This window comes from Pseudophryne corroboree, chromosome 3, assembly GCF_028390025.1.
Source record: "Pseudophryne corroboree isolate aPseCor3 chromosome 3, aPseCor3.hap2, whole genome shotgun sequence".
Classification (NCBI taxonomy): domain Eukaryota; kingdom Metazoa; phylum Chordata; class Amphibia; order Anura; family Myobatrachidae; genus Pseudophryne; species Pseudophryne corroboree.
In genome coordinates, this window is record NC_086446.1 from 370,380,709 (window position 1) to 370,452,797 (window position 72,089).

The 72,089-nt window shown below is 43.5% G+C and overlaps 1 protein-coding gene across 1 annotated transcript; it reads left to right on the plus strand.

Annotated features, from left to right (window-relative positions):
• Positions 1 to 17,485: 17,485 nt before the first annotated feature.
• Positions 17,486 to 53,873, plus strand: DLX4 (distal-less homeobox 4). The gene is made up of 3 exons (XM_063959889.1): positions 17,486 to 18,094; positions 33,162 to 33,355; positions 48,928 to 53,873. Exons 1-3 carry the CDS (start codon positions 17,779 to 17,781, stop codon positions 49,168 to 49,170), a joined length of 753 nt encoding a protein of 250 aa, XP_063815959.1. The 5' UTR covers positions 17,486 to 17,778; the 3' UTR covers positions 49,171 to 53,873.
• The last annotated feature ends 18,216 nt before the right edge of the window (positions 53,874 to 72,089 follow it).

Sequence of the window (72,089 nt, forward strand, 5' to 3'; positions counted from 1 at the left end):
TTGCTGCACTGCGAACAACGGCAGCTAGCGATCAACTCGGAATGACCCCCAAAGTTATTTGCAGGAAATCTCCTGAAAACGTGTTGGTGAATACCTGAAAAAAATTATTATTCCCAGGATGTTTATTCTCACTATGCAAATGTAGTCATAATTATTGCATCACAATGGGGTAATTGCAAATTGTGATTAATAAGATATGGCTATCATGCTTTCCTTCACCCCATTGCAGCATACTCCACTACTAAGGCAGAGCCGGCCCTAGGCATAGGCAAACTAGGCAATTGCTTAGTGCATCTGGTTTCGTATGCAGATACAGCCACAGTCACACACAGTATATAGGCATGCCGCATATCATTTTAATCAGGAGAAGCTGCTTGTGCATCCTAGCCACATAGCAATTCAAATAAGATGCATTTTCATCAAAAATAGGCACCCAGCGTTATCAGAGCTACCAGTTGACTCTCGCCAGGCATCTCCTGCTGCATGGTGTATGGAGGTAAGATTTATGAGGACACATCTGTATCCAAGCAGAGGCAGAAGTCACAGTGTTAGCAGCTGTGTGTGTGTGTGTGTGTGTGTGTGTGTGTGTGTGTGTGTGTGTGTGGGTTGGTTGTGCAATAGTGTTCGGCATATGTGTAAGGGTCATTATGCGTTTCATGTGTATATAAAATGTGTATATAAATGCATTAATAATGTGCAGCAAATGTGTAAAGGGCACTATGTGTGTCATTATGTGTATAAGGGCATTAATAATGTGTGACATATGTGTAAGGGGCACTATGTGTGTCATTATGTGTATAAGGGCACTAATAATGTGCGGCATATGTATAAGGGACATTATGTGTGTCAGTATCTGTATAAGGGCATTAATAATGTGCAGCATATGTGTAAGTGGCATTATGTGTATAAGGGCATTAATAAGGGTTGGCATAATGTGTAAGGTGCATTATGTTTATAAGGACATTAATAATGTGTGTCATACGTGTAAGGGGCATTACTGTGTGGTATTATGTGTATAAATGCATTACTAATGTGTGGCATTATGTGTATAAGGTGCTCTACTGTGTGGTGTAATGTATAGAAAGGGCACTACTGTGTGGTCTAATGTGAATAAAGAGCAATATGGTGTGGCGTAATGTGAATAAGGAGCAATATGGCATGGTGTAATGAGAATAAAGAGCAATATGGTGTGGTGTAATGTGAATAAGGAGCTATTCAGTGTGATGTTATGTGAATGAGGGGCACTACCGAGAGGAGTAACGTATATAAGGTAAAGTGGTACTACTGTGTGATGTAATGTGAATAAGGGACACTATCGCATGATAAATTATGAACAAAGTTGCAGTACAGTGTGGCATAATTTGAATTGAGGGTACTATTGTGTGGCCATGCCCCTTCCTAGCAAGAACACATACCTTTTGGACTGTGCGCCGAAAGTGCACACTGTTCTTATTTAAATTACAGGGGGTATGAAAATCAAAATAAGGACTGCTATGGGTGAGGGGTGATGGTGCTGGGAAAGGGGTGCAGGGTCAGAGGCGGAATTAGCGTTGGTGCTAAGGGGCACCAGCCAAAATCTTGCCTAGGGCATCATATTGGGTAGGGCCGGCTCTGTACTAAGGGGTTGGTACTTCTCTATCTGCGTCAGAAGGATGTGAGTGGCAAGCTTCAGGAGCAAATTTACAGCCAGTTTAGGAGGTGGGGCACTGCTCTTCTGCTCTTCTGCTCTCTTCTGCTGCATCCTGACAAACCATATAGGTGGTGCAGTAAAATAGTTAAATGTTAACCTGGTATCTTCACGAATGGCACTTCTGTGCCAGATGAGGGATGTGGTTTCATCTGTGTGTAATAGAGCTGCAAACATGGCTGGTAGAGTAGTTACCCCCCATTTAGGTTTACTCTGTACAGTCCAGAAATCTTTACATCTGTCCGGAATCCAGAGCGTCGTCAGTCCCGGAATGACATTGTCTGGAATGTTTTTTTCTTTACATGACATCACAGCACTACCACTCACACAATGTCATGAGCTCAGATGCTCCCACCTGCCTTCTCTGCTCTGGTGTGCTGTATTCTCTCTGCTGCTGTCTCCAAATGATGCAAGTGAGCATGTCATGGAAATACACCTGTAACAAGATGCCGGCCGACGCAGATTGTTATGTTCTTTTAATAAGCAAGAATATGGTGGATTGACCCTGTTCCTTAATACTCTTGGCAGCCAATGATCTGATTTCTAAATTCTCCAGGCTTTCATAGAACAGTGGCATTGGTGGTGGTAATTCTCCTTTAAGTGGTTATATACAGTAGGTGGAAATCATGCAGTTTTGTGGTTCAAGGAGTGCACAGTGTTCCAGCGTCAGAATTCCAACTGCCGAAATCCCGAACACCGGTATGCTGACTGGATCCCGTTTAGGTTTCTTTTGGTGCACTGCTGGACAAAGCCGTTTTGGGAGCTTACCAATATTTGTTAATCAGCAAGCATTTAATTCAATAGGAACACTTTGTGCTCCTGAGATGTCACACATTCCGAGTGATATGATAAGTGGCAATCTCATTAACATAATCTCCGAGAATGGTCTGATTGTGCTGTCATAAATGGGCAATGTTGCTGAATTATAGGTCTTGTTGGTTGGCGTTGCCAGCTATGAGTTGTAGTTCATTAACATCTGCAGAGCTGTCATCTGCTTTAAACGTATGCCACTTGGCTCCTATATGTGATTGACTCTCTTATTTATTATGTCTGAATTCTACTGTGGGCAAGGAATTTATTTTAGATTTCTATTTATACCCCCCCATTTGGGCTGTCACTGAGATATATAAAGTGTGAAAAAAGCCACTCAGATATTTTAAAAGCTATTTTTAAACTTCATTTAATGAGTATTTAGTCAACCAAATTTTCCATCTGAGGGAGGACTGGAATGGTGTTTAACATTGATGTGTATCATGGTATCTTTCCGAAGCTAACAGCTGCAGAAGGGCAGAATTTATTACCATGTTTGTCCAAGACGGACACATAAAGATTTCATTGCTTTGAGCAGCCAAGTGACCTCATGACAGTTTAAAAGGTCATGGTATGCTTAGCCAACTTATGCTTCTTCTTTTCTCAGTGGAACTACAACTCCCAGCATTCTTTGTGGTAATAGTAGAAGTGAACAAACTGGCAAATGCCTTTAAGGTGCCCATTACATGATGCAGATCTGAAAGGGAGGCCATATTGTGATATGCAGGTTAATAACAATGATATTACTTATGCCCACATTTTGCTTTTGATACAGGTACGCCCTGACATAAAAAATGCTTTCATCTTAATTTAAATTAATAATGTGTTCTCAGGGTCTAATAAAGGGTCAAAGTTAAGCTAAGTTAAACCCCTTTTCCACTGCACAAACAACCCGGGTTATTACCAGGTCTACATGGGTTGCTGCTTGGTATAAAGGCTCCTTAAAAAATAACCCGGGCCGAGTTACCCAGGAATCCGAATCCAGATAGCTACTAGGGGCAAACCCAGAAAAGACTCGGGTAGCCTATGGTGTAAACAGGAGACCCGGATACTCGGGTGATCAGACCTAGGTCACGCTAAAAGCCTATGGAGAGCAGGATCAACAGCACTTGTCATCTCCAATCGCCAGCAGGGGGAAGACCCACCACTAACTCCACGTCCAGTCTACGGTGTGAATGGGGTTTCAAGTCAATTAGACAAGGCTTGAAACTGTATTCAAATACCTAGGTTGGACTTGGACTTTTTGTGGGAATGGAGTATTAGAACAAAAGGGAAACAGAGTTATCTTAGCTTTGCATTGGATCTATAGTAAATTTGCCAAGAGTTTATTAAGTGTTTAAAAAATGAGGGAGGTAATAATGATGATTTTGCCTTGTGGTACTAGGGACCCTACAGTGATCCCCATATGATATAAATTCTGAGGGTTGTTTGTTATTTTGTCCCTTCCTTTGACCACAGTAGCTCCATGATGATGACCTGTTTAGCATTTAATTGCAGCATTGCACTGTGCTCCCATGACAATTCAGAAAAATAAAGGGTGTAATATATAACACCATGTCTAAACCGTAGTAAAACTCACCAATAAAAGCTGCTACTAAAAAGCTATTCAATATATATATATCTTAAAACTATAGTGACAGATTTTATAAGCATTCCTTGACTTGAACCTAAAGGCCCGTACACACTGGTCGATATATCGGCCGTTCTCTTGAACGGCTGATATATCGCGGGACCGTCGGCCAGTGTGTACGGCCGCTATACGTCTGTGAACTCCGTCGTTCACAGACGTATCGCGTCGGCCGCGCAGCACAGCCGACGGCCAATATATCTACCGACCGCCCGTACACATGCTGCAGTGGCCGGCGCCCGTACACATGCTGCGGTGGCCGGCGGTGACTGACACCTGAACTGGGCGGGCGTGTGTACACACCCGCCCAGTTCATGACGTCAGTCCCCGATGGATCGGGCAGTGTGTATGCTGAACACACTGCCCGATCCGTCCATAGATATATCTGCAGATCAATTGATCTGCAGATATATCTACTAGTGTGTACCCACCTTTAGATTTACTGAGGGTCGTACTGGCCGAGGAAGTGGGCATTACAGCTGCTTTCGCAGCAGTACCAATGTCCATCAGTCCATCATAGCACTCCTGGCCTATCTTTACGTGCTGAGAAGGGGCCTGTGCCTGCCGTATATGTATAGCACCAGATTTACTATATTATTTCTCAGTTATATATATATATATATATATATATACTTGCTTTACTCTAGGGTGGGTCACTAGATTTACAAGGAAAAGATAGACAGTCAATAGGTCATCCTCATATGGTCGACATACAAAAGGCAGGCAGGGTCAAAAGGGCAACAGGGTCAAAAGGTCGACATGGAAAAAGGTAGACAATAGAAAAGGTCAACAGAGTCAAACATTCGACATGGGAATGGTCGACACAAAAAAAGGTTAACACAAGTTTTGAAAAAAATTCTGCTGTCATGTTCAATGATTAACCACACGTGACCCGAATTAGTGTACCGCTTCCCCTCACATGGCTCACTTTGCTTGCCACGCTCCACTACCACTGCACTCGGCACAGGTTCCCAATCGTAATCCATGTGAATGGTAAAGGATGAAAAAGTTGCAAATAAAACCCTTGTGTTGACTATATGTGTGTGGAACACTGTCATATCGACCTTTTGAACCTGTTGACCTTAAGCACTGTCACCCTTTTGCATGTCGACCATATGTCGACTGTTGATCTATGGTCATAACCTGTTTTGGGTGTGGTGTAGAAGATCTACAACATCTAGGTCAACAGTCATTAGGTCGACCTCATATGGCCGACATGCATGAGGTCGACAGACAAAATGTTGACACAGTGAAATGTTGACCGATATAAAAGGTCGACACATGAAAAGGTCGACACAGAAAATGGTCAACACAAAAAAGTTGACACAATTTTTGTGTGACGTTTTCATTGTCAGAGCACAGAGAACCCCAATTAGTGTACGCAGTCCCTTGCATGACTTGCCATGCAGTGGGCCGGGTGCTCCTCTACCACTGCGCTCGGCACAGGTTACTATTCCCAATCGTAATCCACGTGGATGGTAAAGTATGAAAAGGGTGTAATAAATGCACAAAACCCTTAAAAGATGTGTCAACATGTGTCGACCATGTATGTCAGCCATTGCCATGTCGACTATTTGACCTTTTGTTCCTATCAACCTTTACCAGTTTTGAAATTTTGTCAGTATCGACCTAATGCATGTCAACCATATGGGGTCAACCTAGAAATTGTCTGTCTTCTAAACATTGGAACCCATTACTAATGATACCTAATATTTATTAGAGATGAGCGCCTGAAATTTTTCGGGTTTTGTGTTTTGGTTTTGGGTTCGGTTCCGCGGCCGTGTTTTGGGTTCGAACGCGTTTTGGCAAAACCTCACCGAATTTTTTTTGTCGGATTCGGGTGTGTTTTGGATTCGGGTGTTTTTTTCAAAAAACACTAAAAAACAGCTTAAATCATAGAATTTGGGGGTCATTTTGATCCCAAAGTATTATTAACCTCAAAAACCATAATTTACACTCATTTTCAGTCTATTCTGAATACCTCACACCTCACAATATTATTTTTAGTCCTAAAATTTGCACCGAGGTCGCTGTGTGAGTAAGATAAGCGACCCTAGTGGCCGACACAAACACCGGGCCCATCTAGGAGTGGCACTGCATTGTCACGCAGGATGTCCCTTCCAAAAAACCCTCCCCAAACAGCACATGACGCAAAGAAAAAAAGAGGCGCAATGAGGTAGCTGTGTGAGTAAGATTAGCGACCCTAGTGGCCGACACAAACACCGGGCCCATCTAGGAGTGGCACTGCAGTGTCACGCAGGATGGCCCTTCCAAAAAACCCTCCCCAAACAGCACATGACGCAAAGAAAAAAAGAGGCGCAATGAGGTAGCTGTGTGAGTAAGATTAGCGACCCTAGTGGCCGACACAAACACCGGGCCCATCTAGGAGTGGCACTGCAGTGTCACGCAGGATGTCCCTTCCAAAAAACCCTCCCCAAACAGCACATGACGCAAAGAAAAAAAGAGGCGCAATGAGGTAGCTGTGTGAGTAAGATTAGCGACCCTAGTGGCCGACACAAACACCGGGCCCATCTAGGAGTGGCACTGCAGTGTCACGCAGGATGTCCCTTCCAAAAAACCCTCCCCAAACAGCACATGACGCAAAGAAAAAAAGAGGCGCAATGAGGTAGCTGACTGTGTGAGTAAGATTAGCGACCCTAGTGGCCGACACAAACACCGGGCCCATCTAGGAGTGGCACTGCAGTGTCACGCAGGATGTCCCTTCCAAAAAACCCTCCCCAATCAGCACATGATGCAAAGAAAAAGAAAAGAAAAAAGAGGTGCAAGATGGAATTGTCCTTGGGCCCTCCCACCCACCCTTATGTTGTATAAACAAAACAGGACATGCACACTTTAACCAACCCATCATTTCAGTGACAGGGTCTGCCACACGACTGTGACTGATATGACGGGTTGGTTTGGACCCCCCCCAAAAAAGAAGCAATTAATCTCTCCTTGCACAAACTGGCTCTACAGAGGCAAGATGTCCACCTCATCTTCACCCTCCGATATATCACCGTGTACATCCCCCTCCTCACAGATTATCAATTCGTCCCCACTGGAATCCACCATCTCAGCTCCCTGTGTACTTTGTGGAGGCAATTGCTGCTGGTCAATGTCTCCGCGGAGGAATTGATTATAATTCATTTTAATGAACATCATCTTCTCCACATTTTCTGGATGTAACCTCGTACGCCGATTGCTGACAAGGTGAGCGGCGGCACTAAACACTCTTTCGGAGTACACACTTGTGGGAGGGCAACTTAGGTAGAATAAAGCCAGTTTGTGCAAGGGCCTCCAAATTGCCTCTTTTTCCTGCCAGTATAAGTACGGACTGTGTGACGTGCCTACTTGGATGCGGTCACTCATATAATCCTCCACCATTCTATCAATGTTGAGAGAATCATATGCAGTGACAGTAGACGACATGTCCGTAATCGTTGTCAGGTCCTTCAGTCCGGACCAGATGTCAGCATCAGCAGTCGCTCCAGACTGCCCTGCATCACCGCCAGCGGGTGGGCTCGGAATTCTGAGCCTTTTCCTCGCACCCCCAGTTGCGGGAGAATGTGAAGGAGGAGATGTTGACAGGTCGCGTTCCGCTTGACTTGACAATTTTGTCACCAGCAGGTCTTTCAACCCCAGCAGACCTGTGTCTGCCGGAAAGAGAGATCCAAGGTAGGCTTTAAATCTAGGATCGAGCACGGTGGCCAAAATGTAGTGCTCTGATTTCAACAGATTGACCACCCGTGAATCCTTGTTAAGCGAATTAAGGGCTGCATCCACAAGTCCCACATGCCTAGCGGAATCGCTCCCTTTTAGCTCCTTCTTCAATGCCTCCAGCTTCTTCTGCAAAAGCCTGATGAGGGGAATGACCTGACTCAGGCTGGCAGTGTCTGAACTGACTTCACGTGTGGCAAGTTCAAAGGGCATCAGAACCTTGCACAACGTTGAAATCATTCTCCACTGCACTTGAGACAGGTGCATTCCACCTACTATATCGTGCTCAATTGTATAGGCTTGAATGGCCTTTTGCTGCTCCTCCAACCTCTGAAGCATATAGAGGGTTGAATTCCACCTCGTTACCACTTCTTGCTTCAGATGATGGCAGGGCAGGTTCAGTAGTTTTTGGTGGTGCTCCAGTCTTCTGTACGTGGTGCCTGTACGCCGAAAGTGTCCCGCAATTTTTCTGGCCACCGACAGCATCTCTTGCACGCCCCTGTCGTTTTTTTAAAAATTCTGCACCACCAAATTCAAGGTATGTGCAAAACATGGGACGTGCTGGAATTTGCCCATATTTAATGCACACACAATATTGCTGGCGTTGTCCGATGCCACAAATCCACAGGAGAGTCCAATTGGGGTAAGCCATTCCGCGATGATCTTCCTCAGTTGCCGTAAGAGGTTTTCAGCTGTGTGCGTATTCTGGAAAGCGGTGATACAAAGCGTAGCCTGCCTAGGAAAGAGTTGGCGTTTGCGAGATGCTGCTACTGGTGCCGCCGCTGCTGTTCTTGCGGCGGGAGTCCATACATCTACCCAGTGGGCTGTCACAGTCATATAGTCCTGACCCTGCCCTGCTCCACTTGTCCACATGTCCGTGGTTAAGTGGACATTGGGTACAACTGCATTTTTTAGGACACTGGTGAGTCTTTTTCTGACGTCCGTGTACATTCTCGGTATCGCCTGCCTAGAGAAGTGGAACCTAGATGGTATTTGGTAATGGGGGCACACTGCCTCAATAAATTGTCTAGTTCCCTGTGAACTAACGGCGGATACCGGACGCACGTCTAACACCAACATAGTTGTCAAGGACTCAGTTATCCGCTTTGCAGTAGGATGACTGCTGTGATATTTCATCTTCCTCGCAAAGGACTGTTGAACAGTCAATTGCTTACTGGAAGTAGTACAAGTGGGCTTACGACTTCCCCTCTGGGATGACCATCGACTCCCAGCGGCAACAACAGCAGCGCCAGCAGCAGTAGGCGTTACACGCAAGGATGCATCGGAGGAATCCCAGGCAGGAGAGGACTCGTCAGAATTGCCAGTGACATGGCCTGCAGGACTATTGGCATTCCTGGGGAAGGAGGAAATTGACACTGAGGGAGTTGGTGGGGTGGTTTGCGTGAGCTTGGTTACAAGAGGAAGGGATTTACTGGTCAGTGGACTGCTTCCGCTGTCACCCAAAGTTTTTGAACTTGTCACTGACTTATTATGAATGCGCTGCAGGTGACGTATAAGGGAGGATGTTCCGAGGTGGTTAACGTCCTTACCCCTACTTATTACAGCTTGACAAAGGGAACACACGGCTTGACACCTGTTGTCCGCATTTCTGGTGAAATACCTCCACACCGAAGAGCTGATTTTTTTGGTATTTTCACCTGGCATGTCAACGGTCATATTCCTCCCACGGACAACAGGTGTCTCCCCGGGTGCCTGACTTAAACAAACCACCTCACCATCAGAATCCTCCTGGTCAATTTCCTCCCCAGCGCCAGCAACACCCATATCCTCCTCATCCTGGTGTACTTCAACACTGACATCTTCAATCTGACTATCAGGAACTGGACTGCGGGTGCTCCTTCCAGCACTTGCAGGGGGCGTGCAAATGGTGGAAGGCGCATGCTCTTCACGTCCAGTGTTGGGAAGGTCAGGCATCGCAACCGACACAATTGGACTCTCCTTGTGGATTTGGGATTTCGAAGAATGCACAGTTCTTTGCTGTGCTGCTTTTGCCAGCTTGAGTCTTTTCATTTTTCTAGCGAGAGGCTGAGTGCTTCCATCCTCATGTGAAGCTGAACCACTAGCCATGAACATAGGCCAGGGCCTCAGCCGTTCCTTGCCACTCCGTGTGGTAAATGGCATATTGGCAAGTTTACGCTTCTCCTCCGACAATTTTATTTTAGGTTTTGGAGTCCTTTTTTTACTGATATTTGGTGTTTTGGATTTGACATGCTCTGTACTATGACATTGGGCATCGGCCTTGGCAGACGACGTTGCTGGCATTTCATCGTCTCGGCCATGACTAGTGGCAGCAGCTTCAGCACGAGGTGGAAGTGGATCTTGATCTTTCCCTAATTTTGGAACCTCAACATTTTTGTTCTCCATATTTTAATAGGCACAACTAAAAGGCACCTCAGGTAAACAATGGAGATGGATGGATTGGATACTAGTATACAATTATGGACGGGCTGCCGAGTGCCGACACAGAGGTAGCCACAGCCGTGAACTACCGCACTGTACTGTGTCTGCTGCTAATATAGACTGGTTGATAAAGAGATAGTATACTCGTAACTAGTATGTATGTATAAAGAAAGAAAAAAAAACCACGGTTAGGTGGTATATACAATTATGGACGGGCTGCCGAGTGCCGACACAGAGGTAGCCACAGCCGTGAACTACCGCACTGTACTGTGTCTGCTGCTAATATATAGACTGGTTGATAAAGAGATAGTATACTCGTAACTAGTATGTATGTATAAAGAAAGAAAAAAAAACCACGGTTAGGTGGTATATACAATTATGGACGGGCTGCCGAGTGCCGACACAGAGGTAGCCACAGCCGTGAACTACCGCACTGTACTGTGTCTGCTGCTAATATATAGACTGGTTGATAAAGAGATAGTATACTCGTAACTAGTATGTATGTATAAAGAAAGAAAAAAAAACCACGGTTAGGTGGTATATACAATTATGGACGGGCTGCCGAGTGCCGACACAGAGGTAGCCACAGCCGTGAACTACCGCACTGTACTGTGTCTGCTGCTAATATATAGACTGGTTGATAAAGAGATAGTATACTCGTAACTAGTATGTATGTATAAAGAAAGAAAAAAAAACCACGGTTAGGTGGTATATACAATTATGGACGGGCTGCCGAGTGCCGACACAGAGGTAGCCACAGCCGTGAACTACCGCACTGTACTGTGTCTGCTGCTAATATATAGACTGGTTGATAAAGAGATAGTATACTCGTAATCTAGTATGTATGTATAAAGAAAGAAAAAAAAAACACGGTTAGGTGGTATATACAATTATGGACGGGCTGCCGAGTGCCGACACAGAGGTAGCCACAGCCGTGAACTACCGCACTGTACTGTGTCTGCTGCTAATATAGACTGGTTGATAAAGAGATAGTATACTCGTAACTAGTATGTATGTATAAAGAAAGAAAAAAAAACCACGGTTAGGTGGTATATACAATTATGGACGGGCTGCCGAGTGCCGACACAGAGGTAGCCACAGCCGTGAACTACCGCACTGTACTGTGTCTGCTGCTAATATATAGACTGGTTGATAAAGAGATAGTATACTCGTAACTAGTATGTATGTATAAAGAAAGAAAAAAAAACCACGGTTAGGTGGTATATACAATTATGGACGGGCTGCCGAGTGCCGACACAGAGGTAGCCACAGCCGTGAACTACCGCACTGTACTGTGTCTGCTGCTAATATATAGACTGGTTGATAAAGAGATAGTATACTCGTAACTAGTATGTATGTATAAAGAAAGAAAAAAAAACCACGGTTAGGTGGTATATACAATTATGGACGGGCTGCCGAGTGCCGACACAGAGGTAGCCACAGCCGTGAACTACCGCACTGTACTGTGTCTGCTGCTAATATATAGACTGGTTGATAAAGAGATAGTATACTCGTAATCTAGTATGTATGTATAAAGAAAGAAAAAAAAACCACGGTTAGGTGGTATATACAATTATGGACGGGCTGCCGAGTGCCGACACAGAGGTAGCCACAGCCGTGAACTACCGCACTGTACTGTGTCTGCTGCTAATATATAGACTGGTTGATAAAGAGATAGTATACTCGTAACTAGTATGTATGTATAAAGAAAGAAAAAAAAACCACGGTTAGGTGGTATATACAATTATGGACGGGCTGCCGAGTGCCGACACAGAGGTAGCCACAGCCGTGAACTACCGCACTGTACTGTGTCTGCTGCTAATATATAGACTGGTTGATAAAGAGATAGTATACTCGTAACTAGTATGTATGTATAAAGAAAGAAAAAAAAACCACGGTTAGGTGGTATATACAATTATGGACGGGCTGCCGAGTGCCGACACAGAGGTAGCCACAGCCGTGAACTACCGCACTGTACTGTGTCTGCTGCTAATATATAGACTGGTTGATAAAGAGATAGTATACTCGTAACTAGTATGTATGTATAAAGAAAGAAAAAAAAACCACGGTTAGGTGGTATATACAATTATGGACGGGCTGCCGAGTGCCGACACAGAGGTAGCCACAGCCGTGAACTACCGCACTGTACTGTGTCTGCTGCTAATATATAGACTGGTTGATAAAGAGATAGTATACTCGTAACTAGTATGTATGTATAAAGAAAGAAAAAAAAACCACGGTTAGGTGGTATATACAATTATGGACGGGCTGCCGAGTGCCGACACAGAGGTAGCCACAGCCGTGAACTACCGCACTGTACTGTGTCTGCTGCTAATATATAGACTGGTTGATAAAGAGATAGTATACTCGTAACTAGTATGTATGTATAAAGAAAGAAAAAAAAACCACGGTTAGGTGGTATATACAATTATGGACGGGCTGCCGAGTGCCGACACAGAGGTAGCCACAGCCGTGAACTACCGCACTGTACTGTGTCTGCTGCTAATATATAGACTGGTTGATAAAGAGATAGTATACTCGTAACTAGTATGTATGTATAAAGAAAGAAAAAAAAACCACGGTTAGGTGGTATATACAATTATGGACGGGCTGCCGAGTGCCGACACAGAGGTAGCCACAGCCGTGAACTACCGCACTGTACTGTGTCTGCTGCTAATATAGACTGGTTGATAAAGAGATAGTATACTACTAATATTATATATACTGGTGGTCAGGTCACTGGTCACTAGTCACACTGGCAGTGGCACTCCTGCAGCAAAAGTGTGCACTGTTTAATTTTAATATAATATTATGTACTCCTGGCTCCTGCTATAACCTATAACTGGCACTGCAGTAGTGCTCCCCAGTCTCCCCCACAATTATAAGCTGTGTGAGCTGAGCAGTCAGACAGATATATAATATATATAGATGATGCAGCACACTGGCCTGAGCCTGAGCAGTGCACACAGATATGGTATGTGACTGACTGAGTCACTGTGTGTATCGCTTTTTTCAGGCAGAGAACGGATATATTAAATAAACTGCACTGTGTGTCTGGTGGTCACTCACTATATAATATATTATGTACTCCTGGCTCCTGCTATAACCTATAACTGGCACTGCAGTAGTGCTCCCCAGTCTCCCCCACAATTATAAGCTGTGTGAGCTGAGCAGTCAGACAGATATATATAATATTATTTATATATAGATAATAGATGATGCAGCACACTGGCCTGAGCCTGAGCAGTGCACACAGATATGGTATGTGACTGAGTCACTGTGTGCTGTGTATCGCTTTTTTCAGGCAGAGAACGGATTATAAATAAAACTGGTGGTCACTGGTCACTATCAGCAAAACTCTGCACTGTACTGAGTACTCCTAATGCTCCCCAAAATTAGTAAATCAAGTGTCTCTCTAATCTATTCTAAACGGAGAGGACGCCAGCCACGTCCTCTCCCTATCAATCTCAATGCACGTGTGAAAATGGCGGCGACGCGCGGCTCCTTATATAGAATCCGAGTCTCGCGATAGAATCCGAGCCTCGCGAGAATCCGACAGCGTCATGATGACGTTCGGGCGCGCTCGGGTTAACCGAGCAAGGCGGGAAGATCCGAGTCGCTCGGACCCGTGAAAAAAAACATGAAGTTCTGGCGGGTTCGGATTCAGAGAAACCGAACCCGCTCATCTCTAATATTTATACAACAAAAATCTTATGCAGGACTGTACTAAAAGAAATAGAAAACAAAGTTAAATAAACATTATAGATCCAAACATAACCACATAAAAAATTGCTATAATAATAATTTCATATGTTTAGAAATTCGTACTGTATATTAGCGTGTTTTTTTTGTATTCCAATTACAAGTTCATGTAATTAACCATATACATTGTTGTATTTGCATACAGTATTTCTTGATCAGTTTTTTGTAAAATACTATTTTATTTTTCTGCATACTTTGGGGGTTTTGTTTTATATTTTCTTCTCGTGTTTATATTAGAGATGTGCGCGGACCCCAGTGTTTTGATTTTAGCAAAACCACACTCAAGTGTTTTGGTTCAGATTCAGTTTTTGGTTCGGTTAAAATTCTATTAAATCGATAATCATTGATAAAAATTTATAAAAAATTAATAAAACCCCCCAAAAACATCATTTTTGCAATCTGATTTAAAATCCAAATGATAAAACCGCGGGAAGTTTCGAACTGGGACTTGGTTCGAATCGAATATTCTCGGGAGATCCGGACTGGGTTTTGGCTCAGTTCACATCCACAAAATTTGGATGGATTTGGAGTTCTGGAGAACCGAACTGCACATCTCTAGTTTATATATCTTCAAGCAAGTGATGCTGGCAGATTTTCGGGTGTGATACACGTTACCGACAGTCAGGATGCCGGCGGTCACATAACCGACTGCAGCATCCTGACTTTTAGAATGCTGAAAGGGAACAGGGTAATTAATTTACCCCATCCCAGCCCCCTACCCTAACCTCACTAATCCTAGGGGGTGGCAGCTAGGGCTAAGGACACAGGAGGTGGTGGCTATGGCTAACCCCCCCACTGGTGCGTAACCCTAAACCTCACCCCAATACTTACCTTTGGGATGCTGTCGGTCGAGGTTCCAGCGCCGGGATACTGAGTGGTGTCAGGATTCCAGCCTCGGTCACATGACCACCGGCATCCACAGCGCCGGGATGCTGACCGGATCCTGATTTTTCCATGCTGACCGTATCCTGATTTTTTCATGCTGGTCCTGATTGAGAGATGGGACACTGCTGATTTCACTCTTGCGTCTGTTGCCAGAGTTGCAGCAGTGAGTGTATGCTCATGCTGGTATCAGCCCTTCCCCTGATGTCTGATTGTGCACAGACACCCACATTCTGAGTATCTGCATGCTGTAATACTGCCGGTGATTCTTTAGACACCATCATCGGTGCACCATCGCTTGCTCCATCGACACTTGCACCAGCCCTATGACAGGTGCAGTTTATCTGCATAACTCTGGCTTCCTATAGCTGCGGTTGTGCACCTGTACTGCAGCTGCTTATATTGAAACTCCCATAACACACCCACTGAATGGGCCATGTTTGCATGCACTAGTCTCCTCCCAGTCGCCGCATGGGAACAAACATCACTTTCCTGCTACATTTCTGATATCACTTGTACCAATCGTGTAACGTATGTGCCATAGGAGATTTGAAAAATTTTTGCGCATACTCAGTTGCAAAAAACACTTAACTACGCAAACATCAGCATTGCGTGTGGTCTACATGTGACTCTAGCCCAACTTTATGCAAATTTGCTCTAAGGGCCAGATTCAAAGATTTACATAAAGCTGATATTTAGGTTAATCTCCGATGATTAATTACTTGCTTATGTGTAGGAGCTGCATGTGCAGATCTGATGTTGACACAGATGATACAATGCTGCATCTTCAGACGTAGCAGCAGATCTCAGAAGCATGCAGTGGGTGGTCTTTTTATTTAAGACGCCTCCTGCAGCTTTTGCATAATTTCACACAGCCGTACAAAGACGCAGAAGCAAAATTATCTTCCACCTCTGAATCAGCCCCTACATCAGTAGCAACCAATAACACATTTTCTTTCATTGTATAACTTGCACTCGATGGATAAATGTTCATTTCTGATTGGTTCCAATGTTTCTAATACAGATTAGCACGTTGGAGCAATGTTGCCACCTTTCCCTCTGCTTGGAGGCAGAAATAGGGGTTTACAACTTTTTTTCTTTTCTGATGATATGTCAGTATTTAAGACCCCTGAAAAAAAATATATACAGTATGTATCTTCCAGTTTTTTTAAGAAGTTTTAAGTTGAAAAGTAAACATCTGGATAGCTATAGACAGAAACATCCATGGCATATACATATTTTATAATAGGGGCTGCCTTTTCTAGCATTAACAGTAGTAAGTCAGTGAATTCATTAAAAAACTAATAGCACAAATTGCCTCTAACCTTAGTGTCTTGATCATGAATACAGCTCAACTCACCAAACGGCAGCTTATATGTATGGAGTAAATTCAACTTGTCTAAACCTGTGTAAGTAAGCATATAGTATGTGACATTTACCTAGCCTTGGACTTGCAAATTTCATATACTGTAGTCCATACAAAAATCTGAAAATTCGGGGCGAGATGGAGTGCCATTTCAGTGGCACTTTACCCACTCACACCTAATTGAATTGCTATGCACAGCCAGCAAATAGTAAATGCTTTATTGGTTTAAAAAAAAAATATGTACTAAATCTATACAAATTTTGTCCATTGTTTGAGCTCATGTGCAAAGGTAGACATTTACAGATACCTATTATCTATTACTGCTTTGTGAGAATTAGAAATTATCATGATGCTCAGTACATCACTGATTATTATTATTATTATTATTATTATTATTATTATTATTATTATTATTATTATGTCAAAACTACTATTTCTAAAACAGTATGTTAAATATTCACTATTTTATTGAACAATAAATTTATGTAGTAATGATTTATATATAAAGTAAAATCATTTTGGTGATGACTGAGGGGAAAACAGTACTGAATATGATGAGATCCCACTGATCCTGAAAGTATTTTCTTGAACATGTAATTATAGCTGTATGTGCCACGGCAGACAGCGTCCCTGGTATCAGATTACATGAAGCCTTGGGACCAGGCAGACAATCTGGTAGATATAAAAATGTGAAATAACCAGGGATGCATCTGCCAGTGTTGGGAGAAGTAATCCTTCACTGAATTTAAAGTATAGGTGTTAGTCCAGTAGATGCAATATGTGTAATGAACTACAAAGACCAGCAGACCAGGCAGAGAATGGCATGTGACTTGTAGTTTGACAACATTTAGAGACCCATAGGTTACCGAACCCTGCTCCAGAGCATGGCACATAGTGAGCTGCACTTATTTATCACCAGAAATGTGTAATTTACAACCTCTAGAAGAGGGAAACTGGTACTTGTGTCGCTGCAGGAATACAGTAACCCCTTAGAAGCCAGACGTCTGCTGTCATTTCCTAGGCTGAAGAAAAAAAAACTTTTTTCCATCAATCTTCATTTCTGTCCCACTTGTTATTTTACTACTGCTTTGGAGACAATATATACCACTGAGAAGATCTATACATAAGCGGATACTATGAGATGTGTGTATGGAAGTGGTTGTCCCTCCTTTCTTCATGTCTCCTGTGTTGTTGATCAGACACTGGCAGCAAGTTGTGACCTGCAGAGCAGCCTGGGTTGTTGTGAGCCAGCTGCCTGCAGCAAGAGGTGATTACATTAATGAGGGTATCCCTGGGGAGAGTGCTGGTGACATCAGGAGATGACACTGTGGGGGCGCCCTGGACTTTGTGAGAGATTAGTACTTGCAGAAGCATTTGGCAAGTGACAAGCTAGTTACTAGTGGCTGGGCTTCTGGTTGCTGCGGAGGACCTGGGATGGGGGAGGACTATGAGTCACCACAGCTATGTCTGACATGAACTTGGGCAAAGTGATCTGTATTGTTAGAGATGACCTCTATTGCCGACACTTTCCTGGACCCTGCTAAAGCTGCTTTCCTGGAGTTCAGCCATGGAGCAGCACCTTCTCCCCAACCCCGGCAGCAGCACTCTCCAGCTCTGGCACATGGGCATTACCTGCATGGCTTCCACCCTGCTGGGCATGAAGGTCTGTTCTCTCCAGGGGCATCAGTTTACGGGAGCAGGTCCTTATACCCCTATTCCCCATCTTCCAGCAGTCACCACCATCACAGCGGGAGTCCCTACCTGGATTACCAGCACTACAGCAACACCTTCAGCCATGCTGGGAGAGGGCAGGAAGACCTCGGTAGGTTATGCACCATTTATCACTTGAAATGCAGAATCATTTATTTTCTGATTTAATGACATTCACTGTATAACTAGCAACCGTTATTGTTCTAATACACGGGCAGACGTGCCAATTGCTGATCTACTATAGGTATAGCATTCTAAACAATCAGGTTCTATGGATGGAGCGCATGAGAACAGAGATCACAGTGCTGTGTGCCCGACACAATGCCACAATACTTTCTATTATAATATTCTATTTACTCTATTTATATTTTCTATTATGCCACAATTATATACACAGAGCCACAATTATTATACTTTCTATTATAATATTCTATTTATATTTTATATTATGCCACAATTATTATACTTTGTATTATAATATTCTATTTATATTTTATATTATGCCACAATTATTATACTTTGTATTATAATATTCTATTTATATTTTATATTATGCCACAATTATTATACTTTCTGATCCCGTTGTTTGCATTCGTTGTGTGATAAATCTATCCCAGCGGGCAGCTGATTGGCTGTGGCTACTGATACCTCACTGCCCAGGTATCAGGCACAGGTACTGTGTGCTCAGGGGGAGTGACGGACCAGGGAACCAGTCCAACCGGAGAAAACTCTTTTTTTGGTGCACACTTTCATATGTAAACTGCATAGATTTAAAATGTAACTTTTAATCTGTTCATTAAAACAAAGGGCAAGAGCACCTGTTCATAATAGACATACAAGAAATGAATCAGGGAAAATTCCTTACAGATGATCAATTCGATAATTAAAGGTAGAATTCCTCATAGAGTATCGGCTCAATGTGGGTTCGAAATTTAAAATGGTATCCAACAATTCCTATATTAATAGTGGGTTTTACAGGATTCAACATCCTCATTTACTATCGATATTGATACCAACCCCAAAGCATATGTGAAAATATAGTGGTGAAATACCAGCCTGTACCTATTGGTACTTACAGTTGTAAGGAGACCTATTATATATAATCTATAATAGTGGCCATCACATAACTTACAATTTCGTAGCCTAAACTGTACTACTTCTCATGGCTGGCTAAAAAGTGAATGATCTCCTCTGGCTGGTATAGGGTGAGGGAGTGCAGCTCTGCACAAATCAAAAGTTTACACACACTGGTATATCATAAATCCTATATTCCATTTCTGAATGTTATGTTTAGATAATGTTATATAAATACAAAGGAAAAAGTCCTGTATGGGCGATATTAGATTGGACTGTCATAGATTACCATCAATCAGTCCTGCATATCTGATAATCCTATGCTCATACATAGGGAGGATATACACATATGATTAAGTCATTCAGAACATAGGGGTCTATTTACTAATCCTTGGATGGAGATAAAGTGAACGGATATAAAGTACCAGCCAATCAGCTTCTAACTGACATGTCACAGGCTGTGTTTGAAAAATGACAGTAAAGCCCAGTACTCACGGGCCGATCAAGGAGAGATGCGTGCACACATCTCTCCTGCCGCTCAGCACAGCGCGATCTGTGCTGAGCGTGCGGGGGGAGACGGGGGGGCCGCTCACTTCACCCAGCGGGTGAAGTGAGCGACCCGCTAGATTGGCCTGCATGCAGGCCAATCTAGCAGCGGCGATAGCGATGTGCGGGGCCGCGCATCGCTATCGCCGAGGGGGCTACACACGGAGCGATCCTGCCGATATTCTAAGCAATCTAGTCAGATTGCTTAGAATATCGCTCCGTGAGTACCCCCCTTTAGGAGCCGATTGGCTGGTACTTTATCTCCAGCGACTTTATCTCCATCAAAGCTTAGTAAATAGACCCCATAGTCAATTGTTGTGTATCTGAGCTGTGAAATGATCCCTATATCATTCCAAAATCTCTATGATTAGCAAAGTAAACATGAGTACTTCTAGCAGATAAACCTGGTCATAGAGATAAAGCCCTGTGGAACATTCACAAGTAAACCAAACATATATTTAAGAAATGTCATAACCCATATGGATATATAAGGGGTATAACCACTCACAGGTGCAGGTATATTGCCAAAAAAGTGTTCCCTATTAAGTTCTCCTTATATCCCTTGTACAGTGATCACATAATAAGCAAAAATATGACATTTTATTGTGCGTATGTGTAATCCACTAGAGGTTAAGCAGACAAAGAAAAAGATCCCTGTGTTGAAATAGAGGCAGCCTTTTTACGTTTACCCTATATGCTAAACAGTGGATGGGTTAATGAGAGCAGGAAGCATCTTACACCGGGAGGAGATAAAGAAAAGTAATGCATACTTCTGCTGCCCCTGCTGGTGCCTGATCACTCCCCTGGTATGGTTGTCACTTTGCAGGGGAGAGCGGTCAGTGTGAGCAGGGATGAGAGAGCCCACTGAAGATACCTGTAGGTTCTGGAGTTTGTGTGCAGGCAGATTGTGTGGGATCCAATGCATCTGTGTGTGGCCAAGAGCTGCTACCCTTGGGCGTCTGGTCACGTGAGTGCTTCACGGACCCATAAGTCACGCCCACAGATGATGCGCGTTTCACAAAGTAGCTTTATCACGATCAAACTACTTTGTGCATGGGCAGAGTGTGTGGGATCCAGTGCATCTGTGTGTGGCCAAGAGCTGCTACCCCTGGGCATCTGGTCATGTGAGCACTCCAGGGATGCAGAAGTCACGCCCACTGATGATGATTATTATCCTTTCTTTATTTGGCGCCACAAGGGTTCTGCAGCGCCCAGTTAATGATGTGCATTTCGCAAAGTACAGTAGCTTCATCACAATCAAGTTACTTTGTGTGCAGGCAGAGTTTGTGGATTCAGGGCGTCTGCATAGAGTCGAGAGCAGCTACTTCTGGGCATCTGGTCTCGTAATTGCTACACAGAACTGGAAGTCATGTCCAATCTACGATTTATTTTATTATTTATTAACAGTTTCTTATATAGCGCAGCAAATTCCGTTGCGCTTTACAATTGGAAATAACAATGATATAACAAACTGGGTAATAACAAACAGTCATAGAGGTAGGAAGGCCCTGCTCGCAAACTTACAACCTATAGGGAAATAGGCATGTATATACAAGGAGAGGTGCTATCTGTTGCATAGTTGTCCGCCAGATTGCAAAGGTTCTTGGTGGGCTGTATGATGTGGTCATACAGCAATGTTGAACCGGGTTCGATAGGGAAAGTGAAGAATGAGAAGACGTGAGGATATGTGTGGACTGTGCAGAGTGAATGCAATTTGATAGGAAGGTTTATGAAAGTTATGTGGGCGGTTCTGGAATTTGATATGCTTGCCTAAAGAGGTGAGTATTCAGGGAACGCTTGAAGGTTTAAAGACTAGAGGAGAGTCTTATTGTGCATGGTAGGGCATCCACGATCAAGCTACTTTGTGAAACGCACATCATCGGTGAGTATGACTTCCGAGTCCGAGGAGCACTCACATGTCCGGATGCGCAGGAGTAGCAGCTCTCAGCCACACACAAGTAGCTTTATTGTGATCAAGCTACTATGTAAAACGCGTGTCATCAGACGGGAATGACTTCCGGGTCTGTGGAGCACTTACATGACTGGACACGCAGGGGTAGCAGATCTCGGCCACACACAGATGCGCTGGATCCCAGTGGGCTCTCTCATCCCTGCTCACACTGACCGCTCTTCCCTGCAATGTGACAGCCATATCAGGGGAGTGATCAGATACCAGCAAGGAAAGAAGATTTCTGCATTACTTTTCTTTATCTCCTCTCAATGTTAGAGGCTTCCTGCTCTCATTAGCCCATCCACTGTTGTTTAGCACATGGGGTAAAAGTAGAAATGCTGCCTCTATTTCAACACAGGAATCTTTTTCTCTTTCCTTAACCTCTAGTGGATTGCACATACACACAATTAAATGTCATATTTTTGCTTATTATGTGACCACTGTATAAGGTATATAAGGAGAACTTATTAGGGAACACCCTGTTGGTAATATACCTGGCACTTGTAAATGCTTATACCCTTTATATACCCATATGGGTTATGACATTTCTTAAATCTACGTTTGGTTTATCTGACTATGATTGTTTCTCAGGGTTTTATCTCTATAACCAGATCTACAGTATCTGCTAGAAGTACTTATGTACTTATGGTTATGCTACAGTATGTACGTATGCTTACTTTGCTAATCCCAGAGATTTTAGAATGATATAGGTGCCATTTCACAGCTGAGATACACATACAGGACTTTTTTCTTTGTATTTATATAACATGATCTAAACATAACATTCAGAAATGGAATATAGGATTTATGATATACCAGTGTGTGTAAACTTTTGATTTGTGCAGAGCTGCACTCCCTCACCCTATACCAGCCAGAGGAGATCATTCACTTTTTAGCCAGCCATGAGAAGTAGTACAGCTTAGGCTACGAAATTGTAAGTTATGTGATGGCCACTATTATAGATTATATATAATAGGTCTCCTTACAACTGTAAGTACCAATAGGTACAGGCTGGTATTTCACCACTATATTTTCACGTATGCTTTGGGGTTGGTATCAATATCCATAGTAAATGAGGATGTTGAATCCTGTAAAACCCACTATTAATATAGGAATTGTTGGATACCATTTCAGATTTCGAACCCACATTGAGTCGATACTCTATGAGGAATTCTACCTTTAATTATAGACAGAGGCATATCTAGAGAGGAAGGGACCCGTGCGCAGTCCCGTGTGTTGGCCCCCTCCTCTCCCGTAGCCAGCAGTGCCGCTGTTAGTTCTCTGAGCACTGAGACTCTGGCACAGTGCCAGAGTGTACAGCGCATGTGCAGGACTCCGAAAAAATGGCCGCCGTGCCATTTTTTTGTAGTCCTGCGCATGCGCTGTAGACTGTGGCACTGTGCCAGAGTCTCTAGTGCTCAGTGCGCTAGCAACGGCGGTGCCGGCTACGAGAGAGGAGGGGGCCCACACACAGTCCCCAATGGACACCGGGAAGGTAAGTATAGAAGAATTAGGTGCAGTGTGGGCCCCGTCTGGACCCAGGGGCCCGTGTGCACCGCACACACTGCACCCATTATAGATACACCACTGATTATAGAATTGATAATCTGTAAGATATTTTCCCTGATTAATTTCTTGTATGTCTATTATGAACAGGTGCTCTTGCCCTTTATTTTAATGAACAGATTAAAAGTTACGTTTTACAGATTACATATTAAAGAGTGCACTAAACAGTGAGTTTTCTTCGGTTGGACTGGTTCCCTGGCGCATCACTCCCCCTGCGTATACTGTACTTTTCTGCTTGGTGCATCTCCGACCCTCCATCTCAACATAGAAAGGATTACCTAACATGCTATTGGTTGGTTTTTGAATTATACGTATATTTTTCTTGTGCATATTCCAAACATTTCTCCCTTCTATACCACAGGTACTGTGTGACCTCACCGGAACATCATGTTACTTTAGGGTTTACATGTAGTAAAGTCAATGTGTTTCTTTCTGCTATTCATGTATCCATATGATCATTTGCATATGTGCATACAAAATAACTAAATTCTGACACGGACAAGCCATACAGCAGCAGATAATAGTAATGCTGGGAGTTGTAGTTCTTGTAAATTGTATTGGTAAAAATCAGCCCACAGATAAAAGATTGCACTAAATCGGTCAAGGCTGGATTGTCACTGCTACAGTAAACCATAGACAAAGCGATCAGATTACTGGTATAATAGGGAAATATGCAGGTCAGTAATGTGCCACCATTTAGGGGATTAGGTGAATGCAGAAATGGTCCAGAATGCCAAACCAGACCAGCTCCCTGCAGAAAGCTGTGCCATTGTGGAACTCTCTGTGCCCGTCCCCGTGTATGTGACATTTGTCACATAGCAAACAGTGCAGAGAGACGTGCCCACAGAGCACCACAGTGGCCGAGGTCACTGCAGGTAGCTGATCTGATTTGGTCCAACGTTCCGGAGCCTGGACCATTATTGCTTTCACCTAATCCCACCGGTCCATATGATGCAGAGAAGTTACAGTACATAGATAATAACTGAGATTATAATAGATTATTTTATCTCAGATGTGTGTAAGGAATTAATTAACTGTACCCTATTTTATATATGTGTGTGTGTGTGTGTGTGTGTGTGTGTGTGTGTGTGTGTGTGTGTGTGTGTGTGTAGTATTTTATTTTTATTTTTTTAACTGAAGAAATTTTATTAGAGAAGATTTTCAATACAGAACATGCACAACGTTATGTAAACAAAAAAGCCAATAACACAGTAGCAGCATGTCTGAAAACCATAATACATAGTAGTAAAGTAATAATACTAATACTAAAAGACTTGAAAGTTAGAAATAAAGAAAAAATAGGGGAGATAAGGAAAAGAGGGGATAGAGAAAGAGTGGAACACAGAATAGAGGAGATGCTGACCATCAGTCTTTCAGGGAAACTGTAGAGAACCTGCGCATACTTCTGTACCTTTTTGACTAAACAGTATATAGACATATATAAAAAGAAACTAAACATTCACCCATTACAAGGCAAGGCATTCCGGGGGGTAGTGCAGGAGGAATAGTAATCAAACCACGGTAGCCATTTCAATAGAGGGGATTGGGGAGCTAAGGAATATTTAATGCTCATAGTTTCCATTTCGAAATTGCGCTGTATTGACGTTATAATTTTGGATAAGCGTGGTGGATCTGTTCTTTTCCAATATTGAGCGATTGCGGCCCTGGTAGCTATGAGAATATGGCCTATCACATAAGAGTATTCAGAGGGTACATAAGGAGGAAAGTAATGCAAAAGAACAATCTCAGGGCGGTGGGGGAGGGTCACCTTTGTGACCTTTTCAATTAGTCCAAAAACCTCTATCCACAATGGCCTAATAACTGGGCATGTCCAAAATGTGTGAATTAAAGTACCTTCTAATCCACATTGCCTCCAACAAAATTTAGAGGAATCTGGCCAGATCCTATGTAGTTTATCAGGTGTGTGATAAAGGCCATGAATTAATTTGAACATCATTTCAGTGTGATTAATGCACCGAGACATTTTAAAAATATTCATAAAAATATTTTCCCATTCCTGATCTGTCAGAAGAATATTAAATTCTGATTCCCACCGTGTTTGAATATGTAGTTTCACATCATTGAGCGGGGAGAGGAGCGTAACATACCACTGAGATATACCACCTTTGTGGTGTATGGAGGAAAAGTTACTCAAGATATATGGAGGGGGAGTAGGGGAGGAGAGAGGATCAGGCATATTCGCCCTAATCCAGTGTCGGATACGTAGATATTTATAAAAGTCCTTTGACGGTATCAAATATTGGGTTTGTAGCTGTTGGAAGGTTTTAAGCTCTGATTTATCATACAAGTCCTTGACCAGCTGAACCCCGAGCTCCCGCCAGTTCCGCAATGGAAGGTCTGGGAGTAGTTTGGAAATCGCCAAAATGGATAGGTGCGTAGAGGGCAGCGGGCAGTCGCCCAGATTAGTGACCAATCTGTCCCAGACCTTAAGAGAATTAGTTATACTCCTCATAAGTTTGGTAGAGGGGGGTCTATGTAAGGGTTTGACCCAGATTAAATCTGGAAGAGGGAATCCTGTGCACATATGTCTTTCAATATCTACCCAGGGTTTTACGGACTCAGTCCGGAGCCAGTCCTTCAACTGATCAAGGAGACATGCATGCTGATAGAGTTCAAGGTTAGGGAATGCAAGACCCCCGCTACCTTTGGATCTAAACAAGCGGTTTCTAGCTATCCTGGGTTTTTTACCCTTCCAAATAAAAGTAGACATGACAGAATAGAATTTGTTAAGGAGAGCAAGCGGTACTAAGTAAGGTATGGCTCTAAACAGGTAAAGAATTTTAGGGAGGAGCATCATTTTAATTGATGAAAGGCGCCCCAACCAAGAGATTTCATAGTTCGTCCACTGTTTGGTGAGGGTTTGGAAGTGGCCCAAGAGAGGAAGGTAGTTACACTCCACCGTGGAATGAGAACTGGAAGGGATCTTGATCCCAAGGTATTGGAGGGAAGAGTCCTGCCAGGCGTAGGGATATGTAGATTGTAGGGATTGGAGTAGGATCGGTTCAGTGTCAAATGCCAATGCCTCAGTTTTAGCCGTATTCAGTTTATAAAAGGAGATTTTAGAGTAGTCCTGCAGGATATCGTGGATAGCTGGGAGAGAAGATTCAGGCTTAGTTACAAACAACAGGACATCATCTGCAAACAGGCAAATCTTATGTTGCGTGGGACCTATGGAAACTCCGCTAACTAGGGTGGACGCTCTAATTTTCTCTGCCAGAGGTTCTATTGCTAAAATGAAAATTAATGGTGACAGTGGACATCCCTGACGAGTGCCGTTGGTGATGGGGAAAGAATCGGATAAAAACCCATTACTAAAAACGTGCGCTGAGGGGTGCGTATATAGGCGTAGGACATTCTGTAAAAATTGTCCCGTGAACCCAAACCTGGCAAGAACTTCTGACATGTATAACCAATGGATCCTGTCAAAAGCTTTCTCCGCGTCAAGGGAAAGCAATAATAAGGGCTCCCGCGATGCGGAGCGAGCCTCCAGAAGGGAGAAGACTCTCCTGGTATTGTCAGGGGCTTGGCGACCAATAGTGAAACCCACTTGATCTTGATGAATCAATGTGGGGATCAACGGATTCAGTCTATTTGCAAGCAGTTTGGCATACAACTTAATATCTGTGTTCAAAAGTGCTATGGGTCTATAATTTGCGCAGAGAGATGGGTTCTTGCCAGGTTTGAGAATCGTTATCACCTGTGCCTCCAACATTTCTCTAGGGAAAGGGTTAGAGGAAGCGTCATTGTACAGATTAAGAAGAAGTGGGGAGAGTGAGTCTTGGAAGATAATGTAAAAGAGATTAATAAACCCATCTGGCCCAGGGGCCTTGTCTTTTTTGAGGGCTTTCAGGGAAGTCTGAATTTCTCTCTCAGTCCAGGGTGTGCAAAGTATGGAAGCATCATCAGGGGAAATGGAAGGCAGATTAATGGAATCTAGGAAAGACCGTATAAGCAGCAAGGAAGGTTGCGGGGTGAGGGGATCATGTTTGAGATTGTACAGTTTCCTATAATAAGAGGCAAATTGGTTTGCAATATCTTTTGGGTTCAGGGACAGCGATCCATCTGGGTTTGTCAAGTATTTAATTCTATTGATAAGGTTTTTCCCTCTGAGTTTCCGCGCCAGTAATTTACCCGCCCTATTACCTAATGTGTAATATTTTTGATTTAGGTTAGAGACTGCTCTTTGTACGTGCAAAAGGTAGAGACTGTTCAATTTCCTCTTTGCTTCAGTCAGGGACGCAAGGGTGAGATCGTCGGCAGGGGATTGTTTATGTTTGGTTTCTAGCGTCGTCACCTCCAACTCATAAGCCAACTGAACTTCCCGGTCTCGGCGCGCTATGTGAGCTGAGGCATGGATAGCTGCACCTCTCAGGACTGCTTTAAGGGCACACCAATGATTGGAAATAGAGGTATCAGCGGGGCTATTGGTGTCTAGATAAGAAGACAAGGCCTCTCGTAATATAGAGACTCCGTCCTCATCTTTCAAAATGTAATCCCGCAACCTCCAAGAGCGTGTTGTGGGGATAGCCGTTTTGTATGACCAAGACCAAAGTAATGGCGCATGGTCTGACCACGATATCGGCAATATTTTGACGTTAGGAATTGATTGTAATGTCCATTTATCCGTCAGGAGCAAATCGATCCTAGAATAGGATCTATGCACTGCCGAATAAAATGTATAGTCTCTAGCACCTATATTCCTGACCCTCCAAGCATCATATAAGTCAAATTCGGTTAGTAGGTGTGAAAAAGAGGAGGCCAGGGCTTTGGCTGCGTTAGCAGACTGTTTATCAAGTTTCGAGGATTTGTCTAGATTAGGGTCAGGGGCTAAATTAAAGTCACCCATCAGGAAAACCGCACCTTTCTTGACACTATACAGCTTTTGAAAAAAGGATTTCAGGAACCGGGGTTGATTAGAATTAGGGGCATAAAGGGAGACCAAAGTGACATATTTAGTTCGCAGTTTCCCCACTAGAATCAGATATCTGCCATTGCCATCTACCCACTTACCCTCCAATTGGAAAGAGCACGATTTATGGAAAAGGATAGCGACACCGTTCCTCTTAAACGGCCCACAGGAGACATAGTGAACCGGGTAATTGGTATTGGAGAACTGAGGAGGGGAGTGCAGTGGGAAGTGGGATTCCTGTATAGCTACTATGTCCGCCTTTTGATCTGCAAAATATTTTAGAGCCAGGCGCCTCTTATGGGGTGAGTTGAGCCCTTTAACATTAAGACTTAAAAAGGTGGCCATGTGGGAGGGTATAAGGGGGTGATACATAGCACAGCGAAAAGCATCAGTAACACTTGCATCCAAGTATAATACATAGCAGCACAGTCCTCTAAGACAGAAGAAGTAAAGTCAACATCAGTAAGGAGAAGAATATGAGAAGAGAAAACAGAACAAGAAATAAAACATGGGAAAAAAACAGAAATAGCATCCATAAAGGAGCTAGAGATCCCGTCACATGGGTATCGTGACGGACAGGTGTGGGTGGGTGGCATACCAGCCAAAATTACCCACCGTCGCCCCCAAACCAGAACATACTTAACAAATGATTATCAATCGCAAAAATAGATAAGATTAATAAATAAGGTCATCCTAAAATAAGGAGAAGTGGACGTTTACTATCTAATTGAAACATGAACAGTTCTACTTCTATCTAAGTTTTAACGAAAACATTGGAACATCCGACGAAAAGCATCGCCTATAATGAACACATAGCCACAGATAAACCTGTAGGGGAAAAAACAAAGGCTAAATAATAATTATCATATGGTTATTCCCAGGTGATTCTCAGCCCGGAGCCAATGTCCAGTCTTGGGCTATCCGTTTCGGTGATGTAGCGGGGGGAACAGGTTGCATATCGAGAAGGATGTCCCATTTTTTCAGAATTTTAGGTCCATCCTCAGGTGAGGTGATGACGGTAGTAATACCATTACGTAGCACAATCAGCTTAGTAGGGAATCCCCACTTATATTGGACTGTAGCTTTCCGTAGGGCTGATGTGATGTTAGAGAATGATCGCCTTTTGGCCATAGTCGCTGGAGACAGGTCCTGGAAAAGTTGAAGAGAATCCAGACAAGTCGCCGTAGGTGAAGAGGGCAGTGCTGCACGCAGGATCTTTTCCTTAATGTGAAAAAAATGAACCCTGAGAAGTGTGTCCCGGGAGGCCTGAGCAGGTGCTTGTCTAGACTTCGGGAGTCTATGGATCCTGTCGATCAGGAGATCAGGTAGCGGAACATCAGGTATCAATTTATGGAAAAGATCGGTGGCGTATCCATACAAGTCAGCATTTGAAACATCATCAGGGATGCCTCTTATTTTTATATTATTCCTACGTGAGCGGTCCTCTAAATCTGTAGTTTTGTCCCGGATGTTAGTGACCTCCTCCAGGAGAGAGTCATGTGCGGAAATCAAATCATTGTGTGATGTTACCAGCTCCTCCATCTTATGCTCAATGTGGTCCGTCCTGTCACCGATTTCAGAGATATCAGAGCGGAGAGCTTGTATATTAGATCTAAGCTCAGATGAAATGTCAGACTTGAAAGAGGCTAACAAGGAGTGGATAGAGCGTAACGTGACCGGGCCATCCAGAGAGTCCATATCAACTTGTGCGGCGTTAGCCGTGTTGCATATTTTTGATGAAGTTGATTGAGATGATTGAGCCAGAGTCGGCGAGGAAAGGGGTGCATGGGTCTTATTACCGGAGGAGGAGGACCCAAAAAAATTCACTTGTGAAGCAGATTTAGACCCCTTCGACTTCTTTGGAGGCATGTCGAGACGTCCCGAGAGGGGTTAGTAGATCATACAGGTAAAAAGAGGATGACCGTAGTGAGTGGTTATTCAGGCAGGAAGCGACGGTGAGATAGACATGGTGTTAAAAGGGCATATCTTCACGGGGGGAGTCGCACCCTATATATTGTAGTGGTTAGCAACGGGTGTAAAACTGCGTGATCCTGGGAAATCGGATGATATACACGAGGGAACAAAGCAGGGCCACGGGTCGTATGCTTCCTCCCTAGTCCCGTAATTCCGGGCTCCCAACCTGGGCCAGCCAGCGGTCAGGGTCTTCCGTGCAGGGGCTCGTAAATATCCAGGGAGACTCTGTGGGGTGGTTCAGGTGGAGAGTAGCTGGTTTACAATACTTGTATTCAGCTGCAGCAGCAGCAGCATCATCAGCAGCCGCAGCAGCAGCTCTATGCAGCCAGCACCCCTCTTCCACCTCCAATATGGCCGCCGCTGCTGGGTCCCTGCCTTATGTGGTGGCAGTACAGGGGTCCCCCACCGCTGTGCCAAATCACTGAGCCCACAAGCCCCCCTACAGATGGTGCATTCAGGTCTGGGGTCAGAGTGGCCTTTCTAACTGGCGCTACGTCCGCGCGCCCTGCTCTGCCCCAACCAAGATGGCCGCCGGCTCCGGACACTCGCGGCCGTCTCCGCGGGCTTCAGCGGCTCACCTCGTCTATCTCCGAGGTCTGACCGCCGCAGCACAGCTTCTCAGCAGTGGCGTGGAAGGGGGTATGATCGACGATAGCGGGGGCTGTTCTCATCCGCACGGCTCCCGGAGGGTCCCGATGTCCGGCCGGGGATCTGCCAAATCCAGGTCCCGGAGGTAGGCCGCAACCTGCTGGAGCAGGTTAAACCCACTCCCCGGCTCCGCAGCTTTCCCTCTCTAAGGGCTAGGGCACAGGGCAGTTGTGGAGGTCTCAGGATGGAGTAGTATATTGGGTGGGCGGCCAATAAGGGGGTTATTGGGAGTATTCTGGCACGAGCTCCCTTAGGACACAACCTAGCAGTCAGGCAGCAGGCCACACCCCCCTCGTGTGTAGTATTTTATATCTATCTTTAATAGAGAAACATTGGTACAAAACAATGCAGAGATTTAATAACTCCACAAATAATAATTAATGTTCATAATTAATATTTCTACATCAATTGTGATGTAGACACATTATTAAATTGACATTTATGTGACTGATTTACAGTAGTACAGAATATTACTTAGCCGTGGTCCATTTATATTGTGCTTGGTGAGTTAATATATAAGTTCATACATACCTTGTAATGAAATCTCTGCACTGTGAACTATACTGTAGTTATAAGTAAACTTGGTGCACTTAAGAATTAGCTACAGCACAAACAAAACCAGCTGCTTAGTTAAATGTGACAATTATTTTACAAATTAGACAAAAATATTACCATGGGATATAGATAACATAACATTTTATAACCATTATTTTTTTTAGTTATAGACTATTTGATTGCAATATTATTTGAAATTGATAAATGCATTATTTTATATACTGTAATTTACGAATATCTGCATAAAAATAATTTCTAGCTACTATATGTTCTTATATATCTTTGTACTGTATACTGTATCTACACTTAATTTTTCTGTGTGGAAAAAATGGCTATATAGTAAATCTGTGTACTTTGTTAAGAATTTAAAATATTTAATAGTGTAATCCAATTGAAAACCAAATATTTTATTTCAAAGACACAGAGAATGCTACAGCATTGTTATACATCCTAATTAGTGATACATAAATGTAGATATTTTACAACTTGAATACACTGATAAAATGTATTTCAATGGTATTATAATTCATTTTTATATTTTGAATGAACTGTAAGTTACAAATAAAGGAAAAATGCTGTTGCTAGTATTTTAAGTATGGTATAGCCATACCTGTATCTAGCAAGAAATAACTATAAATAAACAGTTTTATTAAATCAGTCATTAGAACTTGAAAGAACTTGTCTGTATGTATAAAAGGGAGCCGAGGAGGGCTGCGAAAATGTTAGCTATAGCAATCATATGCTTTGTTGGTGTAAAAAAAAAAAATGTACAGTATAAAATCATTCTGAAATAATGTGCCCTTGTGAAATACTTTTTATTACTATTTTTATTTGCCTACTAATTGAAGCTAATTAGAGGCAAAATACATTCTAAGATAAGTAGTATTTACTTTTACTATATATTTTTTTTCCATAAATGATTGGTGGAGTGTGGTTCATTTATGAAACAGTGTTACTCACATACTTTTACTGTAGGAACAGGAAAAAAGTGACATTGGTAGAACACAAACAGTAAATACACTAGAAACCAATGACCAGCTGAACAGTTCAGATTTTTTTAGGGCAATCCCAAATTTTGGCAGCAAAAGAGGATTGGGGACTAGGGCCCTCATTCTGAGTTGATCGCAGCAGCAAGAAAGTTAGCAATTGGGCAAAACCATGTGCACTGCAGGAGGGGTAGATATAACATGTGTAGAGAGAGTTAGATTTGGGTGGGGTGTGTTCAATCTGCAATCTAATTTGCAGTGTAAAAATAAAGCAGCCAGTATTTACCCTGCACAGAAACAAAATAACTCACCCAAATCTAACTCTCTCTGCACATGATATATCTGCTTCCCCTGCAGTGCACATGGTTTTGCCCAATTGCTAACTTTCTTGCTGCTGCGATCAACTCAGAATGAGGGCCTAGATACGTATGTGTACATTATTGACTTGAGCATTATAGGGCATATGGCAAAAAGGGCATATTTGGTCTCAAATTGTATTTTTGTTTGTTTGTTTTTGGAGGGGGGAGCATCAATGTGTTCCTAGCATGATTATAGACTGCACTCTCATATTTACCAACACTGAAAATAAATGTAAACAGTTTTTAATTTATTTTGTACAGTTTATTTTAGAGTTTACAAATTCCAATTTGACAAAGGGCACCACAAGGAGTGATGTCAAAGATCTCTTGTGTATATACTTATAGAGTACATTTATAGATTACACTATATTTACATCAGCTGGTAGTCTACTGTATGCCTTGTTTCTTATAAACTTTTGTGGCCATATGTATCAGCTCCTAACTGTCATTTTTCAAATACAGCCTGTAACATAGCAGTTAGGAACTGATTGGATGCTACTTTATCTCTCTCCAAGCTTTGTAGGGACATGCAGTGTTGTACTTAGTTTTCTTAGTTCCTTCATGTCACACTCATGCTGCATTCTTTTCAGAGTTGGAGAAAACTACAGTTATAGAAAATGGAGAAATCCGGATTAATGGAAAAGGGAAGAAAATTAGAAAGCCTCGAACAATATATTCCAGTTTGCAGCTGCAGGCATTAAATCAGAGGTTCCAACAAACACAGTATTTAGCCTTGCCAGAAAGGGCTGAGCTGGCTGCTCAGCTTGGCCTAACACAGACTCAGGTAAGGAGCAAGGTATTCTGGGTAAATAATCACATCCTACTAACATACACTGGCCCAGATTTATCAAGCCTTGGATAGCACGGTGATAAAGTACCAGCCAACCAGCTCATAACTGTCATTTTTCAAACACATCCTGTGACATGGAAGCTAGGAGCTGATTGGCTGGTACTTTATCACCGTGCTATTTATCACTCTCCAAGACTTGATAAGTGGGGCCATTGTTAGATACACGTTTTCAATGTCCGCTACATATTTATTCATTTGTCTGTTTACACTTCTGTACTTGAATATGAACTTGTGTAACTCATTATCATAAACTAGCTCTTTAGGAAATTACATTTTCTCTATCGTCCTAGTGGATGCTGGGGTTCCTGAAAGGACCATGGGGAATAGCGGCTCTGCAGGAGACAGGGCACAAAAAGTAAAGCTTTACGATCAGGTGGTGTGTACTGGCTCCTCCCCCCATGACCCTCCTCCAAGCCTCAGTTAGATTTTTGTGCCCGGCCGAGAAGGGTGCAATCTAGGTGGCTCTCCTAAAGAGCTGCTTAGAAAAGTTTAGCTTAGGTTTTTTATTTTACAGTGAGTCCTGCTGGCAACAGGGTCACTGCAACGAGGGACTTAGGGGAGAAGAAGTGAACTCACCTGCGTGCAGGATGGATTGGCTTCTTGGCTACTGGACATTAGCTCCAGAGGGACGATCACAGGTACAGCCTGGATGGTCACCGGAGCCTCGCCGCCGGCCCCCTTGCAGATGCTGAAACGAGAAGAGGTCCAGAATCGGCGGCAGAAGACTCCTCAGTCTTCTTAAGGTAGCGCACAGCACTGCAGCTGTGCGCCATTTTCCTCTCAGCACACTTCACACGGCAGTCACTGAGGGTGCAGGGCGCTGGGAGGGGGGCGCCCTGGGAGGCAAATGAAAACCTATTTTGGCTAAAAATACCTCACATATAGCCTCCGGGGGCTATATGGAGATATTTAACCCCTGCCAGAATCCACTAAAGAGCGGGAGACGAGCCCACCGAAAAAGGGGCGGGGCCTATCTCCTCAGCACACAGCGCCATTTTCCTCACACAGCTCCGCTGGTCAGGAAGGCTCCCAGGCTCTCCCCTGCACTGCACTACAGAAACAGGGTAAAACAAGAGAGGGGGGGCAAAATTGTGGCAAAATTATATTATTAAAGCAGCTATACAGGGAGCACTTATTATAAGGCTATCCCTGTCATATATAGCGCTTTTTGGTGTGTGCTGGCAAACTCTCCCTCTGTCTCCCCAAAGGGCTAGTGGGGTCCTGTCTTCTTTAAGAGCATTCCCTGTGTGTCTGCTGTGGGTCGGTACGTGTGTGTCGACATGTATGAGGACGATATTGGTGTGGAGGCGGAGCAATTGCCAAATATGGGGATGTCACCCCCTAGGGGGTCGACACCAGAATGGATGCCTTTTTTTATGGAATTACGGGATAGTGTCAACACGCTAAAGCAGTCGTTTGACGACATGAGACGGCCGGACAATCAATTAGCACCTGTCCAGGCGCCTCAAACACCGTCAGGGGCTGTAAAACGCCCTTTGCCTCAGTCGGTCGACACAGACCCAGACACAGGCACTGATTCCAGTGGCGACGGTGATGAATCAACCGTATTTTCCAGTAGGGCCACACGTTATATGATTTTGGCAATGAAGGAGGCGTTACATATTGCTGATACTACAGGTACCACAAAACAGGGTATTATGTGGGGTGTGAAAAAACTACCTATAGTTTTTCCTGAATCAGATGAATTAAATGAGGTGTGTGATGAAGCGTGGGTTGCCCCCGATAAAAAAAAGCTAATTTCAAAGAAGTTATTGGCTTTATACCCTTTCCCGCCAGAGGTTAGGGCGCGCTGGGAAACACCTCCTAGGGTGGACAAGGCGCTCACACGCTTATCAAAACAAGTGGCGTTACCCTCTCCTGAGACGGCCGCACTTAAAGATCCAGCAGATAGGAGGATGGAAAATATCCAAAAAAGTATATACACACATACAGGTGTTATACTACGACCAGCTATAGCGACAGCCTGGATGTGCAGTGCTGGGGTAGCTTGGTCAGAGTCCCTGATTGAAAATATTGATACCCTGGATAGGGACAATGTTTTACTGTCTTTAGAGCAAATAAAGGATGCATTTCTTTATATGCGTGATGCACAGAGGGATATTTGCACACTGGCATCACGGGTAAGTGCTATGTCCATTTCGGCCAGAAGAAGTTTATGGACGCGACAGTGGTCAGGTGATGCGGACTCAAAACGGCATATGGAAGTTTTGCCGTATAAAGGGGAGGAGTTATTTGGTGTCGGTCTATCGGATTTGGTGGCCACGGCTACAGCCGGGAAATCCACCTTTTTACCTCAAGTCACTCCCCAACAGAAAAAGACACCGACTTTTCAACCGCAGCCCTTTCGTTCCTTTAAAAACAAGAGAGCAAAGGGATATTCATATCTGCCACGAGGCAGAGGAAGGGGGAAGAGACTGCAACAGGCAGCTCCTTCCCAGGAACAGAAGCCCTCCCCCGCTTCTACAAAAGCCTCAGCATGACGCTGGGGCTTCTCAAGCGGACTCGGGGGCGGTGGGGGGTCGTCTCAAGAATTTCAGCGCGCAGTGGGCTCACTCGCAGGTAGATCCCTGGATCCTGCAGATAATATCTCAGGGGTACAGGTTGGAACTAGAGACGGATCCACCTCGCCGTTTCCTGAAGTCTGCTTTACCAACGTCCCCCTCCGACAGGGTGACGGTCTTGGAAGCCATTCACAAGCTGTACTCTCAGCAGGTGATAGTCAAGGTACCTCTTTTACAACAAGGAAAGGGGTATTATTCCACTCTATTTGTGGTACCGAAGCCGGATGGCTCGGTAAGACCTATTCTAAATTTGAAATCCTTGAACCTGTACATAAAGAAGTTCAAGTTCAAGATGGAGTCACTCAGAGCAGTGATAGCGAACCTGGAAGAAGGGGACTTTATGGTATCCTTGGACATCAAGGATGCGTATCTCCACGTTCCAATTTACCCCTCACACCAGGGGTACCTCAGGTTCGTCGTACAGAACTGTCACTATCAGTTTCAGACGCTGCCGTTTGGATTGTCCACGGCACCTCGGGTCTTTACCAAGGTAATGGCCGAGATGATGATTCTTCTTCGAAGAAAAGGCGTATTAATTATCCCATACTTGGACGATCTCCTAATAAGGGCAAGGTCCAGAGAACAGCTAGAGATGGGATTAGCACTGTCTCAAGAAGTGCTAAAACAGCACGGGTGGATTCTGAATATTCCAAAATCCCAGTTAATTCCGACAACACGTCTGCTGTTCCTAGGGATGATTCTGGACACGGTTCAGAAAAAGGTTTTTCTCCCGGAGGAAAAAGCCAAGGAGTTATCCGAACTTGTCAGGAACCTCCTAAAACCAGGAAAGGTGTCTGTACATCAATGCACAAGAGTCCTGGGAAAAATGGTGGCTTCTTACGAAGCAATTCCATTCGGCAGATTCCACGCAAGAATTTTCCAGAGGGATCTGTTGGACAAATGGTCAGGGTCGCATCTTCAGATGCACCAGCGGATAACCCTGTCTCCAAGGACAAGGGTATCTCTTCTGTGGTGGTTGCAGAGTGCTCATCTATTGGAGGGCCGCAGATTCGGCATACAGGATTGGATCCTGGTGACCACGGACGCCAGCCTGAGAGGCTGGGGAGCAGTCACACAAGGAAGAAACTTCCAGGGCGTGTGGTCGAGCCTGGAAACGTCTCTTCACATAAACATTCTGGAACTAAGAGCAATCTACAATGCTCTAAGCCAGGCAGAACCTCTGCTTCAAGGAAAACCGGTGTTGATCCAGTCGGACAACATCACGGCAGTCGCCCATGTGAACAGACAGGGCGGCACAAGAAGCAGGAGTGCAATGGCAGAAGCTGCAAGGATTCTTCGCTGGGCAGAGAATCATGTGATAGCACTGTCAGCAGTGTTCATCCCGGGAGTGGACAACTGGGAAGCAGACTTCCTCAGCAGACACGACCTTCACCCGGGAGAGTGGGGTCTTCATCCAGAAGTTTTCCACATGCTGGTAACCCGTTGGGAAAGACCAATGGTGGACATGATGGCGTCTCGCCTCAACAAAAAACTGGACAGGTATTGCGCCAGGTCAAGAGATCCGCAGGCAATAGCTGTGGACGCGCTGGTAACGCCTTGGGTGTACCAGTCGGTGTATGTGTTTCCTCCTCTGCCTCTCATACCAAAAGTATTGAGAATTATACGGCAAAGAGGCGTAAGAACGATACTAGTGGTTCCGGATTGGCCAAGAAGGACTTGGTACCCGGAACTTCAAGAGATGATCACGGAAGATCCGTGGCCTCTACCTCTGAGAAGGGACTTGCTTCAGCAGGGTCCCTGTCTGTTTCAAGACTTACCGCGGCTGCGTTTGACGGCATGGCGGTTGAACGCCGGATCCTAAAGGAAAAAGGCATGCCGGAAGAAGTCATTCCTACTTTGATTAAAGCAAGGAAGGAAGTAACCGCGCAACATTATCACCGCATTTGGCGAAAATATGTTGCGTGGTGCGAGGATCGGAGTGCTCCGACGGAGGAATTTCAACTGGGTCGATTCCTACATTTCCTGCAATCAGGATTGTCTATGGGTCTCAAATTGGGATCTATTAAGGTTCAAATTTCGGCCCTGTCGATTTTCTTCCAGAAAGAATTGGCTTCAGTTCCTGAAGTCCAGACTTTTGTTAAGGGAGTGCTGCATATACAGCCCCCTGTGGTGCCTCCAGTGGCACCGTGGGATCTCAATGTTGTTTTGGACTTTCTCAAATCTCATTGGTTTGAACCACTAAAAACTGTGGATTTGAAATATCTCACATGGAAAGTGACCATGCTACTAGCCCTGGCTTCGGCCAGGAGAGTGTCAGAACTGGCAGCTTTATCTTACAAAAGCCCATATCTGATTTTCCATTCGGACAGGGCAGAACTGCGGACTCGTCCGCATTTTCTCCCTAAGGTGGTGTCAGCATTTCATCTGAACCAGCCTATTGTAGTGCCTGCGGCTACAAGCGACTTGGAGGACTCCAAGTTGTTGGACGTTGTCAGAGCTTTAAAAATATACATTTCAAGGACAGCTGGAGTCAGGAAATCTGACTCACTGTTTATACTATATGCTCCCAACAAGTTGGGCGCTCCTGCGTCTAAGCAGACTATTGCTCGCTGGATTTGTAGTACGATTCAGCTTGCACATTCTGTGGCAGGCCTGCCACAGCCAAAATCGGTAAAAGCCCACTCCACAAGGAAGGTGGGTTCTTCTTGGGCGGCTGCCCGAGGGGTCTCGGCATTACAACTCTGCCGAGCGGCTACGTGGTCGGGGGAGAACACGTTTGTAAAATTCTACAAATTTGATACCCTGGCTAAGGAGGACCTGGAGTTCTCTCATTCAGTGCTGCAGAGTCATCCGCACTCTCCCGCCCGTTTGGGAGCTTTGGTATAATCCCCATGGTCCTTTCAGGAACCCCAGCATCCACTAGGACGATAGAGAAAATAAGAATTTACTTACCGATAATTCTATTTCTCGGAGTCCGTAGTGGATGCTGGGCGCCCATCCCAAGTGCGGATTATCTGCAATAATTGTACATAGTTATTGTTACCTAATTCGGGTTATTGTTGTAGGGAGCCATCTTTCAGAGGCTCCTCTGTTATCATACTGTTAACTGGGTTTAGATCACAGGTTGTACGGTGTGATTGGTGTGGCTGGTATGAGTCTTACCCGGGATTCATAAATCCTTCCTTATTGTGTACGCTCGTCCGGGCACAGTGTCCTAACTGAGGCTTGGAGGAGGGTCATGGGGGGAGGAGCCAGTACACACCACCTGATCGTAAAGCTTTACTTTTTGTGCCCTGTCTCCTGCGGAGCCGCTATTCCCCATGGTCCTTTCAGGAACCCCAGCATCCACTACGGACTCCGAGAAATAGAATTATCGGTAAGTAAATTCTTATTTTTTTCAAAATATTGTAAATCATATAAGAAAAGTGACTGCATTTTTAGGCAATTAAAAAAAATGTGCCTTTGACTGTTGCCCTAATCAGCCTTATCTTAGCATGAACCAACAATTTGTTTTCTATTACTTCTGTGATATTTGAAGGCATTTATCAAGGTATATATTTTCTTCCAGTGTATGGTCAACATTAACCTTAACTGCTCATCATACCTCCACAATTTTATAGCATGCAACATCTGTTTACCTCCGTTTGATCTTGCAGTCCAACTTTTAGCAAGTTAAAAAGAAACAAGCTGAAACAAAATCCTAAAATAAAGAACTATAAAACTAGTCTGTACTCTGTTGCACATTCACTGCTAATTCATTTTTCTCTGACGTCCTAGTGGATGCTGGGAACTCCGAAAGGACCATGGGGAATAGCGGCTCCGCAGGAGACTGGGCACAACTAAAGAAAGCTTTTAGGTCACCTGGTGTGCACTGGCTCCTCCCACTATGACCCTCCTCCGAGCCTCAGTTAGATTTTGTGCCCGGCCGAGGTTGGATGCACACTAGGGGCTCTCCTGAGCTTCTAAAAAGAAAGTATATAATTAGTTTTTTTATTTTACAGTGAGACCTGCTGGCAACAGGCTCACTGCAGCGAGGGACTAAGGGGAGAAGAAGCGAACCTACCTGCTTGCAGCTAGCTTGGGCTTCTTAGGCTACTGGACACCATTAGCTCCAGAGGGATCGACCGCATGGAACTGGCCTTGGTGTTCGGTCCCGGAGCCGCGCCGCCGTCCCCCTTACAGAGCCAGAAGCAAGAAGAGGTCCGGAAAATCGGCGGCAGAAGACATCAGTCTTCACCAAGGTAGCGCACAGCACTGCAGCTGTGCGCCATTGCTCCTCATACACACTTCACACTCCGGTCACTGAGGGTGCAGGGCGCTAGGGGGGGGCGCCCTGAGCAGCAATAAAAACACCTTGGCTGGCAAAAATACCACAATATATAGCCCCAGAGGCTATATATGTGATAATTACCCCTGCCAGAATCCATAAAAAAGCGGGAGAATAGTCAGCGAAAAAGAGGCAGAGCTATCTCCTTCAGCACACTGGCGCCATTTCTCCCTCACAGCTCCGCTGGAAGGAAGCTCCCTGGCTCTCCCCTGCAGTCTACACTACAGAAAAGGGTAAAAAAGAGAGGGGGGGCACTAAATTTAGGCGCAGTATATATAACAGCAGCTATAGGGGACATAATTCAGTTAGTCCCTGCATTATATAGCGCTCTGGTGTGTGCTGGCATACTCTCACTCTGTCTCCCCAAAGGGCTTTTGTGGGTCCTGTCCTCTGTTAGAGCATTCCCTGTGTGTGTGCGGTGTGTCGGTACGGCTGTGTCGACATGTTTGATGAGGATAATGATGTGGAGGCGGAGCAGATGCCTATAGAAGGGATGTCACCCCCTGCGGGGCAGACACCTGAGTGGATGGACTTATGGAAGGAATTGCGTGCACGTGTCGACTCCTTACACAAAAAATTTGATGACATGCCAAATGCGGGACAGCCGGCTTCTCAGCTCGTGCCTGTCCAGGCGTCTCAAAGGCCATCGGGGGCTCTAAAACGCCCGCTACCTCAGATGGCAGACGCGGATGTCGACACGGATACTAACACCAGTGTCGACGACAATGAGTCTAGTCTAATGTCCACTAAGGCCATTCGTTGCATGATTGAAGCAATGAAAGAGGTGTTACAAATTTCTGATATAAACCCAGGTACCACTAAAAAGGGTATTGTGTTTGGGGAGAAAAAACTACCCGTAGTTTTTTCCCCATCAGAAGAATTAAATGAAGTGTGTGAAGAAGCGTGGGCTTTCCCTGATAAAAGATTGGTAATCTCTAAGAAGTTACTAATGGCGTTCCCTTTCCCGCCAGAGGATAGGTCACGTTGGGAGACACCCCATAGGGTGGATAAAGCGCTCACACGTTTGTCTAAAAAGGTGGCACTACCGTCTCCGGATACGGCCGCCCTCAAGGAACCTGCTGATAGAAAGCAGGAGGCGATCCTGAAGTCTGTATATACACACTCAGGCATTATACTTAGACCAGCTATTGCGTCAGCATGGATGTGCAGTGCTGCCGCTGCGTGGTCAGATTCCCTGTCAGAAAATATTGACACCCTAGAGAGGGACACTATTCTGCTAACCATAGAGCATATAAAAGACTCAGTCTTATACATGAGAGATGCACAGAGGGAGATCTGCCGGCTGGCATCTAAAATAAGTGCATTGTCCATTTCTGCTAGGAGAGGCTTATGGACTCGCCAGTGGACAGGGGATGCAGATTCAAAAAGGCACATGGAAGTTTTGCCTTATAAGGGTGAGGAGTTATTTGGGGATGGTCTCTCGGACCTAGTTTCCACAGCAACTGCTGGGAAGTCAGCATTTTTACCCCATGTTCCCTCACAGCCTAAAAAGGCGCCGTTTTATCAGGTACAGTCCTTTCGGACTCATAAAAATAGGCGTGGAAAAGGCGGGCCCTTTCTGTCCAGAGGCAGAGGTAGGGGAAAAAGGCTGCAACAAACAGCAGGTTCCCAGGAGCAAAAGTCCTCCCCCGCTTCTTCCAAGTCCACCGCATGACGGTGGGGCTCCACAGGCGGAGCCAGGTACGGTGGGGGGCCGCCTCAAAAATTTCAGCGATCAGTGGGCTCGCTCACAGGTGGATCCATGGATCCTGCAAATAGTATCTCAAGGGTACAAACTGGAATTCGAGGCGTCTCCACCCCACCGGTTCCTAAAATCTGCCTTGCCGATTACTCCTTCAGACAGGGAGGCTGTGCTAGCGGCAGTTCACAAGCTGTATTCCCAGCAGGTGATAATCAAGGTGCCCCTACTTCAACAAGGACGGGGTTACTATTCCACACTGTTTGTGGTACCGAAACCGGACGGTTCGGTGAGACCCATTTTAAATTTGAAATCCTTGAACACATACATAAAAAAATTCAAGTTCAAGATGGAATCGCTCAGGGCGGTTATTGCAAGCCTGGACGAGGGGGATTACATGGTATCCCTGGACATCAAGGATGCTTACCTGCATGTCCCCATTTACACGTCTACTGTTCCTGGGTATGATTCTGGATACAGTCCAGAAAAAAGTGTTTCTCCCGGAGGAGAAAGCCAAGGAGCTGTCATCTCTAGTCAGAGACCTCCTGAAACCAAAACAGGTATTGGTGCATCACTGCATGCGGGTCCTGGGAAAGATGGTGGCTTCTTACGAAGCAATTCCTTTTCGGCAGGTTCCATGCCAGAATCTTTCAGTGGGACCTGTTGGACCAATGGTCCGGATCGCATCTTCAGATGCATCGCCTAATAACCCTGTCTCCAAGAAGCAGGGTGTCTCTGCTGTGGTGGCTGCAGAGTGCTCATCTTCTAGAGGGCCGCAGATTCGGCATACAGGACTGGGTCCTGGTGACCACGGATGCCAGCCTTCGAGGCTGGGGGGCAGTCACACAGGGAAGAAACTTCCAAGGACTATGGTCGAGTCAGGAGACTTCCCTTCACATAAATATTCTGGAACTAAGGGCCATTTACAATGCCCTAAGTCAGGCAAAATCCCTGCTTCTACACCAGCCGGTACTGATCCAGTCAGACAACATCACGGCAGTCGCCCATGTAAATCGACAGGGCGGCACAAGAAGCAGGATGGCAATGGCAGAAGCCACAAGGATTCTCCGATGGGCGGAAAATCACGTACTAGCACTGTCAGCAGTGTTCATTCCGGGAGTGGACAACTGGGAAGCAGACTTTCTCAGCAGGCACGACCTCCACCCGGGAGAGTGGGGACTTCATCCAGAAGTCTTCATGCTGATTGTAAATCGATGGGAACGGCCACAGGTGGACATGATGGCGTCCCGCCTAAACAAAAAACTAGAGAGATATTGCGCCAGGTCAAGGGACCCTCAGGCGATAGCTGTGGACGCTCTAGTGACACCGTGGGTGTACCAGTCAGTTTATGTGTTCCCTCCTCTGCCTCTCATACCAAGGGTACTGAGAATAATAAGAAAACGAGGAGTAAGAACAATACTCGTGGTTCCGGATTGGCCAAGACGCGTGTGGTACCCGGAACTTCAAGAGATGATCTCGGAGGACCCATGGCCTCTGCCGCTCAGACAGGACCTGCTGCAGCAGGGGCCCTGTCTGTTCCAAGACTTACCGCGGCTGCGTTTGACGGCATGGCGGTTGAACGCCGGATCCTGAAGGAAAAGGGCATTCCGGAGGAAGTCATTCCTACGCTGATTAAAGCCAGGAAAGATGTAACTGCAAAGCATTATCACCGCATATGGCGGAAATATGTTGCTTGGTGTGAGGCCAAAAAGGCCCCAACAGAGGAATTTCAACTAGGTCGATTTCTGCATTTCCTACAAGCAGGAGTGACTATGGGCCTGAAATTGGGCTCCAATAAGGTACAGATCTCGGCTCTGTCGATTTTCTTCCAGAAAGAACTAGCTTCACTACCTGAAGTTCAGACGTTTGTGAAAGGAGTGCTGCATATTCAGCCCCCGTTTGTGCCTCCAGTGGCACCTTGGGATCTCAACGTGGTGTTGAGTTTCTTAAAATCACATTGGTTTGAGCCACTTAAAACCGTGGATCTAAAATATCTCACGTGGAAAGTGGTCATGTTATTGGCCTTGGCTTCAGCCAGGCGTGTGTCAGAATTGGCAGCTTTGTCATGTAAAAGCCCTTATCTGATTTTCCATATGGATAGGGCGGAATTGAGGACTCGTCCTCAGTTTCTCCCTAAGGTGGTATCAGTTTTTCACTTGAACCAACCTATTGTGGTGCCTGCGGCTACTAGGGACTTGGAGGATTCCAAGTTACTGGACGTAGTCAGGGCCTTGAAAATTTATGTTTCCAGGATGGCTAGAGTCAGGAAAACTGACTCGCTATTTATCCTGTATGCACCCAACAAACTGGGTGCTCCTGCTTCTAAGCAGACTATTGCTCCCTGGATTTGTAGCACAATTCAGCTGGCGCATTCTGCGGCTGGACTGCCGCATCCTAAATCAGTAAAAGCCCATTCCACAAGAAAGGTGGGCTCATCTTGGGCGGCTGCCCGAGGGGTCTCGCTTTACAACTTTGCCGAGCTGCTACTTGGTCAGGGGCAAACACGTTTGCAAAATTCGACAAATTTGATACCCTGGCTGAGGAGGACCTTGAGTTCTCTCATTCGGTGCTGCAGAGTCATCCGCACTCTCCCGCCCGTTTGGGAGCTTTGGTATAATCCCCATGGTCCTTTCGGAGTTCCCAGCATCCACTAGGACGTCAGAGAAAATAAGATTTTACTCACCGGTAAATCTATTTCTCGTAGTCCGTAGTGGATGCTGGGCGCCCATCCCAAGTGCGGATTGTCTGCAATACTTGTACATAGTTATTGTTAACTAAAGGGTTATTGTTGAGCCATCTGTTGAGAGGCTCAGTTGTTTTCATACTGTTAAACTGGGTATAGTATCACGAGTTATACGGTGTGATTGGTGTGGCTGGTAGGAGTCTTACCCGGGATTCAAAATCCTTCCTTATTATGTCAGCTCGTCCGGGCACAGTGTCCTAACTGAGGCTTGGAGGAGGGTCATAGTGGGAGGAGCCAGTGCACACCAGGTGACCTAAAAGCTTTCTTTAGTTGTGCCCAGTCTCCTGCGGAGCCGCTATTCCCCATGGTCCTTTCGGAGTTCCCAGCATCCACTACGGACTACGAGAAATAGATTTACCGGTGAGTAAAATCTTATTTTAATTCTCAAGAAGTAATTTTTTCCACCCTTTTGCACGTCAATTAAAGATTTTATCTGATTGGATAGAAAGTCCAAACTGTTAGATTCTTTAGAAATATTTTAAACGTTTCTGCCTTTTTCCATGTATCTGACCGACTTATATACTTATATAGATGTCATGGTAAACGGACTTGCAGCCAATGATATTTGAATAAACATTAGTGCCGTATACATGCAGCCTCTAGTGTTCATTACAGTGTCGGGCTTGTGCAGCCTCTAGTGATGGTTGGTAATAGATACTTGTGCAGAGCATATAGGCCTTGTGCAGAGCATATAGAGCATATAGGCCTAGGATGTGAATTTTGGAGATTAAAGGGTCTATCCATGAAGCAGTAAAAAGAGAAGTGAGCCAACGTAGATGTTGTACCATGGCAACCAATCAGTGTTGAGGTAATATTTATAAAATGCATTCTATAAAAGTATACATAGCAGCTGATTGGTTGCCATGGACAACTTCTCCACTGGCTCACTTCTTCACTCTTATCACTGCTTCATACATTTACCGGTCCTCACTATCCTGTAATGTGAATAAGGTTGCATTACTGTGTGGCGTAATTTGAACTGGAGGTATTATTGTGTGGCCAAGCCCCTTCCCAGAAAGAACATGCCCCATTTTTGGGAAGTGTGTCTTCGGTGTGCACTGTCCCTATTTAAAATATGGTGGGTGCTGGTACAGGGCACCAAAATGAGGATTGCTATGGGTGTTGCTGGCTGCTGCTGTGATCTGTGCTGCTGGGTGCTGTGCTGGGAGATGGGTGCTGGGTCAGAGGTGGAACTAATGGCAGTGTTAGGGGGCACCAGCCAAAATCTTGCCTATGGCATCAAATTGGTTAGGGCCAGCTTTGCCAACCTGTGTTACCTATTTCTACATTATCCCAACCTCTTCCCCATATCTGTTTTACTTCACCTTTCAGTAAATCTTACATGCCACCCCTGCTCTATCCCTCATAGCACAGGAACGGCAGCGTAGCTATACTCATGTCATGACGGGACAGCTCCAACTTTCCGTGGCTACTTCTACTCCGGGCACACAGCCAATAGGCATGCAGGTCTTAGATCCACAGAATGCTCCCTATTCTGTAGACTCACTTACCTTCAGAGGCAACAGCTCTTGTTGTAGGTAGAGTCCAGTCTCCTTGGGGCATAATGGTGTGATGCGCTATGTGTTGGAGGGGCAGGGCCAAATGCATTATGCCAACGGAGGGCGAGGCTCTGATTGTGGTCAGTCTAGCTACTAAGAACTCCCCCTGCATGAGCCACTTTTGCTCTACACCAGAGGTTCTCATATGCAGTCCTCAAAGCACCCCAATGGTCAAGGTTTTAAGTATATCTGTACTTGGCCACAGGTGACTGATTAGTACCTCTGCCAATTTGATTTAACCATCTGTGCTGAGCCTTGGGCGTACTTAAAATATGGACTGTTGGGGTGCCTTGAGCACCGCGTTTGAGAACCTCTGCTCTACACTAAAAATGTAACTCTTCTGTAGACAGATTTTAAATCTACGATAATTCCAGTGTATTATGAACAGTTTTTTATTTTCATGAATATTGCTTCAACCCACAACATGGTACTGTAGCTTTCCTGTTTGCCTGTTTGTTAATGACATGTAATCATCAGTTTTATAGGAATGCAGTAGTGGATTAGAACTGTCATAACCCCAAAATTCATAATGTGTGTTATTCTTATTTATTTGACCACATGCTGTCACATTTTTCACTATTTTTATATGTTGCAGGAACATTATTTTAACTATGGGAAATGAAAAAGAAAGGGAACACGTAATTGGGAAGCTTGCAGTGATTTCTAAAACACTAGTAGAAAGCATAACAAATCAGCTTTGTAAACTGCTAATAGGATTGCAGCATTAGTGAAAACTAATAGCATAAAAATATCAAACTCTGAAAATATCAAACTCACAATTCTTTCACTAAATACATCACTACGGGGCATACAGTATTTATCACAACCCACATGTCAGATGCAGATGGGATGTGATAAATTTCCCCAAATCCACAGTGGGGTCATTCCATGAAAATGTCCTTTTTATGTAACGTTTGTTACCGGTTTTCATGACAAGCTTTGCATCAAAATTAAAGCAAATCATGTACCACACAAACAACATTTACTTTGCACAAAATATTCAAAACACATTCTCAAAAAAATATATTTCACATGAAATATATCTCAAAATGTAACGTTTGTTACCATGGAATGACCCAGTGCTATAATTGAATATATTGCAGGGTGCATCAATTATCGCATGCAGGATGCATCAATTATCACATGCAGGGACAGAGCTTGCAAGCGAATACTGACCGAACTGCTCAGGGTATTTTTCGTGAAAAATACCCTGAGAATCTAAGCCTGTATGACCCCCTGCAACTCCCATGGCCACTCCCCTCCCCAAGAGGACACTTCCCTGCTGTGACTCCTGTATCTGGTAAGTAATGTGAGCTGAGATGCTGCAAATTACCAGCATTTCTGTTCACTTTACTGATCACAGGTGTCACAGCAGCAGCACAGTAACAGATGATCGGCGCTCACTGATCACCGGTTCCTGGGTGCAGGTAAATGTCTGTTTGTTTTTTACACAGTGATCAGCCTGTGGTCTATCAGACATACATGAATGATCACAGGGGCCATATCCGAGCTCAGCCTTAACTACCAGCAGGCAGAGAAGGCTGAGCAGCAGTAGGGAAACTGGAGGGAAGCCTGGATAATGATATCTCAAGGGGATGTAGTTACTATCCTGGCGATCATGATCCTGGTGGTCAGAATACAGATGCTGGGATCCCGACCACCGAGAATGCCGTCAGCTGCACCAAGCCTATTCCTACTCGTGGGTGTCCATGACACCCATAGAGTGGGAATAGAACCTGTAGTGAGTGCAGCTAGCCACCGAGCCCACAAGGGGCTTTCTAGTGCTCGCCCCACTAACTGCATTTTGGTGGAAGGAATGTGGAAGGGATCCCGGGGTTGGTATTCTGACCTCCGGTATCCCAACCACCGGGATTTCATTACCAACCCATCTCAAGATAGCGTTATTATCATAGGGCTCCCTCTGGTATTCTTTTGCAATTTTTTTTTTAGTACATTAGGGCAGATTGAATTTCCCTTCACAAGTATGGAAACTGCAATATGTTTACTAAAAAACATGCAAATCTAAGGGCTTGGATGAGAATTTTGCTAATTCTACTCCAATTGTCCATTAGTTTATTTAGGTAATACCTAAATAATGGGAAAAGGGTGTGAAATCACCCTTTTTCACATTATATTAGTAAAAATATTGATAAATATGCTTTTTAATCCAATATGGTTGTGAAAACAATGTTGGTTGCTGCAATATACTGACATTTTCATGATGCCCAGACTTTGACCCGACTTGTCTTTAATTTTATGTAAAACCTTCACCCCTCTTATAACTGACACCTTAGACATTTTTGTTTTACGTACACTTTACAGATCAGAACTGCACTACTATTTGGCGCTCATCTGGATACTATGTGGTGCTATTTGCATGTATAGACAATGGCAAGTGTTCATCAACAGTTTTTTTTCCATTTAACATGGCTCTATTTTACTCCCTTCCAGCCATGTTGGTGTACTTGATCCTCAAAATCACAATGGGTATTGGCATCTTTGGAACTAAGGAGGGGGCTGTCCTGCAATTTCTAGTCATAAATCTAACCACACCTATGTCTAGTGTGTTTTGTATAAGTTTGCAACATTGTGTTACTTAAAATAAACATGTATATTCATTTTTCCTATATGATAGGTGAAAATATGGTTTCAGAACAAGAGGTCCAAGTACAAGAAGTTTGTAAAACAAGGTTCTAGTATTCCAGATGGAGACCAGGCTCATACATCATCTTCGCTCTCTCCATGTTCCCCTAATGTTACTCCACACTGGGACTTTCCTTCAGCTGGAAAAACAGCTCCAATTCCTTCCAATTACTTGAATAATTATAACCCTTGGTATCAGACTCCAGATACTTTATCAAGACCGCCGATGATATAACAAAAATGAAAAATGGTCCCTTTACAGTCTTTGCCTTGCACAAATATCAAAAGTGTCAGTTTGGATGTCTTGTGAAAAAAGGGCATGGTTATGGTTTGTATGAGGAGGCCCCTCTCCAAATACAATCTTCCATGTGGAAAGAGAAAAGGAAACTTTGGTGTGAACTTATTCATCTCCTAGAGGCATTAGATGGCAGTACCATGCACGCAGACATTCTGCATTAATATCCATTTGATGGAAGACACATGTTTGAAACTATCTTTTTTTTTAATCACTGCTCAGAATACAGTAGATACACACAAATGAACAGGAGGTTAGAAAAACTATGAGCAGGACAACGTGGTAAAATGTATTGCTTAGTCAATACCAAGAACAAAAGTCCATTTTGCTTTAATTGACAATTAATTTAATTTCTATGGTTACCTTGAACACATTATTTTTCTAAACTGTGGACCCTCCATTTTTTCTAATAAAAATAGTACCAAAAATCTATACATAGTTCATCTCGTGGGTTGAGACAGCGTTTATTCTATCAATTTACCTAGTGACTAAGGATGTCATTGAGGCATCATTGAGGCATGAGGCATGAGGAAGTCTTGCTTAATGTGAACATTGGTTTAGCCCACAAAATAATGGCTTCCACAATATACTTGAAATGTGAAAATAGAATCTTTCAACTAAATACAACTATTGCAACATAAGGAACATATCTTTATGAGAGGAATCTACTGTCACCATGTCAACTGAAGATTAATTTAAGAGCTTTTATTTATCTGGCCTGAATTAGGAACATGGACATTATAAAATGAAATAAAACAACTTATGAACGAAGCAGGTCTGACAACTGAGACATAAAAGAGGTGAAGGAGCCATACTGTATATTGCCTCCAGGATTTTTAAGGATGTGTGTCATGTCTTAAAAAGACCAAACACTTGTATTTTAAACATGACACTTGGTATTGGCAAGTAGAATTGCAAAGGGCAGATGAATATAGGCAGAAAACATTCACCTCAGTCATCTAATTATGTGATGAAGAAGAGACAGATATGTATGCACATCAAGAGCCTTTAAGGCTCACCTCTAGTCAGACTTAACCCCTTTTGCCAAGAGCACCTGTACCTGTCCTGCAAGAAATGGATCAGTACAAATATTCTCATCATTACTGTTAAATAAACAGTATAGTGCATCTGTCATCTACACACAATGCAGACTGCCAGTTTGTTGAATCAAAATTCTTAAAAATACAGCCTCTTCATTTGTTACTAAGGCACTTCTTAATAAGATATTCCTCAGGATTGGTTCTCCAAGTGAATTCAAAGGCTGTATTTTCACAAATGTTGGTTCAACAAACAAAATAGTTTCTGCTGCTGTCTGTAGGCAATATCAATATGCAATAAACATTTCTAGGTTTTAAAGTTCTTAGAACTACAGACTGAGCTACTGTTGGATATATAAAAAAATGGAATTATTAAACAAACATATGAGCAAATGATAAATTATTGTGCAGAAACTTGTATTAAAGTCATGTGATCATCTATGCTGTTTGGTTTATGGTCTAGTGCTGATGGTCACATGACTGGGGCAATGGCTTGGCAGAAGAGGTGAGAATAGTTTTGATAGTTCAGATATGAACACACAAAATATACCTTTAGCTACACAGCAGAATCTGTACAATATTTTGGGAGAGAGATCAAGGCTGTATGTACAAAGCCTTATGGTGAGAATTATCAAAGCTTGGAAAGAGATCAAGTGGAGAGAGCTAAAGAAGCAATCAGCTCCTAACTGTCATGTTACCGACTATGTTCGAAAAATGACATCTATGAGCTATTTGGTTGGTACTTAATCTCTTTACACTTTATCTCTCTCCAAGCTTTGATAAACACCTCCCTTCCCCCTGGAGAGAGATAAAGTTAAGTTGTTGCCCAAACCAACCGATTAGCTTCTGTCATTTCAAAGACTGTGAAGTTGATGTATCAAGCAGTGAACAGAAAGAAGATGTGGACAAGCTTCTAGCTATCATTTTATAAAAGGTACTAGATAAATGCTAACTTGAAGCTGATTGGCTGCTATGGGCAACTTTTCAATTGGTCCACTCTTTTCACTGCTTAAAATGGGTTCCGGGTGATAGATCGAAAGTCAGTAGGTCGACAGTCAATAGGTTGACCTCATATGGTCGAAATGCATTAGGTCAACAGGTACAAAAGGTCAACATGTTAAAGATCGCCAGTGCTTAAGGTTTGACAGGTATAAAAAAGGTCAGCATGGCAATGGTCGACACACATAGTTCATAGTTTTCACAAGTTTTTTTTCCAACTATTTCATAATTTAAAATCTACATGGACTATGACTGGGAATAGTAACCTGTGACAAATGCAGCGGTAGTGGAGTGAGACACCTTGCCCGAAGCGTGGTGAACGTACATGTTTCCACTACTTTGGCTTACATTTGGTTAAGCATGCAAAATGACACAAAAAAACCTTGTATCGACCATTTTGATGTTGACCTTTTAACACTTTCGAACATTTGTACCTATCAACGTTTTGTACTGTCTTCCTTTTCCATGTTGACCTTTTGACCCTGTTGAATTTCGACCATATGGGGTTGACCTAATTATGAACGATCTTATGGACCACACCCGCTTCTCCAAGGCTTGATACATCTCCTCTAAAGTACAAATGTTGCCCATACCAACCCTAATTAGCTTCTAACTTTCATTTTACAGGCTGTGCTAGAAGGGGATTGGTTGCTATACGCAACCTCTCCACTTTATCTCTCTTGAAGGTTTGATACATCTCTCTGTTTTTACATGGTCCTTGGGTTTAATTTTAACAGAGGAAATGTTAAAATCATGATAAGTAATATTACTAATTAGTAATTAGAAATCATGGTGGAACATTTGTAGCATCTAGGTATTCAGACATCCTGCAATCACCAGGCTTTTGTATTGTGTTTATAAACAAATGACCTCCAAAAAATGAAGAGGCATTTCTTTATATTGTTTAATTTATCATTATAACTTTTATAAATTAATCAATCTTTAAAATAATATAATTGAAAATTACATTTTCTTTCAATATTTATCATATGCTAAATACAGTGTGTATCAACCTCTCTCACACTCCTAACTCCTAACCTAATACTTCTCCTCACCCCACCACACACCCCAACTCTCTCCCACAGCAAGAAAAAAGTTTATTTTTTTGCAGGACAGGAACAGGCTATGGTCAGACTGAATGAGATTTAGAGCCTTACTGCATATAGCAACATACAGGGAAAACCCAAAGTAATATATTTATGTTTTGCAATGCAGAATTCACCAATAAACCATTTTCTAGGATTTGTGTGAAGGGTTTTAGACATATAAATTATTTGCTTCGGTCTTTCCACAATTGCTAAGTGAATTTTCTTTTTCTTTTAAGCTTATGTTATGATTGTCTGGGTCTTTCTGACCCTAAGGCTGTCTGAAGCTGGTAGTGTTGCAACCTAGGTCACTGAACATGAGTTTTAAGCCGTGTCACAGCAGCTTGAATCCCTGTTTACAATGCAGACTGGACCTAGGTTATTGCTGGGCTTCCCTCTGCCGGCACTTTGAGATGACATCATCTCCAAGCGCCAGAGATCCAGCTCTCCATACAGTGTAAACCGGGTTGGATGACCCAGGTCACCTGTTTACACTGCCCTGGTACACAAGTACAACCCTGCTTGCTACCCGAATTGGATTGCTGGTTCAGTCGACCCGGGTTTTTCTTAAGGGATCCTTTTACACAGAGGCAACCCGGCAATCACTTGAGTTATTTGGGCAGTGTAAAAGGAGTATTAGTGTATAGTACCTCCAGCTGTTCTCTAGTATACAGATGTCTTAGTATGGACAAACACAAGTGGCAACAGGAGGAACAGAGAAATGCTGCATGACAGAATTTAGGTCACATGAAAGCAAAGGCATGACTAGGGGGATGCAGGGAGTGTAGATTGCACTCAGGTGTCACCCTTCCAGGGGGTGACACCAAAAAGCAGAGCTCCTATAAGCCGGGGTGCTGCACTGGGACATTATCCCGTCACTGAGAAGGAGCAGGCAGTGCAGGCAGAGTTTCTGGGGGCAGACCAGCATCTCCAGGAATGCTGAGCAAGGCCCTGGAGTGATGAAAGTGTGGGCCTGCTGTAAAGCCACACCCACTTCCTGCAAGGCCACCCTCCTTGAGGCTGCGGGTGGTGCTAAATTGGTGCATCTGGTGCAAGCTACTGCACGAAAGTGATCCAGGCAAGATGTAAAATAGGTTCAATCATTTTGTATACCAGTCCCCTGACCCCCTTCCCCCCACCCTTATTTCACCTCCTGCGACAAAGTGTCTCATAGCTAGAAAGTCTACATTGGGGGGGAAAGAATTGCATTTTGGAAAGCAGATAACATCACTCCCTGGATTTTTTTTAATACTCAAAAATACCAAAATAGTTAAATACTTAACTATTCTATTCTTCCTACTTGTGACAGATATCTCAAGTTATATAAAATGTTTACAGAATTTTTTAAGGCTATTAAATTGGCACAGAAATATGTGTATATTGTTTTTTAACTTAATATTTTTAGATCAAACTACAAACCAATTTTATGAGGGTTACAATCTTAAAACATTATTTATAAAGAAATGTGGTTATTGTATTCTCAATACCAGCACAATTTGGTATTCTATAGATAAACATTCCTGGCAATTCAAATATAGATTTTTTTTTTCTTACAAATATGTTTATGATCTTGTAATTTTAATGTATTTTTTCAATTGCTTTGTATGGAATAACTGTACGGGTTAATAAAATTTGTATTTAAAATTATTTTTCAATACTGTCTTAAATTCTTAAGTGGAAAAAAAAATGTGTATGCCCATCAAGCCTTGGGTAACATGGCAACAGTGGAGTGAAGCCATTTTGGGATTACAGGTGAGTGAACAGGTGTGGAAAGTACCAAGACAGTTGCTGTCAGGTTCTGTACCACTATGGCAAGAGCTGGTTCAGAATCCAGATGAGTAATTTTTTTTAATGTTTTATATTCTGTGGTGTAAAATAAAACCTTTTTGATGTGCTGGATGTGCCGGTTTCAAGCAGCATGTTTATCTAGTTTTGGTAAAGATTAAACATAGTGCAGTAACATTTTGAAAGTCAAATCTATTTTAACTTAAATAACTTGGGGATAAAAAATGATTACATCAGGTATTAAAATCAAGCTAATCTGGAAACACCCCAATAGGGGGTATGGGTCATTGGGTCGACTCAACTTAGGTCGACAGTCATTAGGTCGACCACTGAAGGTCGACACGGGGATTAGATCGACATGTACTAGGTCGACAGGTGAAAATGTCGACATAAGTTTTTGGACTTTTATTGGTGTCATTTTCTTCGTAAAGTGACGGGGAACCCCAATTAGTGCCCCGTGTCCCCTCACATGGCTCGCTTCACTCGCCATGCTTCGGGCAAGGTGCCTCGCTGCACTCGTTCCCAATTGTAGTCCACATGGATCATAAAGTATGAAAAAGTCCAAAGAATGGGAAAAAATCTGAAAAACTCATGTCGACCTTTTGACCTGTCGACCCAGTACATGTCGACCTAATGCACATGTCGACCTTCAGTGATCGACCTAATGACTGTTGACCTAAGCTATGTTGACCTAACGACCGTATCCCCCAATAGGATGTCTTAGGATGTTTTAGGTGGAACCAATTATGGTGGAAGGCATCCAGCAAACTCAACGCGTTCAATGGGCTTCATCAGGAGAATGGGGACCACCAAACTGCAGTAATCTTATTCGTGTAGACAAGAAAAAAATAGGTGAAGGCGCACAAATGTATAGTAACCGACTGCTGTTTTGATGCAAATTGGTCATTTATTTCTAATGAAATTTAAAATCTTAAAAAAACCACACAATAAAACAAAGGTAATTACCATAAGACCAACAAACATTCATAGGGTTAATACCACATATATTAGAATTCGCACCACACAGACTGATGCTTTGGTTAGTAAATGGCTCCTTTTGAAGATGGCTTAATGCATGCACCCATCTAAACTAGACCAAATGTGCATAAAACTCCTTCAGCTGATATACTCAAAGTCCATGCACATGTGTGAACAAAATATGATTAGTTTTAGTCCCAAGCATTAACTGTTAGTCGTGCAGAAAGTAGATCACAAAGGAACCTTAATTGCATGCACTGATGATTAATGGAAGATACAGTATAATTCTCTTTCAGCTGATAAGTTGAATTTTATGTGCACATAAGAACACAGTATATCTCCAGACCGGCTGAATACTGATTAGTATGATGGTCACAAGAGTTAATATGAACACGTGCCACTTAAGAAGTGGGTGCTAGCTGTTGTAATGGTGTGGTTTATACTTCACCCATTTGTAATCTCAGGAGCGCTCCCGTGTTGCGTAACACCCGTGTGTCCTCCTTTTGGTTCCTCCTGCCTGGTCCCCACTCACCGGGGTCCTGATGTCAATTGCAGGGGATGGAGGGCTTTGTAGCTGTGTCCACGGGTTAGTATAACCGCGGCGGCTGTGGAAGAGTGGAGACGCTAGTGTATGTCGCGTGCCGCGACTTCCGGTTTCGGGCTTCCAGTTTTTTGCGTTCTACTTGCGGTTCACCAAAGATGAGTCACCTTAGGTTATACTAACCCGTGGACACAGCTACAAAGCCCTCCATCCCCTGCAATTGACATCAGGACCCCGGTGAGTGGGGACCAGGCAGGAGGAACCAAAAGGAGGACACACGGGTGTTACGCAACACAGGAGCGCACCTGAGATTACAAATGGGTGAAGTATAAACCACACCATTACAACAGCTAGCACCCACTTCTTAAGTGGCACGTGTTCATATTAACTCTTGTGACCATCATACTAATCAGTATTCAGCCGGTCTGGAGATATACTGTGTTCTTATGTGCACATAAAATTCAACTTATCAGCTGAAAGAGAATTATCCTGTAACTTCCATTAATCATCAGTGCATGCAATTAAGGTTCCTTTGTGATCTATTTTCTGCACGACTAACAGTTAATGCTTGGGACTAAACTAATCATATTTTGTTCACACATGTGCATGGACTTTGAGTATATCAGCTGAAGGAGTTTTATGCACATTTGGTCTAGTTTAGATGGGTGCATGCATTAAGCCATCTTCAAAAGGAGCCATTTACTAACCAAAGCATCAGTCTGTGTGGTGCGAATTCTAATATATGTGGTATTAACCCTATGAATGTTTGTTGGTCTTATGGTAATTACCTTTGTTTTATTGTGTGGTTTTTTTAAGATTTTAAATTTCATTAGAAATAAATGACCAATTTGCATCAAAACAGCAGTCGGTTACTATACATTTGTGTGCCTTCACCTATTTTTTTCTTGTCTGCATTAGTATACTTGGTGGATTTCCAGGTCCACTTTGGGAAGGCAGCCGATTATAGACTGTCCTCTCTTCTTTATAGAGATTAGTACATATCAATCTAGCGCCAGACACATTGGTTTTTGTTATCTTATTCGTGTATAGCCGAAGTAACATTAGTGACTCCTTTAAAACCCAGGCATACTTTACCCTGTTGCTTTCAGTGTAGTGCAATCCCAGAGAAAAGGTAGTGCTTGAGGAGACAAATCCCAATGAAATAATTTCTGCTGTAGTTCCACCATTTCTGTGATATATATTTTTTTCATTTTGCTACTATAATTATTTATTTTTGGCACAGGATGGGATGGCTGACATTAATAGTGATAGTTCTTTTGCTGCATAGATATGCTAAAAGAATACACTGCTCAAAAAAATAAAGGGAACACTAAAATAACACATCCTAGATCTGAATGAATGAAATATTCTTTTTAAATACTTTGTTCTTTACATAGTTGAATGTGCTGATAACAAAATCACACAAAAATTATCAATGGAAATCAAATTTATTAACCCATGGAGGTCTGGATATGGAGTAACACTCAAAATTAAAGTGGAAAAACACACTACAGGCTGATCCAACTTTGATATAATTTCCTTAAAACAAGTCAAAATGAGGCTCAGTAGTGTGTGTGGCCTCCACGTGCCTGTATGACCTCCCTACAACGCCTGGGAATGCTCCTGATGAGGTGGCGGATGGTCTCCTGAGGGATCTCCTCCCAGACCTGGACTAAAGCATCCGCCAACTCCTGGACAGTCTGTGGTGCAACGTGGCGTTGGTGGATGGAGCGAAACATGATGTCCCAGATGTTCTCAATTTCTATTCAGGTCTGGGGAACGGGCGGGCCAGTCCATAGCTTCAATGCCTTCATCTTTCAGGAACTGCTGACACACTCCAGCCACATGAGGTCTAGCATTGTCTTGCATTAGGAGGAACCCAGGGCCAACCGCACCAGCATATGGTCTCACAAGGGGTCTGAGGATCTCATCTCGGTACCTAATGGCAGTCAGGCTACCTCTGGCGAGCACATGGAGGGCTGTACGGCCCCCCAAAGAGATGCCACCCCACACCATTACTGACCCACTGCCAAACCGGTCATGCTGGAGGATGTTGCAGGCAGCAGAACATTCTCCTTGGCGTCTCCAGACTCTGTCACGTCTGTCATATGTGCTCAGTGAGAACCTGCTTTCATCTGTGAAGAGCACAGGGCGCAGTGGCGAATTTGCCAATCTTGGTGTTCTCTGGCAAATGCCAAACGTCCAGCACGGTGTTGGGCTGTAAGCACAACCCCCACCTGTGGACATCGGGCCCTCATACCACCCTCATGGAGTCTGTTTCTGATCGTTTGAGTAGACACATGCACATTTGTGGCTTGCTGGAGGTCATTTTGCAGGGCTCTGGCAGTGCTCCTCCTGTTCCTCCTTGCACAAAGGCGGAGGTAGCAGTCCTGCTGCTGGGTTGTTGCCCTCCTATGGCCTCCTCCATGTCTCCTGATGTACTGGCCTGTCTCCTGGTAGCACCTCCATGCTCTGGGCACTACGTTGACAGACACAGCAAACCTTCTTGCCACAGCTCGCATTGATGTGCCATCCTGGATGAGCTTCACTACCTGAGCCACTTGTGTGGGTTGTAGACTCCATCTCATGCTACCACCAGAGTGAAAGCACCACCAGCTTTCAAAAGTGACCAAAACATCAGCCAGAAAGCATATGAGCTGAGAAGTGGTCTGTGGTCACCACCTGCAGAACAACTCCTTTATTGGGGGTGTCTTGCTAATTGCCTATAATTTCCACCTGTTGTCTATTCCATTTGCTCAACAGCATGTGAAATTGATTGTCAATCAGTGTTGCTTCCTAAGTGGACAGTTTGATTTCACAGAAGTGTGATTGACTTGGAGTTACATTGTGTTATTTAAGTGTTCCCTTTATTTTTTTGAGCAGTGTATAAAACTGAATCATCCACGATGCTTTTACTACTGTAAATACATCACTTAATCCAATATAGTCATGAAAACAATGTTGGTTACAGCAATATACCTACATTTTCATGATGCCCAGACTGTGACCCAACTATTCTTTAATTAGGAAGGACCATGAGATTTTTTTTCCTTTTCATGTATAACCTACACCCATCTTATAACTGACACATGTAGAGATTGACTATTTGGCAATCAATAGATACCATGTGGCACAAATTGTGTGTACAGACATTGACTATCATTCAGAAAGGGGCTGACCAGCAATTTCTAGTCCTCAAGACCTCACACCTTCTGGAGCCCATGAATAAATGAGTGTCCAATTCGATTGTGTTTCGTTGTTGTGTTCTGTATCATATTGCAACTTTGTGTTCCTTAAAATCAGTCTGTATATTAATTTTTCCTGTATGTTTGGTGAAAATATGGTTCAAGTACAAAAAGTTTGTAAAACAAGGCTCTATGTTCCCCTAAAGTTACTGCCCCCAGCCTCCCCCCTCCCCAAATTCAATTAATGTAAGTTTCTAGAGAAATGATAATATCACCCATGGTATATTTTTTGCTTTAGCTTCTACTAGTCTGTCAGGTCACAGAGTTCTTTTGCAAAGGCTGGGCTGATTTTACACATAAATAGGACTGTGTGCAGAAATCCAGATGGGTCCTCTACTTTCTGTTGGAAATAAAAAACAATGCAGACTTGGAAATTTACAAGGCTTATTTACAGTACCTATTCAAGTAAAAAAACAAAAACAAAAATAAACACCTTTAAAGTGGAATATTGAAATATTGCTCCCTCCCAAAACAGCCCCTGTGCCCATCTTAATTACTATTGTACTTTTACTTACATACAAAGGTATAGACCAAACTGTGCCAACATACATCTCTTCACTCATCTCAAAATATATCCCTACTGGACCTCTCCGCTCTGCACAAGATATGAGTCTTTCAACCACACATATTACTCGCTCCCACTCAAAATTACAGGATTCTTTCAGTTGTGAACCCACTCTGTGGAATGCCCTCCCATGCACAATATGACTCACCTCTAGTCTCCAAATCTTCAAGCGTTCCCTAAAAATTCACCTCTTCAGGCAAGCTTATCAAATACCGGATCCACCGACATAACCTTCAGTGTCTCCCTATCTACCGTATATACTCGAGTATAAGTCGACCCGAATATAAGCCGAGGCACCTAATTTTACCACAAAAACCTGGAAAAACTTATTGACTCGAGTATAAGCCTAGGGTGGGAAATGCAGCTCTAGCCGTACACAGCCCTCATAGTGCCAGATATGCCCTCATACTGCCAGATATGCCCCCACAGTGCCAGATATGCCCTCATGCTGCCAGATATGCCCCACCAATGACAGATGTGCCAGATATGCCCCACAGTGCCAGATATGCCCTCATGCTGCCAGATATGCCCCACAGTGCCAGATATGCCCTCATGCTGCCAGATATGCCCCACAATGCCAGATGTGCCAGATATGCCCTCATGCTGCCAGATATGCCCCACAGTGCCAGATATGCCCTCATGCTGACAGATATGCCCAACAATGCCAGATATGCCCCACAGTGCCAGATATGCCCTCATGCTGCCAGATATGCCCCACAGTGCCAGATATGCCCTCATGCTGCCAGATATGCCCCACAGTGCCAGATGTGCCAGATATGCCCCACAGTGCCATATGTGCCAGATATGCCCCACAGTGCCAGATGTGCCAGATATGCCCCACAGTGCCAAATATGCCCTCATGCTGCCAGATATGCCCCACAGTGCCAGATATACCCCACAGTGCCAGATATGCCCCACAGTGCCAGATATGCCCCACAGTGCCAGTTTGTTACTTACCCTCCGTCGCTCCCGCGCTGTCTTCTGAAGGAGGGACACGGAGAGCACAGCGTGCGGCTCTCCTGTGTCCCTCCTGCGTCTCCGGCGTGTGTGTGTTAAAGGCAGTGCCGGTATGCCCGGGATGCGGCAGGTAGCAGCCTGCCAGCGCATCTAGGTTGCACAAGAGCTGCGCTGGCAGGGAGCTACTCGGTGAGTGCAAAAGCAGCGCCACTGTGCAATGCTTTTGCACCCTCGTGAGGGTGGGCAGGGCCTGACATACAGGGAGGACTAGCCCTGCGCCGGGCATCCCCCCGCATGTCAGAGTAAGTGATCGTAGATGTGCTAAATTTAGCACATCTATGATCAGATCTGAATCACCCCCAGAGACATGTGACCTGATTAAAATAAGAAGACCTGGGCTTTACACCAACATGGCTGAAAGCATACTGTAGCTGCTCTGTCATGCTGTTTTTCTCCTCATGGTGCACTGGCCCCATCACATTGGATCTCAGGTTACAAATACCTACACTACGATCTTGCAGTCAAGGGCTTTCTTAAATGCCGCCCTCCAGCCTGCTAGCCTTGTGGGATTGACTACTCCTACTCTTCTGGCTTTTTCCCCATCTGGGTGCATCCCTTCTGATGCTCCCTAGAGGGAACCTCGTAGGGCAGATAATATATAATAAATAAAGCCCTTTATGGCGCTCCTTACAACTTCTTTGAGGAAATTATTCCAAAATCCAGTCAAAGTTCATGCAACATGCAACAATTCCAGTATTATTATCTTACAAGGAGCCCCATGCAACAATTCCAGTATAATTATCTTACAAGGAGCCCGATGTCACGTCAGTGTAAGTGAAGGAATAAAAATAGTGTACTCACACTCTGAATTTTATAAATGACTGAAATAAAGTAGATGCCCATAGCATAATACTGTATAAAATACTGGGATAAACCTATACCAGTTGCACTCACCCTTTTGGGGAATCAAACAGGCCTTAAGATTGAGGTAGTGTATATTCCAGCGCAATAGCCTTTTACAGTTTAAATGTATAGAAGGAGAAATAATAAGCAATTTGAGTTCACTATGAAAGTTTATTTTATATTAAAATTAAATGATTTACAAAATTTTCTTGAGCCTTGATTCGATCAGGTATCAAAGCACAAAGACAAAAGAATACAAAAAGAGGGTAGGGAGAAGAGAGAAGGGGAGAAAAAATCACCCTGAAGAAGCTGCAAGGCGAAACTTCGGTAAGAGGAGCTTGGACATACCAAGACCTGGCTTTGGATACCTGATACCCCAGTTTTGCCGGCAAAACACCCCCTCACTCATTGTGTGGAGCATTCACCAACTGAAACTGCACACCACTGGAGGGTAAGTCCTACCTTTTTAGAGAATTTGAATATGTGCATTAACCTTACAGAAAACTAACATTTAAAGTACCAGGATAACCAAGCAGATAATTGATGAACGGTGGACCCTTTTCAATGCTACACCATTTTTGACGGACATTTCTTATTGAACACATCATAGAAGAAAAATCAACTACAATATTTTTAAACAAAATGTTTTTTTTTATCCTCTTCTCTATTAGCAGCATACCTAATTTGGTTAAATACTTATCCTTCCAGTAGCGCAGCCACTACCCAGTTTTTTTCTTGAGGCCTTAAGACTGTATCTTTATCCTCCTTGTGGACATCATCTACCACTGGTCTATTGGATTCTCAAGGACAATAGATGGCATCAGATTTCAAGGATAAATCAATTTATTGATACACACAATTAAAAAACAGTGAAGTGGGCCCAATTCCAATGGAACAATAAGGTATAGCTGTTACCTCCCAATTTATGGTAGTCCAACACAATAAGTCCAGTAGGGTCTCCACAGCTGTATACCAATGTGTTTCGACTGATAAAAGTCTTTTTAAAGGTATCTTTTCATTTTGACTTGCTGGCAGTGGGAGCTGCTGGGCTACCCCCAGAGACCTTGGCTGCACTGCTGGCTCGTTCCCAGTGGCAGGAGCCAGGCAATGCAGATGTCACAGTGCAGCACCCAGCTCCCTGTCATTGTGAGGGTGACACCCGAGGGGCGCTCCGCACCCCCCACCCCACCCCCAGTGATGCCTGTGGAAGAATACAACCTTTTGTAGGTTCTAGAGCTTTTGTGCTCCATGCTTACATGTAAAGAGCCTCCAAGCAGTACTTTGACTCCCTGGAACATACACTTCAGGACATTATCTTAATAAATCTGACATCTCGCATCTGGGAGGTAGGCTGTCATACCTGGTGGAGTTTCAGGGTACCTCATTGCATTTTCACAATGGTCTTCCGGAGGTTATAATACGTCAGGCCTCAGAGCTCTCAGCACTCTCCAATCAGCTGAATGAGCTAGATAATAGAAGTAGGAGGAACAATCTGGGATTTTGTGGCATTTTGAAGTCTATTCCTATGCAGTGCCTGGTACACTGCCTTACCAGAATATTTAATGGTATATTGGGGGTCATTCAGATGTGGTTTGAGTTGCTATCACTTCTGCTTCCTTGGACGTTTGGGACCTTTATGCTTCTAGAGCAGATGTGGCCTTTGTTCAAAAGACAAAATTAAATAAATTTCCCCTAATGTTTTTGTAGTAATAATAGTGCTGGTAAATCTCTGGGTGTAGCTATCTTTTTCTCCTGTTGGTTAACCTTTTAAATTCTGAAATGGTTTAGTTTATTTGAGGGCCTAGCTCTTCTTGCACAGGCCAGCATACACCTTTTTTAATTTGTACACCCCCAACCCAGACCAACCTTCTTTCCTATCTAGGGTCTTAGACCAGGTGGATAATCTTAAAGAAGGGGTCCTTACAGTGGGTGTCGACCCTAACTGGATGCACCAGCCAGAGGTGGCTGCTTCCCATTTGTCTCGTAGCCACCCTCTGCAAGACTACCATAGTGACCGATTCACATTACTCGAGCACCAGCTCGTTGACACATGGGGCAATATTTACTAATATTCGTGTTTGAGTCGGTTTGTGTACTGTTTAAACTCGTTTTGTATCGGGTGCATTTTCATGCAACTTTTTGAATCCATATACGCAAAGTTACGAAGCAGTCGACTTTATGGTTTTCGTGTTTTCCGATGTCGATGCCAGTCGGGTTTTTTTGGCACATTTACGGCCGTCATTGTCGTTTGCGTACGTGTTTTTTTTGGATTTGCTGTTATTTTTCCTAAGTTAAACGCGGCAGGGTTTTTTTTTCCCGCGGCCGCATTTTCACTTTCAGTTTTGATTTTCATCCCCGTTCGTGATTGGTTGTGTTTCAGATGGTAGGAGTGTCTGTGCGCAACCATATAAATACGCCCCAAACCATCCGCACCTCGTGGGTTTAGTTAGTGGTGAGGAGGAGGGAGGTTGTGCTGTGGAGGTAGGTGAATTTGTGGTTTGAAGAGGAGTGGTGGTAGCGATTTCTGAGTGTGGTATTGTGTTTGAAAGTCGTCTTGTCATTCTTGTTGTCTTGTATTTTGTGGTTTTGTCTCATTTTTAGTCCAAGTTATTTTTCCTTATAGTCCCTTGTCAGTGTTTGTGTGTGTGGTGTGTGTGTGTGTGTGTGTGTGTGTGTGTGTGTGTGTGTGTGTGTGTGAGTTGTGTAGTGGTAGTGGAGGAGTGTGTTGTTTGTCTTTTTTTTTTCCTGTGTTAACTGTTTAGACACACAATTATGTGTGACTCAGAGGTGGAGGGTGTGAGTGAGGGGGAGGAGGTCGGTCAGGTGGAGGAGGTGAGGGTTAGTGAGGTGGAGGAGGTGGGTGAGGTTGCTGCAGCAGCCTCAAGTGACAGTGACAGTCAGAGTGCTCCGCAGCCACGCACCACTACTAAGACTGGGCGGAATGTTAAGTTTAGTTTTGCTGAAAACGTGGCATTGGTGCGTGAGCTGATGAAGTATCAGAGGCAGCTATTTGGCCCTGAGTCCGCCAAGGTGCCAACACGGAGGAAGACGGTGTTGTGGGCGAAAGTAGTTGCTGCTGTCAATAGTGAGGGGGTGGTGAAGCGGACGGAGGACACATGCCGCAAACGGTACTATGACATAAAGCGACGTGTCAAGTCCAAAATGGCCAAGGAGGCCAAGTCGGCTCGGCAAACCGGTGGTGGCCAGCCCTATATTGCAAGTTATCTGGAGTATGAGGAGCCCATGCGGAGTGTAATACCTCCTGAAGTTGTCTCTGCAACCCATGTCCGGGATTCAGATAGGCCAAGGAAGAATGGTGAGCATGTGTATTTGCTTTTTTTTTTTTTAAATGTTTTATTTTGTAATCTGTGTCATGTGACGTTGCATATTACTCCCATCTTCAAGTGTGTGTCAGCAAATACATTGTTTTGGGTCATGTGTTAGCTAAAAGCCAATGTAACATCTTACTTTATTGTATGTCATGTGTTTTTCAGACAGATATTTAGCATGTGTAGTTTGGACTTGGTGTGTCTCTGATTTGTCCTGCAATAATGTTTTCCTTTTGGGCGTTTTTTACGTTAAAAATTATGACTATGTTTTATATATAAGTGATCCATGTTTTTTTTTTATTAAAAAAGTCGTTGTCATGTTAGAGGCTGGAGTACTGGAAAGTGGTTTGTAAACCACTTACATGTGTAATGTCATCTTTAGAGAATGTTATGTTTTTTTGTCTTTGTTTTTTTAATAAAATTTTTTTTTTGCTTGTATTTGTACCGTGACACCATACTGCATTTTTTTTAATCAAAAAATTTGCTGTTTTTTTTTTTTTGGTCATATAGTGGTAATGTGTCTTTGGAGTGCCACATCACAGAGCAAATTAGATATTGCATCTGTAATATTTTTCAAAACAATACAAAATTAAGTTGTGTGGTTTTTTTTTATATAAAAAACCTTTCCTTGAACTTGTGGCCTATGTCAGTGTCCTGTACATGTTTGCCTGTCTTGATGTTGCCATAGTGCATATGTGGTTTTTTTTTTTTTTGTATTTCTGGTCCTTATGTTTGTTTGAATTAAAAACCAAGCATTTCTAAATGTAAAAATGTTTATAAGCATAATGGGTGGATGTATACACAATAGCATGAATTTATCTCATTTTATACAGTGTCTGAAAAAAGCAGTACTACTCGTCGGCCAGTAAATCCTAACACATCTGATGATGATGACGCTGCGGAAGCAGGTAAAGTGTCCATTGTAGTATAGGGTATGCTTGTAAAGGAATGGCCATAACAAAATTGCACTTTTATTAAAAGGTCCATCAAAAGAAGTATGGAGCAGCAGAAGTGGCTCTTCTGTAAGACATCACCACAAGAAACCTGTGGCCGAAAAGAAAGCAAGGTCGTCTGTCCCGGCACAAACACAGCAGGCTACCAAGCCACGAAGATTATCGTCCGTATGTTCTGTCCCCCCACTCCAAATTTTGGACACACCTCCAAGACGTCATCCACACTCCCCTCATCTTGATTGTGAGTATCAAACTGAAAAAAAAGTGTAAAATGTCAGAACATAATCATAATCAGTCATAACCGCATTAAGTCAAAACACATCCAAAACAAAAATAGTTACCGCAGTAAGTAAAAGCTGAAATGGAATCCAAACTAAATGGCCTTGTCCACATCCAGTAAATATATGTATGTCCACTTGAGTCATACAGTATGACATTGGGTTTAAGATGCTGCAACAAAAAAGCATGTTGGTTTGTTTGTAAAAAGTAAGTTTGTTTTTCAAAAAATTTCATGTGTGCTTGAGGTAACATTGCAAAATACATACAAAAACATTACTATGTTTGTTTGAACAAAGCTATAAGGTAACACATTATGTATTACAATGTTTTTTTTATGGTGGAGTATGTGTGAGCTACAATAAAACTAAATTGTTTGCTTTCACAATTAAGTAACCAGACACATTTGCCACAAACAGGCATATGTATGTATTTAAGCTATGAGTGATGATGTTGCTAGGCAGAATAGTTGAAAGCAACAGTGAATGACATGTGTTCCATGTGTAGTGATTTTTTATCATTTCACAAACATATGGATAGCTAACGGAGATATGTTTAACAATTCAGCTTCGAGTCCTTGGAACAGCATCCCTCCGCAACAACACCAACACAGTGACATGGAGGAGACAAACATCTTAGAAATGCAGCCATTAATGCAAGGAATAAGCCCCCCAGCACCTGTGAGTACACCACCACAGCAAAGCACACCACCACCACAACACAGCCCAACAACACCAGGAACACAAGGCCCTGATCAGGTGTTTTGGACTATTTGGGCTAGACAGCAGGCCACTAATGAAGATTGCCTGTGTAAGCAGACACAAATGTTTGCAAGCCTACCATCTCACCTCAGAAGAATCTCAAGAAATCTGAGTAGACAAAATGAGCAAACAACCAGAATAGGCAATACCATGGAACTCATGCGTACAGACATTACACAGGTCATGGGCAACTTACAGCGCATAATGGAAGAACAGCACAGACTAATGGAAGAACAGCACAGACAACAGCAAAGTTATATGAGCATTTCTCAAAACAGTCAAAAGATTAATGAAAGTTTATTCAGAATAGTAGACAATCAAAATGCTACTACACGTGAACTCAATGCCACCCTCACTAACCTGAATGAAACACTCAGATGCATGCACCAACAGCAAACAAGCAGCAGTTCTGGTACGACTACTCCAAATATCACGCCAGTCTCATCACCACCAAGACGGTCCACCAGAGCACGCCAACATGACAGTGCTAAAAGCAAAGGGCAGGACAAGCAGCCACCCAAAAAATGTAAAAAAACAAGTTAGACATTTGTGATAAGTAACTCAAAATAGTTAGCAAGTGTTTTTGATGCTTTACAAAATATCACACTTAGCTCCTTGACCCGTTTTTTAACATCATTAATTATAAGTGGACCAAAATAATTTTAAAAAATAGTACGCACATTTATTCCTTTTCATTTTTTGGGGGTATTGGAGGAGGGAAATGTTGATGGAGCCACACATACATGTTAGCAGGAAGTAAAGTGACCACTTGATTTTTTTTCTAATCATTACTCTTTCTAGATTCCAATCATTCTCTTTGCCTGCAGATACAATAATTGCCAGCCAGGCAGAATGTCTTTAGCAGGAAGTAAACTGACCACTTGATTTTTTTCTAATCATTACTCTTTCTAGATTCCAATCATTCTATTTGCCTGCAGATACAATAATTGCCAGCCAGGCAGAATGTCTTTAGCAGGAAGTAACCTAACCACTTACAAATATGTACTTTTACAAAAAAAACAAGAACTGTGTATAATAATGTATATGTGTGGCAAACTGTGTATTTACTTACACATCATCAAGTTTACAGCATGAAACATTAGGAAATAAATTATTCCTGATTACAGTAAGTTTGTGAGTCTTAAATATGATGGTGCATCACACATAGGGACACATGTATTCCTCAAGGCTAACATATTATATGTTGAGGAGTGTTTTTTGGGAACACAGGTTCTCAAACTCGGCCATCAGGAACCCACACAGTGCATGTTTTGCAGGTCTACTCACAGAATCACAAGTGACATAATTAGCTCCATTTGTGAACCTTTTAACATATGTCTGTGAGTAATTCATACACCTGTGCTTCTACTGGGTTACGAGAAAAACATGCACTGTGTGTGGTCCTGAGGGCCGAGTTTGTGAACCTGTGCATTAGGACGTTACACACAATGATAAAGTGAAATACTAAATGGATGATGTGGGCTTGTAAGAAATTAGCACTGCAAGATTTCGAACACTTATCCAGACTTAATGCATGCCACTCATAATCTGTTGTTTTGATATTAAAAATACACACAATACACATGCGACATTTGTTTATCATATAGCGAGGGTATGTTTGTATGTGTCAAGGAGACAGACACATTCAGAGTAATGGATTTTGTAAAAAAAAACCATCTATTTATGAATACACAACAAATGAAATAAGCAAACCAAGCTTACCTTAGAAATAGCGATTGATGATCTGTTGCCTAACCTGCCTCCCTACATCAGTACTCCAAGTATCACCAGATGTCTCTAATTCCTTTGCTTGCTGGCTGCTTTCTTCCTCATCCTCCTCCTCAACATGTGGCAGATGTTGTTGCAAACACATGTTATGAAGAAAGCAGCAGCAGAACCCAATTTGAGTCACCTTGGAGGGACTATACAACAAAAGGCCACCAGATTTATCCAGACAACGAAACCTAGATTTCAGCACACCAAAACATCTTTCTATCACATTCCGCGTGGACTTATGTGCATTATTGTAATTGTGTTTAGCAGGGGTATCAGGTCGGGACAATGGAGTTAGAAGCCAAGAGAAACAGCCATATCCTCTATCACCTAAAAGACAGATATAGTAACGTGAAACATGTTAAGATACAGCAACACATAAGTAACACACTGTGGGGCAGATGTATTAACCTGTAGGAGGCATAAGGAAGTTAAAAACCAGTGATATGTGCAAGGTAATAAAGGCAGCAGACAATCTGTTCCTAAATGTTAATGTACATATTGGAGCAGATTGGCTGGTGCCTTTATCACCTTGCACAGATCACTGGTTTTTCACTTCCTTATGCCTTCTACAGGTTAATACATCTGCACCTGTATTTGGACAAAGTATACGCAGGCCTACACATATCAAATTACATACCCAGCAGCCATCCATCTGGCATTTGTCCGTCCTCAAACTTATCAAAGAGGGATGACTGACTGAGGATGAAGGAGTCATGGCAGCCCCCAGGGTAACCAGCAACAACACTCATTATTTTGAGATTTGCATCACAAACCACCTGCACATTTGTGGAGTGTTCAAAATGGCCGTTTGTATACATGTGCTGCCTGCCCCTAGGTGGTCTCAGCTGAATGTGTGTGCAATCTATGGCTCCAAGCACATTGGGCATGCCAGCCAGCTCATAGAAATCTACCCTGACGGCATGCCACTGAGACTCCTGGGTAGGGAAGCAGATTGAGGCCTCGATGTGGGGCTGCAAAACAGCCAAAACCTGTGTGAACATTTTAAAGAACAATAAACTTGAGATTTTAGGACAGAACTGGCCACCGAGAAATTAAAACAAACACAAAACAGAAGAGGTAGTTAGGTATACATCACCTGTGTTAAGATTCTGGAAAATGAGGGCTGTGAGATTCCTATGACATCCTCAGACACAGCCTGAAAGCTGCCAGTAGCCAGAAAGTGCAACACAGCCAGGAGTTTGTGCAGGCCTGAGACAGGGCGAGAGCGTGCTGTCTCAGGGTCTAGGCCCAGTTTGACAAGGTCATACAGACGGAAAATGTTGCTACGATTTAGACGGAACATCTGTATGACCTTATCATCGGACAATGCGTTCAAGTTTAAACGCCCCCTAAAAAAACGAGGCCTGCGCAGCCTCCGCGGAACCTGGACAACCTGCTGACCATGTTCAGTTTCTTGGCCCTGGGTACTTACAGGCTGATGTCTGAGTCTGAGGAATCCCACAGCACACAAAAGATCACTGGCCCACAGTCCTGCTGCCATTTCTGAGTGTAGGTGTATTGAAATGGGCCTAACATCCTTTTATAGGCATCCTAATTCAGGTGTGAGTGATTTTTTATTTGCAACACATGAAAACACGACTGAAAAAAGCATGTCTATTTTTTTGCCGCTTTTTTTAACGAATCACAAAAAAATACGACCACATTTGAGCCCTCAGAGACTAACACCCAAATACGAATGATTAGTGAATTCCCGTATTCTATGAAATAACAGCCGCGTTTGACCGATGGTCTATTCATTCGTATTTCGGGACGTTGTCATTCAAACCATTACGAATAGACCAAACACTGCCGAGATTGGTGCTTAGTGAATTCTTGGATTGGGACTTAGAAAAAAAAACACAAATCGACCAAACTCGGATTTTTAGTAAATACTGGCCATGGTGACTCCAAAACCCCAGTGGCAGACAATGTTTTTCTTTCATCAAAATAATGTTTGTACTAGGCGCGACAATTTTGTCATTCAACACCGGTATCTACATCTTACAATACACCTCTATTAATTGTATGACATGGTCTTAACATACCCCGATTTCTATGACATTATCGATACCTCTTCCCTCTTCTAGGCAGCACACGTTCCACCTCTACAAACTTCTTTCAGATGCTTACTGCAGACCTTAGCGTAATTGTGATATTATTGTAGCTACTGAGTCATTCACAATAACAAAGATCTGTGTTGTTATTGTAGTTGATGAGTCATGCGCAATAACACTCAATGGAGAGACAGCATGTAGCATTTAACCATTTATCTTCATGTCAACGAATATTTGACTCCACCCCCCGCCTCCCCATCAGTCCTTTAAAGCACATATTATGGTCTTTACGTAGGAGAGTAAGGACTGGCCCTGTGTCCCAGTTACAGGCCAATCTCGCTATCAAATATTGATATACTATTTGCTAGGGTCATCGCCAACATGCTCAAACTTTTGTTGCCCGCACTTGACCATTCTGACCAGTGGAATGTGTCCTTGGTTACGAGGCCCAGGTCAATACCACTAGGTTATTGACCTTATGCATGTCGCCATAACTGAGCATATTCTGGCAATATCGTTGTTGACTGATGCTGAGAAGGCCTTTGAGAAAATAGTTTGGCTATTTATCGTCTGTGTTATTTATGAAGGGGTCACTGGTTCATTTGGGTCCTGTCTCATTCATACAGTAAAATAAGATTAAGGGCTCCCTCTCTGCTCTGGTACTTATTGCTAATGGCACAAGACAGGGGTGTCCTTTGTCACCCCTTATATTTGTTCTTCTCTGTATGAAGACTCTGGCCTGCGTGATTTGGTTGAACTCTGATATCTCTGGTATACAGATGGGTAGTCATAATTACAAATAGGAATTGTTTGCTAAAGACGTCCTAGCCCAGTGATGGCTAACCTTGACTCTCCAGCTGTTGTTGAACTACACATCCCAGCATGCCCTGCATCAGTTTTAGCAAGACCAAAAGCAAAACTGTAGCAGGGCATGCTGGGATGTGTAGTTCAACCACAGCTGGAGTGTCAAGGTTAGCCATCACTGTCCTAGCCAGTCTGACAAATCTATTTCCATTCCTAGTTTAGTCCACCTATTCTGCTCTTTTCTGAATTCTAAATTAGTTACTGTTAATTTGATGGTTTTCCATTTGGTAGTAGATGGTCAGAGGTTTTTATTTGCTTTCACCTGGTACCCCTCTAGCCTATTTGGCTGTCATATTTGAAATGTTTGGGTTGGTGTCCAGCTGCTGCGTGGGCCACCGTCACAGGTCACACCGGCGGTCCCCATTATCCTGTTATCCTACACAGCGCTGTCGCTTCATGGCATTACATCTGTCCTCTAAGTTGTCTGGATGTGTCCCACTCTGTGCTGCTGCCACCAGTTGTTTGTTTCCACATGTGGAGCCCGCCACCGTCATATTGCCTTCAATCAGTTCATTGCTTTCTATCCAATCCTGCACCTGATACCTGCACATGACTCCAGTGTCGTATTACCAGCCAGAGCATTCTATTTAAGTCTCATCCTATTTCTCCTTGCCAGAACAACGTGTACCTTAGCCTATCCTGGCTCCCTTAGAGTGTTTGTTGTTCTCTGAGTTTGGCTCCATAGTTCCAGTGTTCTTCATTCGCTGCTTTGATTATTCTCAGTGCCAGTCACCATTGCTTGTCGCTCTCC

What these genes read in the sequence shown, in the direction of transcription:
- DLX4 (XM_063959889.1), top strand. Translation starts at nt 17,779, where the DNA reads ATGACCTCTATTGCCGACACTTTCCTGGACCCTGCTAAAGCTGCTTTC. An exon ending in GAGAGGGCAGGAAGACCTCG is followed by an intron (nt 18,095 to 33,161) that starts GTAGGTTATGCA and finishes CATTCTTTTCAG; the next exon opens with AGTTGGAGAAAACTACAGTT. An exon ending in TTGGCCTAACACAGACTCAG is followed by an intron (nt 33,356 to 48,927) that starts GTAAGGAGCAAG and finishes CCTATATGATAG; the next exon opens with GTGAAAATATGGTTTCAGAA.